This window comes from Carex rostrata, chromosome 29, assembly GCF_964058835.1.
Source record: "Carex rostrata chromosome 29, lpCarRost1.2, whole genome shotgun sequence".
Classification (NCBI taxonomy): Eukaryota; Viridiplantae; Streptophyta; class Magnoliopsida; order Poales; family Cyperaceae; genus Carex; species Carex rostrata.
In genome coordinates this window covers 4,084,200-4,152,435 of record NC_135946.1, presented here as the reverse complement: position 1 = coordinate 4,152,435, position 68,236 = coordinate 4,084,200, and the positions used below count along the sequence as shown (strand labels likewise).

General features: G+C 33.8%; 3 protein-coding genes and 1 long non-coding RNA gene across 4 annotated transcripts in view; 1 reads left to right on the top strand and 3 right to left on the bottom strand.

Annotated features, from left to right (window-relative positions):
- The window catches only part of LOC144546052 (wall-associated receptor kinase 2-like), a 7,000-nt gene extending 5,916 nt beyond the window's left edge, over window positions 1–1,084 (bottom strand). The window contains exon 1 of the mRNA XM_078294597.1: window positions 1–1,084. This exon is cut by the window's left edge and continues 240 nt beyond it. Within this exon, the coding sequence (XP_078150723.1) occupies window positions 1–673 (673 nt within the window). The 5' untranslated portion in view covers window positions 674–1,084.
- A 20,974-nt stretch (window positions 1,085–22,058) lies between these two features.
- LOC144546050 (wall-associated receptor kinase 2-like) lies at window positions 22,059–27,473 on the bottom strand. Its single transcript, XM_078294596.1, has 3 exons — window positions 26,450–27,473; window positions 26,114–26,269; window positions 22,059–23,381 (listed from the first exon to the last, which is right to left on the bottom strand). Exons 1-3 carry the CDS (start codon window positions 27,462–27,464, stop codon window positions 22,204–22,206), a joined length of 2,349 nt encoding a protein of 782 aa, XP_078150722.1. The 5' UTR covers window positions 27,465–27,473; the 3' UTR covers window positions 22,059–22,203.
- Window positions 27,474–44,457: 16,984 nt separating this feature from the next.
- LOC144546054 (wall-associated receptor kinase 3-like) lies at window positions 44,458–52,447 on the bottom strand. The gene is made up of 3 exons (XM_078294602.1): window positions 51,510–52,447; window positions 51,131–51,292; window positions 44,458–45,779 (listed from the first exon to the last, which is right to left on the bottom strand). Exons 1-3 carry the CDS (start codon window positions 52,411–52,413, stop codon window positions 44,602–44,604), a joined length of 2,244 nt encoding a protein of 747 aa, XP_078150728.1. The 5' UTR covers window positions 52,414–52,447; the 3' UTR covers window positions 44,458–44,601.
- A 4,017-nt stretch (window positions 52,448–56,464) lies between these two features.
- Window positions 56,465–59,089, top strand: LOC144546056 (uncharacterized). The gene is made up of 6 exons (XR_013508684.1): window positions 56,465–56,981; window positions 57,834–58,179; window positions 58,319–58,403; window positions 58,490–58,543; window positions 58,646–58,694; window positions 58,982–59,089. It is a non-coding gene; the product is annotated as an uncharacterized LOC144546056 (long non-coding RNA).
- Window positions 59,090–68,236: the final 9,147 nt, after the last annotated feature.

Genomic DNA, 68,236 nt, shown 5'->3' with positions numbered 1-68,236 from the left:
TGCGGAACTTGAACTCCGCCTCCTCCACCACCATAGCATAGCTGCAAGGATTGAAATCATACACATCCGCGTTGTTGTACCTATCATCAAATTCAATAAAAAAATAGTTTGTTTCTTTGGAGATAGCTGTCTGGCAACAACCAATTCCAGAGCAGGATCCATATTTATTCAGGGTATCTTGGCTATCACACGAAGAAAGGCACCCTACTGAGTAATTAGTACTATCGTCAAGACGGAGATAGGCAAGCGTATTACACCCAATGACTGTAAATTTGTTCTTCTCAGTGTTGATCCGGAATGATGAGTTACGATTGTCTATTGGGGGATACCAAGAGTATTCTTCCTTTGTCGTACTGTTATAGCACTGGCCAGCTGCGGGGAAGCTTACACGTGCCTGGCCCAAGGACATGTTTATATTCAGAATCTGGAAAGGTTGACTACCTATATCCTCAAGAACAGGAATTATAGTAGTGTTAGAATCATAAGATAGTCGGCAAGTGACATTGAATTCTTGAGACAAGGAGCAATTTAGGCCAATGCCGAATGGGTAAGGGATGGGAATTCCACCGCAGCTCTCTGGGCAACCGGGCAGAGCAATGGTGCTCTTCGCAGATTCAGCATTTTTGAAGTGGAGGAGGAGAAGAAATTGGGTTAGTATCATTGCCACCGCCATTATAAACGGGAAATCTACTAATATTTTTTCTAGTTTATATTAATGGATCGATGTCACATTACAGCATTTCGACGCTATTTATAAAGAATATATTTGCACGTGGATAATTGAATAAATTAATGAGTCAATTATTTAGTGGACCACAACTCTAAATCCCTATTGCTAGTCTTTACGAATTACGGCACCGGAAACTTTTTCCAATGAAATTTTTTTTTTTTTATTAATTTTTCCAACGTATTCTGACTTGGCATATTTTCATAATCTGATTATAATAATGTTAATAGGCTATGTGCTCCCAGCGAAGACAATGACTTGGAAATTTTGTGGTCAACCCCAGCCGTATTAGTTTCGTCGTGTTCTTACACATGATGTAGTACTGTATAAGATGCGTGCTACTTGCAAATGAGATTAATTTTGTTTCGTTCATCATATTCGCAGCAATTAATAATAAACAAGTAATCAACTAATTTATATATCTAGTTTCTCTCAATGCATCGATGTCCCATTACTACACTTCGACGCTCCTTATTAAACATATGCACGTTGATAATTGAACAAATATATGATCCAATTATTTAATGGACCACACTTTCAAAATATGTATTTGAAACTATGCATTTGCTCTCCTGTGCGATTGCTGCTCGAATTCTGGAGTTTATATAAAATATATTGTTCTTGGGTTCCTGGTTGATCTTCTCTTTTAATAGTTGTCTGTGCGGAACAGAATATATATGTATGATTCTGTTATAGTTTAAGTTAATATGAAGGGGTGTATTAATTCTTTTATATTTGTTTTGCACTATTTAATTCTTTTATAGATTGGTGGGCATGCACGTGACTTTGCTTAACATTATAACTATCTAATTGTCCCCATTCTCTCGACTTAAAATTCCTTTTAGTTTCAATATATGATTTAAGAACTTTAGTATGTAAGTTTAGTGATTTTTCTGCCATTTACAATTCATTTTTTTTTTAATTTATTAACAACATGTAGGCATAGTAAACGGATTCTTGTGTTGAATATCTTAACTATTTTTTTTCTAGTCTATTTTGTTGTGAGTCTTATAATAATACCAAGTCAATTATAGAATGGTGTCTCGAGTGTTTTAATTTGTCCTCAGAAATTTTACATACAAAATTTATACATAAATGAATCAAGTGTGCAAAACTCTCAGATCTGCTTATGAGAATTGATTTTGAATTTTTGGTAAAATATCACATGCCTCAAGAACCAGAGACCACAAAGAATCCGGAATCATAGGTTACATGGATCCTAAGCTAAGGTCTAAAAGATAGCGGTCCAAAATTGTACGAGAGCTGTGCAATTAGAAATTGATGTATTATTAACTGACCAATGGTACCATTCATTGACCATGGTTAATTTCATTCACCGGCCAGCTCATTTGCGAAGTTTGTTCACACTTCCCACGCGGCGCACCGACTTATTTTTATATTATATATTAGAGATGGGCTATGGTGCATTGCAATGCATAGGCCATGGTGTGCACTGGATCATAAATCACCGATTCAAAGTCCAAATGACCGATCCAAACCGTTCATCTTGTTCTCCATATTAATATGTGCTTGGAGACCAAATTTTATATTTTTTGAAATTTTTAACTATTTATTAAGCCACTTTGAAAATCGCTGATCCAACGGTGACTGTTTGGAACAGTAAAATCAGAAGCCACCGTTGGATCAGCGATTTTCAAAGTGGCTTAATAAATAGTAAAACAATTCCAAAAAATGTAAAATTTGGTCTCCAAGCACATATTAATATGGAGAACAAGATGAACGGTTTGGATCGGTCATTTGGACTTTGAATCGGTGATTTATGGTCCAATGCACACCATGACCTATGCATTGCAATGCACCATAGCCCATCTCTATATATTACGTATCCCTTTTTTGATATTATATATTTTACCCTTTGTGTCTACCTTTGGAAATTTTAAGTATTCGAATTAATTTAGTATACAATCAAGCGGTTAAAATTAAAAGGTTAATAAAATAATTTTAATACATTCATTTTTTGAACATTTTTTTACCACTTCACTCTATGCAAAATTAATTTCAAAATTAAAATTTTTCACACGTAGACGCATCACTCGTAAAGTAGGCGGGTTTCAACGGTTCGGATTTGTAATTTGAAGCCGATTTGACGGGTTTTAAACTTGAGTTCACCAAGAGGCTTGATTAACTTAAGAACACCCTAGTTCTACTCCACTTTTGAAATAGATTTACTCCAATAAAGTATTTACAATTGAAAATATATAAATTAAATAGTTACAATAATTTTCTTCTTAAATATTTTGTAATTAAGAAAGATCACAGGGGCTAGCAAAGAAAATTACAAATAAAACACTGCCTGCTGAGCTTCCTGATATCGCAGCTGTGCATATTTTCGTGAGGTGGTGATATGTAAGAAGATATTGTTAACTTCGATTCATAGGCCGCACGAAATAAATCACAACAAATCCCAGAACCCACTAACTCATATCTGCAATCAATCGTGGGTCCCACTTGTGAGCAGGAGGCCAAATGACTTTCGTTTTGTTGTCAAAGGATCTTCTATGGATTTCACCCATGTACATTTAGTTAGTAACTCGTTGTTGCCACGAAAGAAATCTATGGATAAGGTTTGAATTTATTCGGGATTTTGAATTTTTAATCAACAAATTATCTGCGTGCTTAGCATCAAACCATCGTCACAGAAAATCCACTAAATGCCCCAAAGCAGCTTGTACTCTGAAGGAATCTCTCGTTTATTTTTATTTTTTCTCATTCCATGTCTTTCAAGCATACATAAATAAAATCTATATACCATAAAAGTTGTTGAGCTTAAAACTCCTCAAATGACTTGTAGCTTTCAAATTTTGATGTGCGTAAAATACGTGCTTTATGGTCCGAAAATGAAGCTCCTATATTTATGGTCTGAGAAGATAATATTTATTGAACATGAAGTTATGTTAATTACAAGTTCTTACATCTATTTATATTAAAAGCTTCTCTACGTTACTGTTTGCACTATTTTACTATTTATGGCAATACTGTACATATTACTGTAAAAGTCTATTTTCTATTTTGTTTATTCTTGACCTCTTGATCTATAATGAGTGTCTAAGATCAATCTTATATATTTCTTCTTTATTTTCAACACTACTCCTCAAGCTAAGAATGTACATGTCATACAATCCTAGCTTGCTCGTGATAACCTCAAAATTTGTCGGATCCAAGCCTTTGATAAAAACATCTGCTAATTGATCTTTGCCTCTCACAAACGGTGTTTCTATTTCTTTGACTTGGACCTTCTCTATAATAAAGTGATAATCCACTTCTATGTGTTTTGTTCCTTTATGAAACAACGGATTTGATGCAATATGTCGAGTGCAATTGTTGTTGCAATACATCTTCATAGCTTGATAAAATTCGATGCTCATGTCTCTAAGTAGTGCTTAGTTCAACTGCAGTGGATGCCATGGCTCAATACTTTGCATCCGCGCTAGATTGAGCCATGACATTTTATTTTTTTTGCTTTTCCATGTGACTAGATTCTCGCCTACAAATGTGCAAAAACTGGTGGTGGATTTTCTATCAAAGCTAACAGCCTAATCTGCATTAGAATAACCACATATTTCATTATAATTATTGTTATTCATTTTTATTCCTTTTTCCAAGATTTCTTTTTAAATATCTCAATATTCTATTTACAGCCTCCAAATGGGGCGTTCTTGGTGAATGCATATATTTTCTAATTTCACTTACGGAAAATGAAATATCGAACGTGTTACCATGAGATAAATTATTTTTTCTACAAGCTTTTGAAATTGGTTTATGTCTTCTAAAAGTTTACCATCCTCTGTATTTAATTTATATTTGGTATCAATTAGAGTAGAGACTAGTTTACAACCTAGTTTACCGGTTTCTTTTAGCAAGTCTAAAGTATATTTTTGTTGTGAAATGAAGAGGCCCTTAATTGAAAAAGCTACTTCTATTACTAAAAAATATTTTAAGTATTCTAGATCTTTAATGTCAAATTTGTCTTTTAGTTGGGATTTGATTTTTCTAATTTCCTCTAAATTATTTTCGGCGATTATTAAGTCATTTACATAAAACAACAAAAAGGTTATATTTTTTCCTTCACTTTTGGTAAACAAGGAGTGGTTAGCACTACTAATCTTAAAATTACATGAATTTAAATACGAGGTAAGTTTGCCACACCATATCCGAAGAGATTGCTTCAATCCATATATGGATTTGTTTAACCTACAAACTATATTAGAATTGATTTTCATTTTATTGTCGGATGGTAGTGTCATGTACACCTCTTCATGTATTACTTAAAGAAAAACATTTTTTACATTCATTTGGTATAAGTTCCAACCATTGTTTACTGCAATAGAAAATAAAATTTAACAGTATTCATTTTTTGCACCAGTCACTAGTGGAGAACATGGAATTAGTGTCAGCTGTTTTTTGAGTATTAGTGTCGGATTACTGGCGACACTAATCGGGCTGATACTAATTCCTTAAACGACCGACACTAATTGTGGATTCTCCACTAGTGAGTGCAAAGGTTTTTGTGATAATCTACACCATAGGTTTGAGTATATCCTTTGACCACTAATCTCGCTTTATACTGTACGTTCTATGGAACCATCACTATTGAACATGGTTTTATATATCTATTTACATACAACTTGTTTTTTTTTTTTTTTTGGTGATGGAACAATTACCAAAGTTTTACTTTTCTCAAGGGCTTTTAATTCTTCTTACATGGCCTTGCACCATACCGGGTTTGTTATTGCCTCTTGGTAATTATTTGACTCAATTTCTTTTTCAAAATAAGTAAGAAATTCTTTGTATTTGGATGAAATATTTTTGTATGATACAAATTCTTTTATCGGATATTATACCATATAGGTGTAGGGCGCTGAGAGTTGCACTAAAGAAGGGGAAATCAGATTCAAACATGTGCTGATCCCTTAGTTCAATAGGGAACATTTCCTCTGGAACTTCTCTCGGCATTCCTTCCGGTTCACCCTTGTGACAGGCCTACCAATTCATAATCAGCCTATTGGGGTTTTATTGTTTGGTTGTGGGGACGTTTAACTCTCGACGGGTGCAAGCCTTCGCCGTTAATTATATCAGACGACCTTTCAGGTCAGTACTGAATTACTCGTTCATTCCATAATTTATGCCTATTTCGGTGTAAACTGAGTAATGGGGCTAAAGAAAGGCTCATGTAAGGTTTATTTGGTTGTTTGGTCGGTTCTCCTTTGATTTGGACATGATTTGGACATTTATTTTGGCATATGTGCATTTATATTTTTTAAAACATATGAGAATGCATGAAAACATGTCAATTATATGAATTTTATTTGAGAAAATATGTTTAAACATTATTTTTATATTTTCATTTATAAAAATATGTCAAGAGAGGGGTAATTTGGTCATTTCAAATTTTGGCTGAAACTTGGATATGTTCAATTACTACTTGAAATTGTAGAAAATTAAATTTGGGTACATTTGGAACTGGTTTGAATCGATTTGGACTTATAACGAAGAAGATATGACGAAAAAGGGTTGAAAATGGCTTGTTTGTGAAGTTTTTGTGTTCCCAGGGGCCTATTTGTAAAGTTTTAAGGGCTTCTCTGCAAATTTCTGATAAACAGAGAGGTTTATATGCAAAATTTCATCTTTTAATCATTTTTGGACTTTAAGATTGGTGCTGAGCCTCTGAGATTCGGATATTAGACTTTGAGATGTGCACTGGCCATTTGATTTGGTCACTCGGCCTTGAGATTTGGATATTGGGCTTTAAGATGTGTGTAGAGCTATGATATGGATAGCTGGGCTTTAAGATTTGGGTCTGATGCATTAAAATATGTACTGGGCCTTTAATTAGTGTGTAAAACTCTGGATTTCAATATATGGGCTTTGAGATTGGTGCAAGATATTATTTGATCAAACATGCTTTGAGATTGGGCTTTGATGAGTGCACTGTATCATTAAAATGTGTGTAGAGCATGGCTATCAAGCATTTGGGCTTGGAGATTAGCATTGAGTATTTTAATTAACTCAGCCGACTGACAAGCGGGTCCCTCATGTCAGGACCCGTTGGATTTGGGTTTTGAATATGGGTCCTTTGATCAAACGGGTTTATAAAAAATCATGCAATCCTGATATGATTAGGGTTGGCTCTGACAAGAATGGTTCCGGCCGACTCCGATCATGACTGTGCCGGCCAAGGACATGGTTGCGATTGTGGTGGCATCAGGAGTCCAACGGTGCTATTGTCGACAGTCGGCGGCCATCAAAGGCGGCGGCAGTGGCTTGAATTGTACCTGTCGATACCGTTTGAGCATTGAATCAATTTTGATCAATTTCCTTGCGATTTCTTTTCAGGATTTTGGTTATTTGAGCTCATATGCAGTCATGAAGAACATTGAGAGCATCAATTTGGGGTTTGAAGAAAGTTTCACCATGATTTGAAGGTTCCAAGTGCTGTCAGAGCATTGAGTTGGTATCGATGGCCGGTACAGGAGTCCTGAGGTTGATTCAAATGTTTCAAGGACTTGTTTTGATCATTTAAAGGGTTTCTGAACATTATAGAAACTAGGATTGTACTTGAATTGCTTTTGAGCAAAGGATTGCATATATTTCATATGATATGTTTCTGAATTCAATCATATTTCTTATGATTTTTATAAAGAATGATGCAATTTCTTTTCATGAAATCAAAGTTTGATATGTCAGGAACACACGTGTTAATATTTACTATTTTATGAAATTTATTTCCATTTTTAAGAATTTTTGAACTGACAGGTGCATATGAGGTCATTTCTGTCAGTTTATTTCATAATTCCATTTTTTTTAAAAGTCCGAACTTCAAAAATTCATAGAAAATAGTAGAAAAATCAGAAAAATGTGAAATTTGTGTCCATTTTACAATTTGGTCCGTCTACTGATCTGCATTGATTAATTTGTCAGGACAGTACATTTAGTGTATTTTCATGCATTTCCTTGCATCAACATCCATTATATTGTGCATAACTGATGAGTCCAGACTTGGTGTAATGCTAGAGGTCAATTCAAGGTACCATATACATAGGCAAGGGTCTGGTTAGGCTTAGAACAGGTTTCAAGGGCTAAAAGCCACTGTTTTGTGCCAGTATCAAAAGAATCAAAGATCAAAGAGTTCAAATTTCATCAAATCATCATTTTAATAAATTTAAAACATGTCAGAACATGAAAAGTTGCAGGGAGGTCCCTGATTTTCTAAAAATCATGTTTTTGAGTGTGTTTAGTTGATTCAAAGGACATTATCATCAAAACTTCATGGATCTAAAGGTAAATATGACATCTAGCAACTAATATTGCTGCCTTTTTGCAATTTAAACCTTAGTTTTTCATTATTTACAAATAACCCTTAAAAATAATGAAATTAACCATTTTGGCATCATAACTTCTTCATTTTCCTTGATTTTTATTTGTAAATAAGCCCTCTCAAGTGAACATTGTGTGTTTATCTTTTCATTTAAGTCACTTTATTCCCATTTTTAATGATTTTATAAAGAAATCAAAAGGTCAGATGAGCAAGGATACCAGCTGGCACTAACTACACTCATCTTTACCTCTAATCAATTTATAAAAATGATTAAGGGAGGCCAAAAGAAAAAATGCAGAAAAAGGATAAAACATGCATAAAACATGCATAAAAGTGATTTTTCATAAAAAAATTGCATTGAAACATAAAATTTTGTATTTTAAATGCTAATATACATGTTATTATGCATCTACATGATTTTTAAAGAAAAGGATCAAAACAGAACATAAAAGAAGGAAGAAAAGTGCAAAATAAACATCAAATTGCCAAGAAAGCTTTTATTCGTCCATGAAAGGCACATAGCTTGACCCCTAATGGTCTTGCATCGTATTTAAACTCAAATTACCTAATCTTTAGGTTTCCTACATAGGAAGAAAGGAAACAGATAGCTTCTAAGCTACTGGTATACTGATGCAACAATATCAGTTCATATATGTGTATATAGACATGTATAGGTTGCAAGGGGTTGTATATGTTGCATCCTGTATGTATAATGCTTCATTTGATCATGTATATATAGCCTTCAAGGCATAGGGCTTAGGGTTAGGGTTCAGCCTATATTGGCATGCATCAACACCCTTGGAATTCATCAATTTCATTTGAATGGTTTGGATTTGAGTTTCAGCCTTCAAGGCATCATTTGCAGAGGTATAAACCAATCAATTCAAGCCATGCTGGCAGTCCATGGGGTATATAATCACAGCCTTTGATTAATTCATTTAAAGGGCTGAGATGCTGGTATTTAGAGTCATGCTTCTCCTCATGCATGGGAGAAGAGATTCTTCTATTTTTTCATGTTATGCAGGAGTCAGAATAGGTGTGCAAGCGATTAATTGAGTGTCAGACTCCCTCTCAACAGCCAATTTCTATTTTCTAATTTTCTGCGCATTTCTTTCATATGAACACAGGTGCCAGTACCCAATTCGGGTATATTCGGTACATATTCATTTAATCAAAGCATTGAAAGGCCTTATTAGACCCCCAACGACTTGTCTTAAAGACTCAGAAAGCTTTGATTTCGTTTCATTACTTCCAATTCGTCATACCCTAACAACTCGGGTGTTTGAATTCAGGTTATTGAAACCCTTTCTTATCAAATTGACTGCCCAAAGAGCATCGCAGAGAGGTAAGAAACATTTCTATGCTCTCAATTTGTTCCGTTTAGCCTCAATTTCCCTTCAATTTGGTCCTTCTTAGCTGCCGGAGATGAGAAAGGGAGAAGAGAGGAGGAGGAGAGGGCTGTCAGTGGGGCCCGCCTGATAGTTCTCTGCACTGTTCCGTATTTCCTTCCTTTGACTTCTACTTGCACTCGGCACTTGGTGAGCCGTGTAAGGGCTTGTGCATGGTGCAGGTCACTTCGGGTTTAGCTAGGCCGAAGGGATCATTTGCGCTGGGGTTTTAAATGGGCTCAGGTTTGGTTGAGCTTAGAGCATGGTGAACCAATCAGGAACTGTCGTTCCATCAGAATTTTCAAAATTTTATAACACTTCAACTATTTTTAGTTAGGAAATGTGTAATATATCAAAATTCATGGTTTCAAATGTAAAATATTATCGTGAATTCTAATATGACATCATCAGTTCATCTTGGAGAGCCTTTATGCATCTTTGGCATTTTAAACATTGTCCATTTTTCATTTATTTAATTAACAACATTTTAGGGTATAACAATAGGTTACAAAATCTCTAAGTCTAGTAGATGGTTGAGTTACTTTTGAGGACCTTCTTGTCATTGTAGTTTATTCTTCCTCACTATTATTGTTATCAGTTTCTTCTTCCTCATTATTATTGTATCATCATTATTTATTTCTTCTTCATGGTTATTTGATTCGCTTTCATAATTCTCATTCGATATGAAATCAAAATCATCTAAGTATGATGTTATTGGCCTAGCTTGATTATTTTCTCGTGGTTTTTCGGTAATATCACCAATTTTAAAATATGGTTCATCTTCAAAGAATTACATTTCTAGAAATAATTATTTTTTTATTAATCGGGTCATAACATTGGTAGCCTTTTTTATATGGCGGATATCCTAAAAAGATAGGTTTTGTTGACATAAAATGAAATTTGTCTTTTCTTTTAATATGAACAAAACATACACAACCAAAAACTCATAAATGATCAAGATTCTTTTTTTGTTGGTAAAGAATTTTGATTGGACTTTTGTTTTTTAAAGTAACACTAGGTAGACTATTAATTAGATGTGTATCACAAATAAATGGCATCTGACCAATAAAAGTTTGGAACATTATTTTGAAATAATAATGCACGTGCCATTTCTAATGGATGTTTTTTTTTCCTTTCCGACACTCCATTTTGTTCAGGAGAGTTTATATAAGTTGTTTGGTGTATAAATCTTTTTTCTTTAAAAAGATTAGTAAAATTTTTATTTACAAATTCTGTTCTATTATAAGATCTAAATTTTTTAAGTTGAACATTGAATTGAGTTTCTACAAGACAGAAATTCATCAATATAGCTTTAGAAAAATCATCAATAAACAAAAAAAAATATTTAAATCAATTATAAGAATTAATTGGAGCCGGACCCCATACATTGGAGTGGACTAAATCAAACGAGGCTTTACTTCTACTATTAGAAAGTGAAAATGGAAGTATTGTTTGTTTGGTCAACTGACATATATCACAATTAATACAATTATGATAGGGGTCAAATTTGTCTCTATTTTTCCTATTACTTAACCTAAATTATTGTCATTTATTGTATTACAATTATCTATTTTCTTAATTAGAATCAGATTACTTTTGTCATTTTACCCTAATTCTGGAGAATTGCAGATTTCTACTACTTTTAGGTCTAAAACAGGGGAAAAACGAAGCATTATGGACAACAAGTATTTGCCACACGATTTGGACACAAACCACATGCAAGTGAAGCAAGGAACTGGAGCAAGAATTCAAAGATTCTCAGTAGCACATGGATGAGCCGAACCGCACGCCCAACCGCATGCTATTGAAGGAGCCATCTGCACAGAAATGCGACAGTTCACTGACATTGGATCGCTTCCCGAGACCTCTAAATTCTGAATCTGAACTCGAATCCTTCATGAAAGTTGTAGATATCTTTGTCTAGTTTCCAACCCAACTTGAATAAATTCAATCGGAGCTCAGATGACGATTCTGCAGCCAAAATACTAAAGGTCGATGAGTCTGCGCGGTTCAGCACATCCGTGTGCGTACTAGAAGGAATGATGGTTATAGAACAACTTGGACTCCAAGTTACTTGCTCGTATGGACTGCATTTTCCAGAAAGATTGACAGTTATAGAACAACTTGGAGTCCAAGTTACTTGCTCTCCAAGTACCAATAACTCAAGAACACTTCCCCCTTTGCCCTAATACGTCCAGGAAGCCTTTAAATACCAATCCCTTTGTATCAATCTCTCATCTTTCAATTTAGCAAGTTAGGGTTAATTATAAGGCATATTGGAGCGGCACAATTCTGCCTAAGGGCAGAATTGGCCAAGGACAGAGGCAAGACAACAGTAAAAAGGTAGAGGAGACTCTCAAGGTGTACTCCTTTCATCTCTCTTTCTTCTCTTTTGTTGTATCATGTCTCTTCTATCTCTTTTCATTGTGTATTTGTTCATGAGATGCTAGATAGAACCTTTCTAAGGTAAAGGCTTTTAATTTTGAATTCTTATGAGTTTAATCTAGTTGTTTATTTATATTATCTCTACACTATGATCTGAATTCTTATTGAGATTTTATGTTTTGTATTCTTGTTTATTGTGTGCTTAAAGTGACATCGTATGTGTGGAGTGCGCAATCAACTCATACCTAATTGGGGTTAACTAATATCCGAAGAACATAAGTTATCCTAGGTACAAGTAGAATAGACTGACTCGTTGACTGCTTGTATCCGAACCACAGTTAAGGGACCTATTGGGAAGTGGTTTAGCAGACGAATGTCGCATTCCATCATCGATAGTGGGATAACCTTGATTATTGCTATTACCAAAGATTAGAGGAAGAACCGACTAAGTGAACTTCACTCTTTTGTAATATTAGTAATTAGGACTTATCATTAATCTACATGCAATTATTGTAAGTATCCGATAGATACTTACTCAGTTAGGGTGTTGTGAGACTGACCGAAGATCAATACTAAGATAAGATTAGCAGCTCTCAGATCGCAGAGATACCTGTATCGGGCGTGTGCGGTTCTGATCAAACCGTGTGCGATTCCGATTGGAGATGAAATCAGACCTTGTATGGTTTACCCAAAACGTGTGAGGATGGTGACAGAGCTGCATGCTATTGAGTAACTCTACAAATGATAAGTATTAGCAGTAGCATGCGGTTGGTGACAGACTGTGCGCAATTGCTATGACAACCAGAACCTAGATTATATGAATAGGAATGACAGATAGCCTGATCCCTAAAATCCTTTATTACTTTTAATCCTTTACTTTACTACTTTGATTGATCACCTTAAACACAACATAACTCAACCAAACAACCCTAAAATTAGTGAATAACTTAACCTTAATACACTATCCCTGTGGATCGACACCCCAATCTATATTATACGATAGATTCATACGCTTGTGAATCGACAATAAGTAGAAATTAGGGTTATAAATAATATTAGCATTGATTTCCACCCTATCAAATTACATTTTGGAAAATTAATACACTATTTAAAATTTTGTTGGAGGGATGCCTAAGTATCCTGTGCCAAATGTCATAATTTATAGATTTTGTAATAGCACAAAAAAATGATTTTTGATTAATAAATAATGCCCATTTTCAAGGAATCCTTCAAAAATCTTCTTTTTGGTTTTCTGTTCTTGAAATATAACATTTTTTTAAGAAAACAATTGTGTTAAAATTAAAGTCTTGTGTTAATTGCCTTATTGATAGTAAATTTATAGGAAAAGTTTTTAAATATAATACATTATTAATTTTTTTGTTGCAAATATCAAATTAACCTACAAATTTATTTTTTCCTTCATACTATTTGCTACTGTCAAATATTGAGTATTTTCAGTCAACCTTAAATTGACAAGAAATTTTTTATTTTCAAACATGTGATTGGTAGCACCGCTATCTATAATTATTTGATCAAATAAATTAGAATTTTGAGAGTGAGATATATACCACATGAGAAAGGCCTTTGATTTTGATTAGCAAGCATCACAGTGAGTTGTAGGAGAAATTGTTGCATTAGATCTCCAGCTGACCCGCTTGACCCGCTTGCACCCTCACTGGACCTCTCTAGTCTACTCTTGAATGGAGAGGAACTCACAGCCAATCCTTCCCCTTATTTTTCTTTATCTGTTATTTTTTTTCCTCCTCCCTGATTGGTACTCAAACCACCCTCTTGGTTTTCTTCTTTGGTACAATCATTTGCTTTCTTCCCTCCTTTCTCCGCCACTTTCCACCCCTTTGGCCGAGATGAGGGTACAAAATACAACACCTATCTCGGGTGTGTCCCTCCTTTTTGTAATTTGTACACTCCATGGGAGGATTTCGGTGATTGAGAAAGCTAGAGTTTCTGTTGGAAGTTTCGGAAAATAGAAAAACAGAAAATACAGAATCTAGATTTTTCTAACTCAACTTCTTCAATAACTGATACAAGATACATAGTATTTAACACAGAACATAATCCTAATTTAGCACCCACTAACCAAAGCTGCCATATTTAGCCCATGACAGCTATAACCTACCCATTACATGACAGCTATAACTATCCCTGCACATGCCTAAAATACAGAGCACAGTTTACACCTAGTTCTTAACTAAAAATAGACCTATACCTAAAACCGTAACTTCTGGAAAAACTGCAGCACCTAGGCGCCTTGCTGACCTGGCTCATGATTTGGATTACATTCAACACTCCCCCTTAATCCAAAGTCATCTACGTCCATCATTCTTCGACACCAAATAAACTTCTCTCTTGCAAGAGCCTTGGTCATGATATTTGTATTAACATACTCCAATTCGATTTCCTTTTGTTCAGACTTGCCTAGTGATAATGCCTTGGTAAATATGCATGCGTTCTGCTCTTCAGAATTTTTCCTCTTGAGCTTCACTGTTTTTGCTGCGATCAATTCTTCTCTCTTTGCTTGATGCCATTCTTCATTTTCTGCTGCTTCTTCATTGGTTGCTGCGTCTACAACAAATAATGCTTGTGTTGTTTCGTACAATTCCTGCACAGATTTCATCTTTCTTACAGGTGTTTCTGGAACAATGTGATGCCTACTGTACACTCTTATTGTTGGTGTATTTGGGTCAGGGTTTCGGCTTCTATCAGGACTGTCTGGAGATAAATCAGCATCAGAACTGCTGCTGTTCTGATCTGAACTGATTGAGTTGCTTGGCTGTTGAAGTATTTCATCTTCCACATCATCTAAATCTGCAAATTCAACAATGTCCACTCCTTGCTTTTCTTCATTCCATTTCCAATTTGAATTTTCTTCAAACATTACATTTCTGCTCACCATGACTTTACCACTTTCTGGACTATACAGCCGATATCCCTTTGACTGTGTACAATACCCGATGAAAATACATTTTTCAGATTTTTCATCAAGTTTGGTTCTCTTTTGTGGATTGACAAATGCATAGGCTATACATCCAAATACTCTTAGATGACTTACCCCTGGTTTCCTCTCAAACCATGCCTCAAATGGAGTTTTATTCATCACGGCTTTTGTTGGTGAAATATTCAGCACATACACCGCAGTTGCAACTGCCTCAGCCCAGAATTTGTTTGGTAATCCTTTTGCTTTCAACATGCTTCTTGCTAATTCTACCACAGTTCTATTCTTTCTCTCAGCAACCCCATTTTGCTCAGGTGTATAGGGTGTGGTTAGCTCACGGTGTATCCCTTCATTTTCACAGAAATTAATGAATTCTTTTGAGAGGAACTCACCACCTCGGTCTGTTCTTAATGCCTTCAACTTCTTTTCAGATTGCTTCTCTACAAAAGCTTTAAACACCTTGAAACTTCTGAATGCCTCTCCTTTGCTTTGTAGGAAATACACCCAACTCATCCTACTATAATCATCTGTGAAAAGCAGAAAATATTTGCTGCCTCCAAGAGATTCGGTTTGCATTGGACCACACAAATCCGCATGAACCAACTCAAGCACTTGAGTTGCTCTCTTGGCTTGGCCTTTTGGGAATGGAAACTTGGCTTGTTTACCGAATATACACCCTTCACAAACACCTATTTGGTTCATTTCGGGTAGGCCATAAACCATTTGTTTTTGGTTCAACAATTTCAGACCATTGATATTCAAATGACCATATCTAAGATGCCATAACTCAGATTGGTTCAAATCTTTTGCAACCATTGCTTTTTCCTTTACATTTGAAACCTCCAAGGGAAACAATTTATTGGTTTCCATGTTCACTTCTACCAATACCTGGTTTTTGGATTTTATTACACAAGTTTTTCCTTCAAACACAATTGAATAACCACAATCCATCAACTGCCCAACACTTAGCAGATTTTGAGTCAAGTCCGGGATGTAATACACATTATGCAATAATTTCATACCGTTTTCTTTGGTGTGCACTGCAATTGTGCCCTTGCCTTCTACCTGAATATGCTTGTCATCGCCAAGTTTAACCTTCAACTTGTATGTTTCATCCAAATCTTCAAACAACTGCTTGAATCCGGACATGTGATTTGAACATCCGCTATCGAGAAACCAGATGCTGCTTGCCTCAATTTCGTCAATCGCGCTGCTGGCCATGAAGAGAGTTGGTTGAGCATCCTCCTCTTCTGTATAATTTGCTTGACTCCCTTCTCTTTGCTTCTTCTTGTAGCAATCAGCCTGCACATGGCCGATTCTGTGACAATAGTGGCATTCAACGCCTTGCTTACCTTGTCCGTCTTCCCTCTTCTTCTTGTAGCAATCTGCCTTGACATGACCAAACTTGTGGCAATAGTAGCACTCGATATCCTTCTTTGTTGTTTGTTGATGTTGACGGTTGTCTCCACTGCTCGTGCCTCTTCCACAACCTCTACTGCTGCGACCTCTTCCTCTACGTGAGTTGCCTCTGGTGAGGAAAGCCTTAGAATCGTCCTTCTCTTCAGATCTGAGAAGTCGTACTTCATGGACTTGCAGCGAACCCATCAACTCGTCGAAAGAGTATGTGGACAGGTCCTTGGACTCTTCGATTGCTGCCACGACATGGTCGAATTTTGAGGTAAGGCTGCGGAGCACCTTCATAACCACGATCTTTTCAGCAAGATCTTCGCCACAACTCTTGATTTGGTTGACGGTGGATGTGACTCTTGTGAGAAATGCTTGAACAGATTCGCCTTGATTCATGTTCAGCGTCTCAAACTCTCTTCTCAAGCCTTGTAGTTTTATCTCGCAGACTTTCGAACTTCCCTGGAATGCAGTTTTCAGGGTTGTCCAGGCCTCCTTTGCCGATGCCGCTGCTGCGATTTTTATGAACACTGTGTCAACAACGGCTTGTTGAATGAAGAACAACGCCTTCGCATCTCGCTTTGCTGTTTCTGCTGGTGTGGGATCTGCGGTAGGTGCTCCCGTCTCCACCAATTCCCATAGACCCTGCGACTTGAGCAAAGTTCGTATCTTGATGCTCCAGAACTCGTAGTTGTCTCCCTTGAACAGCGGAATCGATGGATTCAAAACGCTCATGTTCTCTGCCATGGTCGGATCTGCCCTGATCTCTGACCTTAGGCTCTGATACCAAAAATTGTTGGAAGTTTCGGAAAATAGAAAAACAGAAAATACAGAATCTAGATTTTTCTAACTCAACTTCTTCAATAACTGATACAAGATACATAGTATTTAACACAGAACATAATCCTAATTTAGCACCCACTAACCAAAGCTGCCATATTTAGCCCATGACAGCTATAACCTACCCATTACATGACAGCTATAACTATCCCTGCACATGCCTAAAATACAGAGCACAGTTTACACCTAGTTCTTAACTAAAAATAGACCTATACCTAAAACCGTAACTTCTGGAAAAACTGCAGCACCTAGGCGCCTTGCTGACCTGGCTCATGATTTGGATTACATTCAACAGTTTCGGTGGTTTAATAAGTTTGCGTGATCGGTTGCTCGTGATGGTTTCTACATTTGCTCCTCGATCGGATTTGAGGTTTGTTTCATGATTACTTGGTTGTTTTCAGTTGTATATGAATTTACTTTTGCGTTTTGTTTCACCTTGATTTGCTTGAAATTTTGTGGAACTGAGATTTTCTGTGCGTGGTATGCTGGTATTTAATAAATACCAATATTTTGCTGGTTTATGGTTTTATGTTGTTGGCTGATCAGATAGTTTTCTGATACGGTAGATTTTTTTTTTGTTGAAATCTATGATTACCAGGTTAGTTGATGGGAATTGAAAGCTGGAAGCTTTATCAGTTTTACTGGTAAATATTAGAGGTAAATATCGAAAGCTTGGAGTTTTATCTGGTAATTGGGTATTGTTATCAGTTTATCAGAATTGCTCCGATACCATGTTGATTTTATGAATTATGAGGAGATAATATTTATTGAACATGAAGTTATGTTTATACAAGTTCTTACATCTATTTCTAAAAGCTTCTCTAAGTTACCGTTTGTACAATTTTATTTTTTATTTTTTATTTTTTTTTAAAAAAGACAGAAGCCCATTTCATATTACTGAAATTGGATAATTACAAAATTAGTTTTAGTGTGCCCTCCAAACAGGGAACACCTCAACTGAGAGTAGAAAATATCAAGTCACAAAAACAGCAAATAGTTCATACAACAACCATAATAAAACTAGATCTAAAGTCCAAAAATATTTCAGATTAGCTAAAACTAAGCCACTCATAAGGGGGCTAAGGTAAACTAGATAAGTAGAGCAAAATGGTGAATCTGTCTTCATCTGCCATCAAGTGGCCTCGGAGCCCTCAGCAGGAGGTTGGAGCACTACCATGGAGAGAGGCATGAACTGACTAATTGGAATGACATCCTCAACGATGGGGAGCCACTCTTCAACCGATTCTTTGGTCTTCTTCTTCAGCATACCTATCCAATACAAGCATAAAGATTTTATCAGCAAAATCATTGTTCTAGCTGTTTTAGCTGGAGTATTATTAAAACACATTTCATTTCTATTTTTCCAAAGAGACCATGTAACAGCACTTAAAACAATTAGAAAACCTATTCGATTCACAAGAGTAAGGGAGTAAGCAAACTGGATCAAACTATCCCAGTTGTGCCAGAGGTGCATTACCTCTTGACTTTTTCCTAACCAAAACCAAACCTGTTGAGCTAAATCACATTGTAAGAATAAATGATCTACTGTTTCAAGCTGACCACATATATGGCACTGAGTGTTACCTGTCCAACCTTTTTTAGTAAGGTTATCTTTGGTCAAAATTAAATTGTGGGAAACTAACCACACGAAGATCCTTATTTTAGGGGGTATTGGTAATTGCCACCAGACCATAGCATTAGTTGGTTGATACCCTCCAAAGTTTAGAATAGTATAAATTGAGTGAGTTGAGAACTTCCCTGAATTGTCCCATCTCCAGTCTATCTTGTCGTAGGGCAAAGTGAAAGAAGTATCACTAACAATGGCAAGCAATTCTAACCATTCCCTATAATCTACACCTATCAATTCGGTTCTAAATTTCAAAATCTGCCCTTGAGTGTGTATGACACCGGCTAACAGAACTGTTTTATTAATACATTTAGAAAATAAAGAATAATATTTGATTGAGAGGGAGCAATTTTGGTACCACTGATCTAACCAAAACTTAAGTTGAGTTTGTAAGCCAGGGGTATACGAAGAGCTCATTTCGCCAATATGACTAATTTTATTTAGAGAAGACCAGAAAGGAGAAAGATAAACTGTGCGGTTTCGGATATATTTGTGTATGAGAAGGGTTTTCCAAAGGCCAACATAGTCATTATTCTTAAGTTTCCACCACCACTTAAGTAAGAGTGAAATATTCATTTGTCTAAGATCTAAAATTCCTAACCCTCCAAAGTGTTTAGCTAACCGAGAGGTATACCAATCTAAAAGGATGTATTTTTTTCTCTTGGAATTACCTTGCCACATAAATCTTCTCCTAATTTTATCTATCAACTTAATAACAGTAATAGAAACTTTGTAAACCGAAAGAGCATATAGTGGAATAGCAGAAATGATTGAATTCAACAATGTAAGTCTACCTCCTATTGACAACATAGAACTTTTCCACAGTTGTAATCTACTTTCTACTTTATCTATTAGGAAGGACCAATCAGAAATCTGTAGTTTTTTGTAATGTAATGGAAGCCCTAAGTACTTCATTGGGAATGCACCCCAGGAGCATCTAAACAATTGATTAAGATTTGATGTAGTATCTATATGTAAAGGAAACATCTCCGTTTTGTCATAATTAACTTTTATTCCAGAAATGGATTCAAAGGCTAACATAGCCCACCATGCAGCTTCCACATTGTCTTCTTGAGTTGCCAAGAAAAGAATCGTGTCATCGGCATAATGGCAGTTAGTAAGGGCCCTATTGTCTATACATTGAGGACCTAAACCTCGGATAACATTAGCAAGCCTACCCTTAGAGAATATTCTACTCAATGAATCTGCAGCTAGAATATATAAGAAAGGGGATAATGGATCCCCTTGCCTAACCCCCCGTAAAAATCTTTTATTTTGTTTATTCTTTTCAATGGCAATGCAGTACAATCTTTTATACAATTTTATTACAATTTCAGTACAATCTTTTATACAATCTTTTGTTTATTCGTTTTGTACAATTTTATTATTTATGGCAATGCAGTACAATCTTTTATCGCTTATTTTATTACCATAAAAATCTATTTTTTATTTTGTTTATTCTTGACCTCTTGATCAATGATGAGTGTCTGAGAACAATCTTCTATATTTCTTCTTTATTTTCAACATCCATATATGTAATTAATGTTTATTACCGACTAAGGTCTTCTTTAAATTATGCCCATACTGCACAAACAAACAAAAAAAAAAAGAAAAAAAAAAAGCCACTAGTGTAGTACCATGTGAGCTTGGTACGATACAGTTGCTCCTCATACTGTCTATGGGTTTGAAATTAGAAAAAAAAAAAATGTTGCTTCCGTAAGGAAATGTCAAGTCAACCATCATACTGCTTTCTTTTTTCATTCTTCATCCAAACTTGACACTCTCCCTCTCTCTCTATGTCACCATCTACATGACATTGTCCATATAGCATTCAAGAAGTTGAATGCAGAGGTGGCCCCTGCTTGTTTTGATATATAGATTTTAATTTGTCAGATTGTTATATATAGATTTTTATTTGTCCAAGTTTCTAGTTGACCCTCATTTTTTTTCTTCTCTATATTGTATCCTTTGAATTTTATTTGACAGTAAATGACATAGATTGGCTTTGAGGTTTATGGAAAACCAAAAGATAACACGTCTCATTTACAGTAAATGACATAGATTGGTTTTCGATTTGATTGTTTGTTGAGCACACAATATATGGTGGTAATTACTATCTGATAAAGGCTGTCAGTTCTGACAAGATACAATACGATTTATGGTGTTGCCATTTCTGGTCCAAGAAAGCAAACCCTTCTACTCTGTTTCCACCCCTTTCAATAATTCACTTAAAAAAATAACACTAGTTACTAGTCCACGCCAAAAGCTTGAAATCTAATAAACTCTTGCTCAAGGATAATTCTGTGCAAGGGTCACTAGCTAGCAAGTTAATTCTACGGATCATAATAAAAAACAACTTAGAATTAATCTATATTAGGTTAAATTTTATTTGCGACAATATATATTGGAATGCAACTTTGATTATACACGTAGAAGGAAGCAGACGGAACAATAAAAACTGAACCAAGAAGAAAATCATAAATTAACAGAACATAAGATGAATACCAAGAGAAAACATTTTGAACAACATAATAATATCTATAGTACTTAGAAATTATTGCCAAAATAAAATATACAACCAACAAAAATATGCTGTGCACACTGCACACAAGCGTATGCATAAATGTCACTGTGTATATGTCACAATTAGAGAAATGAACCATTTGTCCTTGAAAACTAACCAATTGAAGGAGTAAAATGTGAACTTCAAATTTAAATTAAGTTTTAATAAAAAGACAATAAATTGGATAAATTTGTGAGTTTTTAGAATTTAAAGCGGTAAATATAATATTATGAATTCTAGAAGGGGGAATATGTAATTTCGATTTTTTTAAGGGGCACACATGAAATCTCACCTTGAATTTAGTTGGCAGTCAATGACATAGATTGACTTAGAGGTTTATGGAAAACCAATAGAACACGTCTCATTTCCATTTAATGACCATAACACATAATGGACTTTGGTGGTTTGTTGAGCACACAAACATATGGTGGTAATTACCAGCTGATAAAGGTACAGTATAATTTGTGATATTGCCATTTCTGCTCCAAGAAAGCAAACCCTTCCACTCCCTTGTCTCGTTCCCTTTCAATAATTCACCCAAAAAAATAAAACTACTAGTCCACGCCAAGAGCTTGAAATTTGATATTCTCTTGTTCAAGGATAATTCTGTGAAGAGGTCACAAGCAAGCACATTAATTACATCACAATATCATATTAGCATAAAAAATAGTCTACATTTTAATTTATTTTATTTACAATAACATATCTTGGAACCAATTACGATTATACATTAGAAGGAATCTAACCAAATTGTACAAACTGAAGCAAGATGAAAATTATAAATTACGACAAAGAAGAATACCAAGGGAAAGTGTTTTGAAACAAAATACTACTATACAGGAAATCAAGATGACTACATAAATAGAAAGGTGATAGTAATGACAAATTTATTGAGGAAATAAAATATATAACCAACATAAGTAGGACAAGAGATATGTATGCGTCATTGTGAGGACAACACTTGAAAAAATAAATAGTAATTAACGACCAATGGAAATGCTCTCCTCCGCTTCCTTATCTATAATGAAATAATTGCTTGTATCCTCAATCTCGATTTCATGTTGGGATTGTTCACTGAGCAGAGTCTCCGTTTCTTCGGGATTGTAATCTTGTCTCCAAGGATGCTGCTTAAGCTTTCCTATTCGAAGAAGTTCTTCGGCTACTTCTTTCATCGTAGGTCGCTGTCCCCCCTTCATACTTAGACATTGCTTAGCTAGCTCAGCAACTGCCTTGATTAATTCCATATCATCTTCATGTTTAATTTCATCATCGAGAAGCTCTTGTATTTTGTTCTCTTCCATAGCAGAGAGGAAGTGAGACGAAAGACTCATCTCATCTTCTGGTGCATCAAAATCAACTACGGGCTTGCTGGTTAGAAGCTCCAGAAGAACTACACCGAAGCTGTACACATCACTCTTGTCTGTCAGTTTGCAAGATTGCACGTATTCTGGATCAAGGTACCCAAATGTTCCTTGCACAAGAGTGACACATTGTGCTTCATCTGTCGGAACAAGTATTGAGGCTCCAAAATCTGACACCTTTGCCATGTAATTTTGGTCCAAGAGAATATTTGCGGACTTCACATCTCCATGGAAAATTGGAGGAGATGCTGAAGTGTGCAAGTAGACAAGTGCTTCTGCTGATTCATGTGCAATCTGTAGACGGGTTGGGAGAGAAATGTGTGATCCTGGCTTTTTACCATGTATATAGTCAAACAGGGTACCATTTGGGATAAACTCGTATACTAGCATAGGAACCTCGACCTCTAGACAACAGCCTAGGATTTTAACAATGTTCTTGTGGTTAATTTGAGAGAGAATTAGCATCTCTTTACCGAATTCTTTCTTCTTGCTCTCATCGACTATCTTACACTTTTTAATGGCAACTATTTGATATCTTAGAGTTCCTTTGTAGACAGTGCCATGGCCTCCATAGCCAAGTATATTTGCACTGGCAAAATTGTTTGTTGCTTGTTCTACCTGTTGCTTCTTGAAGATAGTAAAACCAAACCCTTGGTTTAATTTAATCTTCTCCAACAGAATCCATCCTCCATGTTGTTGAAAGTATTTCTCTTTTACTTTTGAAAGGTTTCTTCTCTCCCGGAGCACATATATGGCAACCCCAAGAAATATTAAAGCAGCAATACCGGCAGCAGTTCCTACATTATTTAGTGCAAACTTGCTTTAATCTTCTGTAGGAATATTTATAATTATTGCTCCTAGTTAATACTTGTATATGTATATAACTTCATTTCTGGTCAATGTCATACCTAGTGGTATATATGTTTTATCTTTTAGCTTTCAATTAAAGGGGACATGTTATGGATTTTCTGTTTTTAAACATTTGGATATGCTCCTAGACCTTGATTAATCTCCCTCTCCCTCGCTCTTTTTATCTTTTTTGAATTTTTCCTTGGCCGTGGGTTGCAGGAGCATGTGCAGATGCGCACAGATCCAACATCAAACCACCTTGATGTACTTGCTAGTCAATCATTTTTTGAGAGAACAATTGAGTAACACTTAGTACTATGTGGTTTAGATTCAAATATTGCATTGTTTCTATTTTTTAACAAAAAGTTGTTGGTATGATCTCTGGTACTGTTGTCATTTTCTTACAAGTTTCTAAGGTACATTATTAGGTCTCTCAGATTTTTAATTTAAAACGAATTATGGAGTGGAATATCACATCGTGGTTGACTGGTTTCTCTCTCTCCTTCATTGTTGTAAAGGTCAATTGTGTTGCATTTATTCAATATATTTAAGTAGAAAATGTCGACTGTCAATCGAAAGAAGTTAAAGTTTCACCTACCTGGCCGATGTTAATTATAATATTAAATAGTGGAAGTTTAATGACTGCTGGTTTTTTCCTCGGCAGGGACTTGATCAAATGTTTTATTAACACGATGGAGAATCACTAGACTTTACTTCAAATATTTTTTTGTTGATATGCGGTATAATTTTGCATGCTTGTGATATAATTTTGTAAATAAAAAGTTATATTTTAGGATGTTGACAAATTTTCCTCACGTTTGAGATATAATTTTGTTTTGAAAATTAAAATCAACAAAATATGAAATCAGCGAAAATATGAAATCAACAAAATTTGTCCGATATAACATTAAAGAATTAACGGAAGTACGAAATCAACGAAAATATGAAATTTAACATAACTACTGCATGGAGCCTACAGAAGGCAGCCGAAGATAATTATTACCCTGAACACCCACACTGTTAAGTTATCATATCCACCTTAATAAAATATAAAATAGATTCTAGTAGTGTATAGTATTTTTACATCGACGGTGCTATAAATTAACTCGCTCATAACAATATACTCGTTATTATTACATAATAATATCAAAATTAATATTGTTGTTAATTAGATCTTTTTGTAATAATAGAAGTTTAAGTTTGGCAAGTAAATTTTCGCAATTATCATTGAAAATTACAACATTATGTAACAATAATTCTAACAGCTCACATATGTAACACCTAGGGTAGTTTTTTTTTTTTTTAAAAAAAAAGGCTAAAAAGCCCATTCCATTGAAGGAATAGAGAGCGGTAGTTATCAATCAAGTTGTATAATCAATCTAGTTATAATAGCCCGAATTACATAATTGAGAAAATGTTTTGTCCCTCAAGCTTTCAACGACTCCATTTTTTTCTTCCGATCATTAGCATCCATTATCCCGACAACCTGTGACAAATTTTACTAATCTAAAATTATGAACATCTTATACTTTGGAGTTATATTGGTGTCGCTATTTTTTTTTTCTGGAGATATATTATGCACAAAAACTTGATATGCTAGGTTTAAAGGCTTGCACACATAGGTTTAAAGGCTCATTATGCTATGTATAAATACTGCACTTTGATAAGTTACAAGCAAGGTTTAAAGGCTTGACACAAGTACTTTAAAGAGTTGTAGATAGATATTTAAAAACTTGACAAACAAAATTTAAAGCGCCTACAAAATTTTTATTGTAAACAAAATTGATAAGTAATAGACTTACATGTAAGGTTTAAATGTTTGACATGCATACTTTAAATGGTAGTAGAGAAAGGTTTAAAGGTTCGAGAAACCAAATTTAAAGTGCCTATGGGCTTGTACTATAAAAAGTAATTGATAAGTTACATGTAATGTTTAAAGGCTTGATACTAAAAAGAGTTGTAGGCAGAGATTTAACGGCTTGAGAAATAAATTTTAAAGTGCCTACGGACTTTTATTGTCAAAAAAATGTTGATAAGTTACATGTAAGGTTTCAAGGCTTGGCATGAGTCCTTATTTGTAGGTTTGTCCCTATAAGGATATAAAGTTTTTCTTATTTGTACCCTTATCCATACCCGTTTTATTGAATACGATAAATATATATGATAAATGGGTATAAGTATTTTATTGACAGTACTCCAGTAAAAAAATGCTTAAAATTAAATGGATGTACATTATGGATCGAGTTAACATGCCATAATTTGACCAGATCCGACAGGTTGTGGGTGAGAAGATGTAGTATTTATAACAGCAATTTGTGGTATCAACCATTGATTTCTGGAACTTCTAACATTTATTGTCGATAATATTTGGAACTGTGGGGGCTCGCTGGGGAATGAAAAAAATAAATCTACCTGTTTGAGTCCGTCGATTCTTAGCAAATTGTCCCATTTGCATTCAACAAAACAATTGAGGTAGGGGTTAATCGGATTTGGGTGAGCAAATTGTCCCATTTGCATTAAATTTTTGTGGCGTTGAGCTAAGTAGACGATATTTAGTTTGAGGGAGTAGTTGTATTTTGTATTTATCTTGAAAAGTCTTCTCTCTATTTCTATACTTGTAACAACATTCAAAAATTCATGGAAGTTACAAGTTATGTATTTTGAGAAGGTAATAACAAACCTGTAACTAGTGCCACGTTGAGATCACATTCTCCCGGACCAGGATTGTTATGAATACTACGCCAACCGAAAGGACAAGAGCAGCGATATCCTCCTTCATAATTGTGACACTTTCCTGGCTTGGAGCATGCATTTTGGTTGACACATTCGTTGGTGTCTGCAAGAATTAGTATATGCCATATTATCAGATATGCCTACCTAATACTGTACCATATTTATGAATACTCTCTGTTTTGTTAATATGATGGGCAGGAGAGAGTGAGAGAGCAAGAGATCAAAAGAAAAATAAATACAAATAAAAGAGAGCAAGAGCAGGAGAGAGTGAGAGAGAGAAGACCTTGGCAGCCTCCATCAAGGTAAGGATTGCCTTCATAACCATCGGAGCAGTTGCAGAGATAACCATGATCATTTTTCAAGCAAATACTATGATCGCTTCTGCATGCATAGGAGGATTTGTTAGTTTGTGCGATCTCGCATGTTGTGCCTTCTATGGCCCAGTTGACTAGCACCGGCAGTTTTCTAGACAAAAACAGAGGCAGTTGACCAACACCGGCAGTTTTGGTGAGCGCAAGAGCACTCAGCTCGTCATTGGTGACGTAAGTGGTTTGGAATCTGAATGCAGCCTCCTCGACAACCGTAGCATAGCTGCAACGACTAAAGTTATGCACCTCTGAGTTGTTGGTCCTGTCATCAAACCAGACCCCAATGTCGGATGTTTCTTTGGGGATTGCTGTCTGGCAACAACCAATTCCAGAGCAGGATCCATACTTTTTCAGGATTTCTAGGCTATCACACGAAGAAAGGCACCCTACTAAGGAATTACTACTCAAGTCAAGGCCAAGATAAGCAAGTGTATTACATCCAATGACTGTAAATTTGTTCTTCTCCGTGTTCAGCCAGAGTGACACACCAAAGTCCAATCCCACAGTATTGTAATAATCTTTCTTTGTCGTCGTGTTATAGCACCGGGACGCTACAAGACTGCCTACACGTGCCTGGCCCAAGGACAGGCTTATATTCAGAATGGGAAAAAAAACAGGGTAAGGTGTAGGTGTACCGTTATTGCTAATTTCTGGTCTGACAAGGTAAGGTGTAGGTGTACCTTTCTTGTAAGTTGTGTGGCAAGTGACATTGAATGCAAGATTCAGGGAACAATTTAGGCCAATGCCGAAAGGATAAGGGATGGAAATTCCACCGCAGCTATCCTGGCAACCAGGCAGAGCAATGATGCTTGCAGATTCAGTGCTTTTGATGTGGAGGAGAAGTTGGATTAGTATCAGTGTCACCACAGTACTGTATAAGGTTGGTACTACTTGCAATGAGTTTCTTTTTGTTTCCTTCATCATATTCATAAATAATCTACAAATAAAATATATGCACTGTTACTGCAGTTCGAGGCACTTTATAAATATCAGGATTTGGCAACCAGCAAACCATACATTCATATACATCACTATTTGGAAAGAGTCAATGTTTACTTGTAGTAATAATCGCAAATCAATCAGCCACACATTTATGACTATTTTGTTTCAGTCACACACGTATTGAGTAGAACTGTGGAGCCTTTGAAAGTTCTTATATTCTAGACAATAGGGTTGTTAAAATTCCTTTTCGAATTCAAAATGAAAGAAGAAAATATCTTACAAAGATTTTTCAAATTCAAAATCGAAAGAAAAATCATCAATTATCAATAATTTACTTTCATTCAAACATCCACATGCATCTGAGATTTTTTCTTCGTTGTCTTCATCATTAACCAAAAGTCAGATGGGCAACAATGACAGTAAGAAACATTCTTAAAATAAATTTAGTTCAATATAATTAATATTTACAATTGAATATGTATAAATTTAAACAATTAAAACAATTCTCTATTTGTAAGTACGTAATTCAGAAATATCACAGTGGCTAGAAACCAAAAATTGCTACATCAAGTTTTTAACCAGCCATTTTTATTACAACCCTAAAAAAAAGATTTTGATAGATCTGTCCCCAACATCAGTTTTTTTTTCAAAACTGCCCCAACCGCCCGGGGCACAGGCGGTCCACTATTCTACCTGAGCTGGGTAGTCCTCTATTTTTTTTTTCTAGAGAGATATAATATTTTCATTTAAATAATTTTAGTTTTTTTGTTTATGGTGTATACCAAAAAATAAGAAATTTGATATATTTATGAGTGATGTTGTAACTTTTTATAACTTTGATTTGATTTGTCAGTTAGATATCACAGGTTTAAAGATAACACTAATTAAGGACTTGACATTGATTCTAAATAATTTATTTTATTAAAAAATATACATAATTGATACAAATTTCAAATTATTTCGATTTTTCTACAATTAGTTATGAATTTTTCAAGTTCAGCTTTTGAAAAAATTTTAAACAGTCATAACTTTGGCTAAAAAAATCAAATCTGCGCGTATAACCACTTTTTGGAAAGGAAAAATGATACTTAACTATCGCCTAAAGGCCACATGACTTTTCTTTAGAATAATATTCCAAGGAACAATCTCAGCATCAGATTTTGAGCTAAGAATCTCATATTGTCATCACAGACCAAAATGCACACCACGTGGTATTAACCCTTGGCAGAGAATCTGGTTGTCACAAAGGTTGAAAGACTCGTCTAGTCTGCAGTTGAATCTATAAAATTCAAATTTAGTTCTACGGAAAAAAAAAACATATTTTTCTTCTTTTGAAATATAGATGGAACCGTACTGTTAGAGGTTATATCTAAGAATGCAGAATACTGGTACACCCAGTACCAACTATAAGAAACGCACAATAAGCCCAATATACCATATACCAAAGATAACTGAGAAATTAGAAACAAATGCAACATTGCATACCACTAAAAACACCAATAATAGAGGAAAGATATTACTGTAATATAGATTGGGTGCACAAAGTGTCCAAGAGAAAGCAAACACAAAAAAATTGGTTTGGTCGAGCCTACTCCACCGGGAGGCATAAGACCAATAAACTTCATTATTAAACAAGATATTACAAGGGATACAAAAATGTTCCAATTGTTAGTACAAACAATTATTCTATCTCACGATCTCTCTTCCTCTTCCTTTCTCTTATTTAATAATGCTACATCTACATCTACGCCTTGGGATTCTGAAATTTTCCAAGGTAAGGTGTAGATCTAGCATTATTAAATATTTGGCAAGTGACATTGAAATCTTTAGATAAGAAGCAATTTTGGCCAATGCCGAAAGGGTAAGGGATGGGAACTCCACCACAGCTCTCTTGGCACCCGGGAAGAGCTCTGGTGTTCACAGATTCAATGGTTTTGAAGTGGGGGAGGAGAAGAATTGGATTAGTATCGTTGGTGCGCACCATAGTAGAGTACAAGGTACCAACTACTAGCAACGAGTTTCTTTTATTTTCCTTCACCACATTCATTGTCTTAATTAATGAGTGGTTAATCTATCTGGTTTCTCTGTGGAACATTGCACCATTACTTCAGTTAGAGGCTCTTTATAAAACATATGAGCACTTGATACTGGATTAGTTAATGTAGCGTTTATTGTACATACTATTATATATATGTATATATAAATTGTTATCATCTCATTATAAAAATTGTTATTGTGTTTTTTTTTTTTATAAATTGAGTCAGAACCTGAATAGTAGCTGAGATGCAGTTGTAATCTTTGTGAAAATTTGATGTTGCCTGCGTGCTCTTCTAAACAAAAATAAATTAAATTAAATGCATAGTTTTTTTATGTGAACAAAGATGTCCGTTTCTCCATCATATGTGACAATTGTTGTGCTTCGATTCATGTTGAGTGTGCGCTTTGGTGTACAAGGCAGGATTTTATGCAAATTGTGAGAAGAGACTGATCTGATTTGGTGAGGTTCTAGGTGTAAAAGCAAAATATTTTCATGTAATCAGTCCCCTCTGATCAATGGTTTGTTGAAGGTTTATCGAAAAGCAAAATATGACTTGTCTAATTGCATGTAATAATCATAGCACCTAACGTAATTTGGTTGTTTGTTGAGCACACAACATATGGTGGTAATTAGAATCTGATAAAGGCTGTCCATTCTCACAACGTGCAGTACAATTTAGTGATTTACGGTGTTCCCATTTCTGCTCCTAGAATGCAAATCATTCTATTCTTTTGTATCCATCCCTTTCAATAATATACCTAAAATTAACACTACTGCTCCACTAAGACCTTGAAATTTGATATTTTCCTGTTCAAGAGTATTACACCCAATTACTGTAAATTTGTTCTTCTCGGTGTTCAGCCAGAATGACTCACCAAACTTTAATCCCAAAGTATTGTAATCCTCTTTCTTTGTCGTGGTGTTATTACACTGGGAAGCTACAAGGCTTCCGATTCTTGCCTGACCCAAGACAGGCTTATATTCAGAATTGGAAAAAAAAACATGGTAAGGCGTAGGTGCACCATTATTGTGTTTGTAAGTTGCTGAACTGATCATTTTGTTGTTTGCACCTTTAGGTGGTGTTTATACTTACTTCAGCCCAAATGTTAGTGGCTTTATCTTAGAAACTTCTATTTTTCTGTGTTGTGGTGGGTTCTTAAAAATGGAGAGCGTATATATTTTGTTTGGTTTTTGCTGAAAGATCAGTGAGGATTTACATGTTTGACTTGGCTGTAAAATAACCTTTTGATTTCATGAAAATGAAATGGGCTTTATTGCCTTTTTTCAAAAAAAAAAAAAAAAGTTGCTGAACTGGCAAGGTGAGGTGTAGGTGTACCATTATTGTAAGTTGTGTGGCAAGTGATATTGAATCCATCATTCAGGGAGCAATTTAGGCCAATTCCGAAATGATAAGGGATGGGAATTCCACCGCAGCTCTCTTGGCAACCAGGCAGAGCGATGATCATAATGACGAAATTAAGGAACATTCTTAAAATAAATTTAGTTCAATATAATTATTATTTACAAGTAGTGATGTATATATGTTTTTTAGAAATAGTTCACTATTTTCAATGATGAACTTTTAAATAGTTCACTATTTGGTGACACCGGATTACACCTAACATTTTCAAAATCCAAACAGTCGATCCAAACCGTTCATCATGATGGATATATTAAAATATGCATGCAGGTCAAATTTTATATTTATTTTTATTTTTTAATATTTATTAAAAGGGAAAATTGGTTATTTGTCACTTCAAAACCTTTAAATTATAAAAATATCATCCCGAAATTTGAAATTGTAAAAATGTCACTCCAAACTTCATTAATTTGTAATTTCGTATCTCCAAATAATTAATGACTAAAATGTCCTCCCTTCGTCTTCTCCTGCCTCCTCTTCATTAGGTTGAATACGTTGATTATATCTTGGAGGACGGATAAAGGAGAAAATTGTTAGATAGCAGGTGAACTATTGATAAGTGTCTCTCTAAACAACATCAAACTCTGAGATATATGAGAACTAAAACCATGAAATCCAGAAAAATAATTAATTAAATTTATTTAGCCACTCTGAATAGTGCTTCTCCAGTAACGCTCTCTGAATTTTTTTCTAGCTACTAGAGAAGCTCGAACTATAGGATAAATTTAAAAATGGTTATATTTAGCAGATTAACTATTCATAAGTCGTCCACTAGATCATCACTTTCCCGTAAAATTATAAGTCGGGTATTCACAATTTCAACAAATTACCTGAGTTCTCCAAACGTCTAATACCAATCCAGAAGCAACTGAAACATACCAAAAAAAAAATGCAATCAAAGAATGCAGGAGGTCATCACTAATCGAAGAATTTATATCTGATAAAATTCCAGATGAATTTACGTACGAAGAGAGTATAATTCATCCAAGTATTTAAGAGTAGAAAGAGAATCCTTTCAACGTGATTTACTATGTTGAATTTGAATCGCTGTCGAGAACAGAAGTGATTTTGGATCTATACTTATTCTTTTACTGCTCGAGCCTCCGAAGAATTAGAGACGACAGTCGACAGAGACGGGGAAGTTACTGAACCGAGATACTTCAATTCGTAGAATGAGATCAAAGACGGCTTAATGAAGAGGAGGCAAATAATCAGCATATTCAACTTAATGAAGAGGAGGCATGAGAAGAAGAAGAGGAGAAGAAGAAGGGAGAGCATTTTAGTCATTAATTATTTGAAATGATAAAATTACAAATTAATAAAGTTTGGAGTGACATTTTTATAGTTTCAAATTTCGGGATGACATTTTTACAATTTGAAGGTTTTGGAGTGGCAAAAAACCAATTTTCTCTAATTAAAATGGTTACAAAAATTCAATGGTCTAAAAACAATGATTTGTAAAATACTTAATGAATAGAAAAAAAATTAAAAAAAATTAAAATTTTGATCTGCAAGCAAATTTAAATATATCCATCATGTTCAACGGTTTGGATCGACTGTTTGAACTTTTAAATAGTTCACTATTTACAATTGAAAATATATGAATTTAAATAATTATTACAATTCTCTTTTTAAAAGTTAGTAATTAAAAAATATCACAGGGGCTAGCAACAAAAAATTACTACATAAAGTTTGTAAGAAGTTGTTTATACTACAATATAAAGTTCGTAATTAAATTTAATTACCACATGACTTTTCTTTAGAAAATATTCCAAGCAGGAACAATCTCACACATTTAAAATGCGTACTCTACTCTGCAGTTGAATCTATAGAATCAACTCTCTCTCGTGATTTTTTTTTTAAATTCAAATTTAATTCTACGGAAATAGAAAAAAAATCTTTCAAAAAAATAGATGGAACCGCACGAATGATACAATTACACCAGACGCATCTTTCTGGGACCATAGATTTATAGAAGCTGATAACAGTACGCATGCTACAATATCCGCATTATACCTGCAGGGGGACCACCGAAAATTAAATGTGAAAAACATAACTTTTATTCGAAAGAAAAATTATCAATTATCAATAATTTACTTTCATTAAAACATCCACATGCATCTGAGATTTTTTCTTGGTTGTCTTCATCAATAACCAAAAGTCTGATGGGCAACAATGACAGTAAGAAACATTCTTAAAATAAATTTAGTTCAATATAATTAATATTTACAATTGAATATGTATAAATTTAAACAATTATAACAATTCTCTATTTGTAAGTTCGTAATTCAGAAATATCACAGTGGCTAGCAACCAAAAATTACTACATAAAGTTCTTAATTACCGCCAGAAGGCCACATGACGTTTCTTTAGAATAATATTCCAAGGAACAATCTCATCAGCCTCAGGTTCTGAGCTGAGAATCTCATATTGTCATCACAGACCAAAATCCGCATCACGTGGTATTAACCCTTGGCTGAGAATCTGGTTGTCACAAAGGTTGAAAGACTCGTCTAATCTGCAGTTGAAGCTATAAAATTCAAATTTAATTCTACGGAAAAAAAATATTGTTTTCTTATTTTGAAATATAGACGGAACTGCACTGTTGGGGGTTATCTTCATTCTTATGTTAAGTACGTAGTTGTCCTGATCCGCTAACAGCTGAGAATGAAAGATAAATTTTCAAATTAAATATCAAACCTCCAATCAAATAATTTGTTTTCTTTTGATTAAATACATATATTTTATGTGTAGAAGTCTAAATTTAGTTAAAAACATACTCGCCTCACAGATTGCTACATGATTTATCACATTAAAATTAAATAAATCTCTAGCGATTTGTTTCCTTATTTCTTCTTACAGCTATCTTTGATTTTTACAATTAAATTATTTCCTTATTTTTCTATTTATAGTTTCGACAATGAAAATAGAAACAATCATATTTTTTTCAAATTTTACTTGTTTAAATCTACTATATCTTTGTGGAGAGAGTAATTGATCTGAAGCTATGTGGACCATATCTGTCCTAAAAAATTGTTAAACCGGGCGATTTAATTGTTTGAACGGACTAAACGTGCAAATGCCGATGAATACTAATTGACAAACTAACTTCAATAAATTTATTTATTGTTAAAATTCTATAGACACTTCCATATATATATGACTCTTTAAATCTAAATGACACATATCATTGTAAGTTAGAAATAAATACAAAAGTGTCAAAGGAGTCTTAATTTGTCATCCAAAAGAAACTTAACAAATTCGGATGAAAAGGAGATTAAAAAGCATGCTTTACAATTGTTCTATATAGTTTTATAGTTTTATAATTATAAATTACTATTATAAATTACTTAATGAACAGGTAAAGGAACTGGAAGGTTCCGGTTTTTGTTATTAAATTTAACTAATAAATATGATCAAAATATTTTCATTTTAATTAAAACGGAGATCCAAGCATCATCTTCGTTGATTAAAACAAAAGTTAAATTGGAAGGTTTAGTAACCTCTTTGGACAGAGATGGTCCAGAGAGGTTCAGGCCAATTCCTCTTTCATATTTGTGAATAGATGAATAGCATATTTTGTGCTGATGGAAACAATCATATATTCCTGATCTGGAGAGAAAATAAAGAATATCTAGAACTTTCGTGTAGAAAAATGATATGTATAATAAAAATTTCCATGAATAATATATATGTAGAGAATTCTTGTTTGAATCATTTAATCATATCTTTCTAATTTTGTTTCTTTATAGATTATTTTTTCTCTAAATCATTTAATGATGTATCTTGCTTGTGAAAAGAATTAGATATTAAATAGCAATGATACTTCAAAAATTGTTTTCATGTTATACTTGATCCTTTTTTTTTCATTTGTTGTTGTTTCTTTTATTGTTATTTATTATTTGAATTTTTGTTTTTTTTTTCAGTTGTCTATTATTTTTCTTTATATATATATATATATATATATATATATATATATTTTGTTGTGTAAATGTCAAACAAAAAAGTCTCTTCATATTCTATTCAATCTTATATATGTCTCCGTTGCAATGCACGGGCTCGATACTAGTATCTAATAATGCAGAATACTGGTAAACCCTATACCAACTATAAGAAACACGTAATAAGCTCAATATACCTTATACCAAAGATAACCGAAAAATTAGAGACAAATGCAACATTGCATACAACCCAAAACACCAACAATAGAGGAAATATATTACCGCAAGATAGAATTAGTCCACAAAGCATATGAGAGAAAGCAAATACAAAGATAAGGTGATTTGGTCGAGCCTACCCCACCGGGAGGCACACGACCAACAAACTTACTATTAAACAAGAGTTTATAAGGGATACAAAAATGTTCCAATTATTAGTACAAATAATCATTCTATCTCACTATCTTTCTTCCTCTCCCTTTCTCTTTCTCTCTCTTTATTTAGCAAACAAGAAGCAACCGCCAGCTTACTCTCTTGACTTGCGTAGGTCAAGAAGAAATAGATGAGCTAAAAGGGATTATTGGGCTCGGCTTATTTGGGCATAAATCCAACAATCTCTACTGTAGGCTCAAATCGGCAACTCACTCCATCGCCAACCGTCACAGTCCAATAGTTATATGTCGCTATCATGTCATCTCCCACTTGTCTCCATGTTCAAAGACTCACCGCATCAAACCTGACTCCACGGCACACGGCCGCCCAAGTCCAATGCTCCATGCAGTGTTAGCTACTGCATGTCCATGCCTGCGTCCATTGGCATCAAGGCGTCCGGGATTATCCCAGTAGCCAAACCTGCTACCTCTGGCTCGCCTCTGTCTAGGCCGTCCTCCAATGGCACAATCTGCCATACGACATGTTTCTACCATCGCGGCTTCCCCACAACGTGTCACGTCGTCACCTCCTACAACTCAGCTCTACGTGGCATGGCATATAGCCACGATACCACGATTCATATCAACAAGCACAGGCATGGTTCCGACAAAAACCATACCGCTCACCTCATCCAACCGTGCATCGCTCGTAGAAGACCGGATAGTACGACAGAGGACACGAACTCCATCAAACCAACCATCTCATAGAGACCACCGCGCCTCGTACCCCTAATGACAACCATGTCACCTCAAAGTACTTCCATGGACCCATCGCAAATTCGAAACTCATACCCGCATGAACCCAACTCACTGAGTGACATAAGACCCCGTCAAATATCGGATATGTACTGAACACCGGTAATCGTGTGAATCATACCATTCCACATTCAGAACCTAACCGCACCAACTCCGACAACCGATAAAGTCGATCCATAAGCCAAAGTCACAGAACCACCAGACACCTCACAAAAGGAATCAAAACAATCCCTTCGTGGACAAATATGGAATGCACATTCAAAATCTAACACCCAGCTACCATAGATGCCACTGTTACACACAACAGTCTCATACACATCCTCCTCACGTATACACACAATTACATCACCATCATGACCAACCGCAACAGCCGCGTGATCGATTCCAGGTGTCGGTGGACGATCCAGCTGTCTCTCAGGACAATCGCATCGAAAGTGTCCGGATTTTCCGTACTTGTGGCATGTACCGTGGTCCGATTTATTCTTTTAAATTTGAAAGACACATTAATTTATTCAATTTATTATCTTTTCTATTGAAATAATTTAAATTTACAAACTTCTTATTTTATCTTTATTAAAAAATAAAAAAATATAGCATGTATAAGAAAAACGTTCAGTTTTTTAATTGACTGACTAATGAGAATAAATGATTTATTTTTCAACTTGTAATGTGCATATAAACATATGCCTAAAAGTTTACAGCCAAGCACAAAAGCAAAACATGGAGAGAAATTTATTTAAATTGCTGCCAATATACTAGCATGAACAAAAATATTTCATTTTCGTTATTGAATTCCACATTTGAAGCAAATCGAGTCCTTTTGCATGGTTGTCATATTTCTCTACCATTTTGAGTTTGTTGCACTGGCATGGCGCATGACTCATATGAATAGCATTTTCCCAATCCCATTCAAGACTATTCAACATAGAAGGAAGAGAAAAAGAAAACGGAGAGATCAAATTAGAGCTGTACTAACGAAACAACAATTTCAAAGCTGGAGTATATAGTAAAATTGCAAAAATAGTGGTTAACATATTGATCCCATAGATAAGAATAAATTAAAATTTTGGACATATAGCATACTAAAATCAAAGTAAATAATATACTTTTATTAATAAGAACCGATATTTTTATTAATAAGAATCGAAACTCATCTAAGGAGTCTTTTATGGATATTAAATAGAAGTTGGAAAGCTATAACTCTATCTATCTAAAATCCAAATTATGATAGAAGAAATGTTTACAATATAGGACAATTTATTTCATTTATAAAATATATAACTTTTTCTCGTCCCGTTTGAAAAAAAAAAGAAAAATCATTCAATGCATTGATTATGCAGTCAATTACTCAGACAATTAATCGGAAAAACTTTCGTGATAATGTCAGAGAAAATGTTGGTAATTTAATATACTAGTCTCTTTTTGTATAGGTATATATGTGGACAATTTTATTATGCAGGCATACAGATCGCATTTATTTTGAGTGTTATGAAATTGTATCACCAAATTGTATAATAAACTATTGCAAACATAAACTAAATATCTTGTAAATGTAGCGGCCGTATTGATAACAAATTATGTTACCATAAAGAATAAAATTGATTACCGCCGCTCATGCCTCACTTGGTCCTCCAATCTTGAAAATTGATTCTCAACCTTTCTCATTTTCTTGCATTTATCAAGGGCCCAGTCATTAACAGTACCGAGCTCAAAGAATCCACAAACCCATTTCACCGAGATCCCCAGAAATATCTTGGGCCTTCTCTTGATAATATCCCGGTGATGGGCCTTTAAATATTCAGAATATAGAGCCATTAAATAGAGACTATTGTTGTCAAAGCAAAGATCATATTAACAAGAACGGCAGAGAGGATGCTTCTCCAAAATTTGGTAAATGCACCCATTTGTAAATACCAATTGTAAGGACTTACTCAAGATGAGTTTTATCTTTTTTTTGTTGAAATTTTTGTTTACTTTTTATGTTTTTCTTCTCTGCAAACTGTGGTTCAATATATATTGAACCTTCTTGTAACTTTTTCATATAGGTTTCTATTAGCTAGGAAGCCTACCAACTTTTTTGCTATGGAATCAATAAAATCAAATAAGAACTTTGATTCTTATTTTTACTAAAAAAAAAAACAATACTTACTCAACATGTTGCTCAATTGAAAGGGTCAAAAGCTATCTACTATTCGCAACGAGTTTCTTTTTCTTTTGTTCATCATAGTCATTGCCATAATAAACGAGTATTCCGCTAATTTATCAAGTTTCTATCAATTGATCGGTGCATACACCATTACTGCAGTTCGAGGCTCTTTGTAAAACATATGCACATTAATTCATATTCATCCAATAATATATTGTGTTTATATATTGTACATACTATATTATATTGGGTAACGTGTAGTGTAGCACCACTTCGAATATTAATTGAGTTGTTGACATCGAGCTCTATTATCAGATAATATTCGTGCAAAGATACATCGCATGTTGAAAAATTTCATTGAAAGTTAAGCATTTATTATGTTTTAAGATTTTACCTTTTATAAAAAATCATTTATTAAATTATTACGCGTAATGGACCACGTGTCATTGATCAAATATTAATTTGATCCTCATTATAGCATTTCTATCCTTTAAAAACAAACAAACAAACAAACGGTAATACTACTGTCGGTTTTAATTTACAACAAAAAAAAAATCTTGTTGAAAGGTGCGTTGACCTAATATATATATAATTTGTAAATTGATAAAAAATAAAACCCACAAGAAAAAAGTCCACTTTCTCAAAAATAATTTTCAAAATACTAAAAAAATTATCTTCAAAATTTTCAAGCCTGGTCTAGTTCTCGATATGAGTTATTTTCTCAAATCTTTGCCGTTAATCAGACCTGGACTAGTTCTCAATGTGAGCAATTTCAATTTTACTACTCAAACTATAGAGAAAATATAAATGCCTCAGATCCGAAACCTTTTACCATCAAAATTAATTAGTAAGCGTAATTAGAAGACAAACGAACTATATATCATTTTGTCCATTATCAAAAACTATATTTAATAAACTTGTTAGAGAACATGGTGCAGGTTAAGTAGATATAAAATTGATATGATAACCTCACATAATTGCCTCCACCAACCCACATGCATTCATAACCTCACATATTGACCGAGATATTATTATTCGAAAATTTAAAATTCCAAATATTAGAATACAGATAGAGATAATTAATGAATATGGATTCAAATAAGAATACGAAACAAATAATTAGCAGAATTCTAAATGGAAGTTTTTACTGTGATTTATGGTATCAACTTGGGTCTCTAAATCGAAAAATTTACTTTCATCTTAATATAATTTGTGAATGAAATAAATGTAAATACATGCATGTTGTCCGGATTTTCCTTAATTTTTATAAAATTGGAAATCATATATCTTCAAAATTTGTAAATAAAAAGGGAATATTTGTACATATTATATATAAAAGCAGCATGGAATTAAAGAAGTTTAATCTCATGAAAGAAATTGGTTTAGTTTATGAGTGTATCAGATCGCTCGTTTTGTCATCCTGTGATGCACATGCAATAGGCGATCCGAGATATCGTTCGGTGCATAGAACATGTTTATGCATAAATAACGGGCCCCAGGAAATACTTTTTATTTTTTATTATCGAAGCGCGTAGGCAATATTTGAATCCCCAGGGAAGAGCAAGACTTAGGGACTAGCGATCAACCGGTCAAGGTCACCTCCCGAGTTTAGTTATTAGCATCTTAAATGTATCTATTAATGATGTTTGGCGTATTCGTTGCTATTTTATTTGTTTTTCTTTGAGTAAAACATAGGTGCCCAAATTATTGATCGGCTTATTCGACTTCGGGTTGATTGAGTTTTGCCTGCGATTCCAATTCAATACTTAAAAATAATTAGTTATTGTTTTACAGAAATTGGCGTTTCATTAATAAAAAATATCACATGTATTAAACAACTTATTAGTTTTAATGATTAAAAAGGCACGAACAAAAATAATATAAATGAAGTCCTTAGTAAGTATCCAAAAGTCCGGAAAACATGTATGTATATGTTTTTTTTTTTTATTTGATAAAAAATAGAGATCTTGTCCCTATTTCTTTTATTGATTAAAGGTTTCAAGGAGAAATCTCTTGATGAGTTACAGAGAGATTCCACATAGTTGAATATGGTTCAATAAACATAAATCATAAAATAAATACAAAAATAATAAATTAGAAAAACATCATTCTTAAATGTAAATACTCTCATTGTTCCTGCACTTCTCTGAGTAAATTCTCTACTGTTTGAATTTTTTTTTTTTTCTGTTAATATCCATAAACATCTCTCTCGAACAAATTAACATGGTCAATAACAGAAGTTCTCTTGATTACACATCTATTATCAGAATGTAAATTCGCATTACAGTTGTATGAGAGGCTCAGTCTGACTTTTGTATTACTAGCATGGAATTGGAAAAACATGTGTGTGTATATATAAGCAAAACTAGGGTGTGATGTGGTTGGTGAGCACATCTCCAAAAGGCTATCGGATTGACTTTGAACTATGAATCCAAACCGTTGAAATCCAAGTACTTCGTGAGTGATGCATGTACATACAAAAATTTTAAAATTTTGAATTCATTTAGTACATGTTCAAGTGGTCAAAGCAATAATGAAAAAGCAATACATAAAACAATTAAAAAAATAACATATAAAATGTTCATTGTTTTGACCGCTTGATCATGTGCTAAATAAATTCAAAACTTACAAATTTTTGCATGTACATGCATTAATCAAGAAATATATGAATTTCAACGGTTTGGATTCATAGTTCGAAGTCAATCTTATAGCCTTTTGGAGGTGTGCTCACCAACCCCACTTGGTGAGCACATCACACCCTAGTTGTGCTCTCTCTCTCTCTCTATCTGTATATATATATATATATGAGGGATCCACTTATACTCTTTTGTTGGTGACACCAAATTACACCTTACAGTTTCAAAGTTTTCAAAGTCCAAACAATTGATTCAAACCGTTCAACATTATGGATATATTAAATTGTGTTTGCATCAAATTTTACAGTTTTTTGAATTATTTTACTATTTATCAAGATGGATAAAGATATTTAATGGTTTGAAAACAACAATTTGGTAAAATACATAGTAAACAGTAAACAAATTCAAAAAAATATATAATTTGATCTGCAAGCACATTTTAATATATTTATCATGTTGAACGGTTTGGATACACTGTTTGGACATTGAAAACTTTAAAAATATAGTGTCATTCAGTGTCACAAAAAAAAAGTGTATCTAGATCCCTCCTCAATTATATATCTTCAAAATTTCTAAATAAAAACGGAATATATGCACATTTAAATATATATAAAAGCAACATGTAATTAAGAAGTTTAACCTTATGAATGAAATTGGTTTAGTTTATGAGTATATCAGATCGCTCGTTTTGTCATTCTGTGGGAAACAGAGTAGGTCCGATGCCCATCGGACCTACTTTGGTTCAAACTCACCGTTGGATTGGCTTTAGGATTTGCGCCAAACTTTCGCGTTTGCTTTAATATTCGTGCGCACAAATCCTGAAGCAAATTAGACGGTAGATCTGTCCATCGGAACCAAACTAGGTCCGATGGGCATCGGACCTACACCTTTCCGCATTATGTGATGCACATGCAATAAGCGACCCGAGATATCATTCGGTGCATAGAACATGGTTATGCAGAAATAACGGGCAGTAAAGTGGGCCCCAGAAAATATACTTTTTTGTTTTTTTCTATTTTATTATCGAAGCCCTGTAGGCAATATTTGAATCCCCAGGGAAGACCAAGACTTAGGGACTTGCGATCAACCGGTCAAGGTCATTTCCCGAGTTTAGCTATTAGCATCTTAATTCTTAAATGTATCTTTTAATGATGTTTGGCGTATCGGTGCTATTTTATTTATTTTTCTTGGAGTAAAACATAGGTGCCCATTAATTGATTGGCATTCGACTTCGGTTGATTGAGTTTTGCCTACGGTTCCAATGTCCTATGGTTGATTGAGTAAAACATAAGTCCTTGCATACATAGATCTATTTACTACATGTGAATATCTTTCACATATCAATAGATGTTTAATCAGACATCCTTATGTGAAAATGATAATGTAAGTACTAATGCTCCAGTTAACGATGCTTGATAGCAGTTCAAAAATTATGGTTAAAATCTGGTGGGCTTCCTTTGCAGGATAGCATAAATTGTTGTTTATATTATATTATTATGAGATACTTAATTTAAGTTGAGTTTTTGAAATATTTTAACTACGTAGTAGTATAGGGAAAGCATTAAAAAAAAAAACTCATGATATATTTCATAATATATTTATGATACATACTTATACTTTTCTAAGAAAGACCCAATTTGTTGTAGTGCACATATTTTTAATTGTGAAAAATTCTAGTTATGACCCTCATTTTTCTTCTTCTAATGAATGGGCTGTATAGCCCAGTACTATATTAATACAAAAATGTCATTACAAACTACTTAAAAACTTCTCTATCGTTTTCCCACAAAAACCCTACTGGATTTATATTGCTTTTCATGGCTTGAGGTACTCACACCCCTGCTTCATTGTCTACCTACTGGATATGGACTAGTAGCTGTCAAAATATCTCCATTCTATTATTAAGCACGTTGAGTGTCCGATCCGCCAACGGCTACGATTGAGAGATGAAACTTCGGATTTGATCTCACCTCTCCGATTATATAATTTGTCTTCTTTTGATTAAATGCATCTCTTTTATGTATAGAAATCTAAATTTAGTTAAAAACATACCCACCACATATGCTGCCACACGATACGTTACAATTTAAAATGAACAAATTCTGAAATTTAGCGATATATTTATTTGTTTCCTTATTCCTTTATTTCCATATTTTTCCTCTTCAATTGAGAAGACTCAACCTTCCATTTTCTTATTTATTGTTTCCCTACTTCTTCGTTTTTATACGAATCACAATGAAAATCATATTTTTTTTAATTTCCTTATTTTTCTTTCTTTGTTTCTATACATATTGGTGTGGGCAATTTAGAATATATTTCCAATATATAATATATCAATGTGTGTATGTGTGTGTGCGTGTGTGTATTCTAAATTGGAAACAAAAAAGAATATAAATTGGAACGTGTGTGTGAATATATATTTTTCTTATAATATGTGTGTGTGTGTGTATATCCTATACATACAAACGATAACACTTTTTATTTATGTTTTTTTATATCATATTATATGTTGATATTGAATTGTTGTATGATATTTGATATTAGATTCAAATCGAGCTATTATTTGATATTATTGGTATTTAAAAATAAAGAATCATCACATCATCAAATTGTTATCAGAGATCACGATTAAAGTTAATTAAAAATACATAATCATATAAATTTTCTATTAACATGTGTTTTAATTTTTAGATAATTATTATTTTCATTTATATATTTGTTTCTTATAATATGTCCCCTTTGCAACGCACGGGTATGATACTAGTTAGAAAATATAAGCACAACACTCTCAACAAATTCCCTTTCCTCACATGTTTTATTTCATCCAAGAAGAAGATTACATAATTTTATTTTCAGATACATCATAGAGATGGGCAGCAGCCTCTCATATAGCCTTTCTAGTTTTTTCTTTCCTTAATCTAGGATTGTCTAAATATTACATTGATTATCAAGATATTATATTTATTGGAAACTAAATATTCTGCTGCCTTTTTCATTGATCCTCTTCTAGTCTTCTGTGATCTCCTTTGACTCATGCTAACCTTCATTTTTATTATTCTCAGGTGCCCAATACCTTCATTTTATTATTCTCTATATTGGAACTTATAAATATTATTTGAACGTAAATGAAATAGATTGGCTTATTGGTTTATTGAATGCCAAAAGATAACACGTCTCATTTACATCTAATAACCATTGCACATAACGGAATTTGGTTGTTTAAGCACACAACATATTTATCTGATAAAGGTTGCCAATTCTGACATGTGGCACAGTAATATGGTGTTCCCATTCCTGCTCCTAGAAAGCAAACCCTTCTACTCCTTTATATCCATCCCTTTCAATAATTTCCCTAAAAACTACCACTACTAGTCCACTCGAAGAGCTTGAAATTTGATATTTTCTTGTTCAAGGATAATTCTGTGCAAGGGTCACAAGCAAGAAAATTACAATAGCACAATATAATATTATCGTAGAATTAGTCTTTATTAGGACTAATTTTATGTCCAGTTAAATATCTTGGGACCCATTACTATTATACATTAGAAGAAAGCTGACGGAATTATACAAACAGAAGCACTAAGAAAATTGTAAATTACAACATAATACAATACAATACAATACAAGAGAAAGCTTTTCCAACAACCTAATACAATACAATACAATATAGGAAACCAAAATGGCTACATAATGAGAAAGGTGATAAGAATGAGAAAATAAAATATACAACCGACATAAATAGGACAAGAGATGATGGTAATTAACGACCGATGGCAATGCTCTCCTCCGCTTCATTATCTGTATTAAAATAATTGCTGGTAAGCTCAATCTCTATTGCATGTTGGGATCGTTCAGTGAGCAGGGTCTCTGTTTCTTCAGGATTGTACTCTTGTCTCCAAGGATGTTGCTTGAGCTTGCTTACTCGAAGAAGTTCTTCGGCTACATCTTTCATCATAGGTCGGTCTCCCCCCTTCATACTTAGACATTCCTTAGCCAGTTCAGTAACTGCCTTGATTAACTGCATATCATCTTCATGCTTAATTTCATCATCTAGAAGCTCTTGCATTTTGCTCTCTTTCATAGAAGAGAGGAAGCGAGACGAAAGGTTCCTTCTTTCTTCCGGTGCATCAAAATCAACTACAGGCTTGCTGGTTAGAATCTCCAGCAGAACTACACCAAAGCTGTACACATCACTCTTGTCTGTCAGTTGGCCAGATTGCATGTATTCTGGATCTAGGTACCCATACGTTCCTTGTACAAGTGTAACAAATTGTGCTTCATCTGTCGGAACGAGTATTGAGGATCCAAAATCTGACACCTTTGCCGTGTAATTTTGGTCCAAGAGAATATTTGCAGACTTCACATCTCCATGGATAATTGGAGGAGATGCAGAAGTATGCAAGTAAGCAAGTGCTTCTGCTGATTCATGCGCAATCCTTAGACGGGTTTTGAGAGAAATGTGTGATCCTTGTTTCTTATAATGGATATAATGGTATAGGGTACCATTTGGGATGAACTCGTATACAAGCATTGGAACCTCGACCTCTAGACAACAGCCTAAGATTTTTACAATGTTCTTGTGGTTAATTTGCGAGAGAATAAGCATCTCTTTTCCAAATTCTTTTATTTTTCTCTCATTGACTATCTTACACTTTTTAATGGCAACTGTTTGATCTCTTAGAGTTCCTTTGTAGACAGTGCCATGGCCTCCATAGCCAAGTATATTTGCACTGGCAAAATTGTTTGTTGCATGTTCTACATGTTGCTTCGTGAAGATAGTAAAACCAAACCCTTGGTTTAATTTAATCTTCTCCAGCAGAATCCATCCCCCATGTTGTTGAAAATATTTCTCTTTTACTTTTGAAAGGTTTCTTCTCTCCCGGAGCACATATATGGCAACCCCAAGAAAAAATAAAGCAGCAATACCGGCAGCAGTTCCTACATTATTTAGTGCAGACTTGCTTTAATCTTCTGTAGGAATATTTATAATTATTGCTCCTAGCTAGTTAATACTTGTATATGTATCTAACTTCATTTCTGGTCAATGTCATACCTTGTGGTATATATGTTTTATCTTTCAGCTTTCAATTAAAGGGGACATGTTATGGAACTTCTGTTTTTAAACATTTGGATATGCCTTGGCCGTGGGTTGCAGGAGCACGTGCAAATGCGCACAGATCCAACAACAAACCACCTTGATGTACTCGCTCATAACATTATACTCGTTATTATTGTTGAAAATTGATCCAAAAATAGGAGCACGTTTTTTAGAATAACTGTTAGTAGTGCTAAGTTATTTCGAGTATATGTTTATAATAGCAAGGACAGATTAGTGCATGCTAAATTTAGAGTAGGAATAGTGGTTAGTTATTTTCAGCATGTTGTGTAGTGGGTGCTTAATTTAGGGAGTTGTGGGTGTCTATTTTAGAAACATTGTAATGTTATAAATATCGTAGAACTCTATGTAATTGAGTAAGAGAGAAAGGAAATAAAGCGTTGTTTCTATTCAGAAAAATATTCTTCTCTCTTCAATCTTTGCATACTGGCACAAAGCAGTGCAGTATTGCTGAGTTTATCCCAACAAAATGGTATCAGAGCCGATGGTTCGGTGGGACAGCAATTGGCGGCAGAGTCAATTGGTGCGCAACCTTGAAGAATTGCAGCAGCAGCAATTACTAAAGAAGCATTGACAACCTTGAAGACGGCATTTCAGGGAAGTTCTCGAGTTGTGGCAATCAAACAGCAAATCCTACACGAAGATTTGTTGCATATGAAAATAGAAGAATCAATGCAGATTTTTCTAGTGAAGAGTCACATTCGTTGTCAACCAAATTCTAGCATATGGAGACAACACCTTAGAGCAAACTATGGTGGAAAAGGTGCTGAGAAGTGTAGCACAAAATTTGATCACATGGTGGCAGGAATTGAAGAATCAAACGATCTTTCAACATATTCCTTTGATGAACTGATGGGATCACTGCAGACCCATGAAGCAAAGTTCAGATCAAAGGAGAAAGACGATGAAAAGGCGTTCTACAGAAAGGGGGAGTCCTCTCAAGGCAGAGGTGGACGTGGCCATTGTAGATTTGGCGAGTTTGAGTTTCAGCACGACAAAAAGATGTCCAGTTCTTCTAGCAGAACAGATATGGCTGTGTGCAAGCCGATTGTTTCAGAAAACAAAGGGAAGAACAGCAAGCATGCTGTGAAGAAAAAAAGAAAGAGCAATTCATGCTTTTCATGGCGTGTACAGAAGGTGGAAGGCAAAGATCTACAATCTTTGAAGAAGCAAGAGTGAACCCAATTTGTATGTTAAGAAGAGTTGTTGATCGTGTGCTTGTATGTAGATGATATGATATATATGAGCACAAATGAGAAGTTGTTAACAGAATTTCGAGCAAGCATGAAAAAGGAGTTTGAGATGACAGATTTCGGATTGTTGCATTACTTTCTTGGTTTAGAAGTAGAGCAAGAGCATGGCAGCGTCTTTGTCTCTCAAAGAAAGTATGCAAATGATTTGCTAAAGAACGGTATGCATAGTTGCAAGGCAGCAACTACACCCATGAATAATAATGAGAAGTTAACAAGAGATGATGGTACTGGTTTCTGTGATGAAACAAAGTTTAGAAGCCTAGTTGGAGGTTTGATTTACTTAACCCATACAAGACCAGATATATCCTATGCAGCTGGAGTGATATCTAGGTACATGCACAATCCGACCAAGCATCACTTTGGAGCAGCAAAGAGAGTATTGAAATACATCTCGGGTAAAACAGATTGTCGAGCTGAAATTTGTCAATTCAGAAAATCAGAAAGCAGATGTTTTAACCAAGGCATTATCACTAGCAAGTTTGAGAACATGAGGAAGGAGATTGGAGTAACCAATTTTGGATCAAGGGGGAGTGTTGAAAATTGATCCAAAAATAGGAGCACGTTTTTTAGAATAACTGTTAGTAGTGCTAAGTTATTTCGAGTATATGTTTATAATAGCAAGGACAGATTAGTGCATGCTAAATTTAGAGTAGGAATAGTGGTTAGTTATTTTCAGCATGTTGTGTAGTGGGTGCTTAATTTAGGGAGTTGTGGGTGTCTATTTTAGAAACATTGTAATGTTATAAATATCGTAGAACTCTATGTAATTGAGTAAGAGAGAAAGGAAATAAAGCGTTGTTTCTATTCAGAAAAATATTCTTCTCTCTTCAATCTTTGCATACTGGCACAAAGCAGTGCAGTATTGCTGAGTTTATCCCAACAATTATTACATAATAATAAAAATATAATTTTTCAACAGTTTAAATTTTGATAATTAATGTTCTTTTATTATAAAACAGATATAAGCATTATATTTTTTTCGTATGAAATATTCATGAGAGCAGACAAGTCTAGTTATTTATACAAAAAAATTATTTACATCCGCAATATTTTTATAAATAACAAAACAGTAAATATCAAAGTAAATATTGCCGAATAATTGGTAATTATATCTTTTTGTAATAATAGAAGTTTAAGTTTGGCAAATAAATTTTCGCAATTATCATTGAAAATTACCATATTTTAATTATAACAATAATTCAAAAAAAATATAAAATACTATTACAGCGGCTCTTTAAAGGAGCTACAAATTGCAATACCAAGTTCTAACAGCGAGGGTAGAGGGCACAAATTAAATAATTGAGAAAATGTTTTGTCTCCAAGCATTCAACCCTGAGCGGTCCCCCAACTACTTTAACTTGTAACTATTTTGTTATACCAAAAAAAAAGATTTATTTTACCCTTTTTTTTCTTCTCCGATCATTCTCATTTATTTTCCTAATGATCTTTCATGAATTTTGCAAATCTAAAAGTATAACATCTTTTACTTAATTTTCTCTTCCAAATGAGATTTGTGACAAACTAAGTTTGAGTTGTATTAGTGTCACTGTTTTTTTCATGGACATACGCTACACATAAAAACTTGATATCGTAGGTTTAAAGGCTTGCATGCATAATTTTAAAGGCTTCATATTCTATGTATAAAGATTGCACTTTGATAAGTTACAAGTAAGATTTAAAGACTGGACACGAGTACTTTAGAAAGTTGTAGACAAATGTTTAAAGCCTTGAGAAATAAATTTTAAAGTGCCTACGGACTTTTATTATAAAAAAATTTGATCAGTTATATACTTACATGTATGGTTTAAAGTTTTGACAAGAATATTTTAAAGGGTAGTAGACATAGATTCAAAGACTTGACAAACAAAATAAAAAATGCCTACGAATTTTTACTGTAAAAAAAAGTTGATAACTTACATGTCAGTTATAAAAGTTTGACGAAAATATTTTAAAGAGTTCTAGACAGAGATATAAAGTCTTGAGATAAAAAAATTAAAGTGCCTATTGACTTTTATTGTCAAATTTTTTGATAAGTTACATGTAAGGTTTAAAGACTTGACATAAGTACTTTAAAAGGTTGTAGACAGACGTTTAAAGGCTTGAAAAACAAAATTTTAAGTGTCTACAGGATTTTACTGTCAAGAAATGAAACGACATGAATATAAATAAAAAATACGTCATCATTGATCTCATTTGGAAAAGAAAATAAAGTTAAAGATGTTTGTTGTTTTAGATTCACAAAATTTATCACTGTTCGTTGAGAAAATAGATGAAAATAATTGTAGGAAAAAAAAGGTGGGCGAAAGAAATTAATTATTATTTTTATTTAAGTTTGAAAGTTTCCTATTAGTACATTAAAATATTGTAGATGAGGCTTTAAAGGATTAGATAGAACGCTGAATAGAGAGTTCCAAGGTTTCGAGGATTTAGTTGGGGGGGGACAGTTAATTAGTTTGTCCCTATATAATTATACCTACTAAAAAAATTATCATGTAGAACATTATATTTATCCTACATTATATTACACATTATAAGGATACAAAATAGTACCCCCATAAATTTATCTTACTCAGTATTTTGTAGACAGTATCCCAATAAAAAAGTGCTTAAAATTAAATGGATGTACATTGTGGGTGAGAAGAGAGAGTATTTATAACAGCAATTTGTTGGGTCAACGGTTGACTTCTGGAACTTCTAACATTTATTTTTGACAGTCGATAATATTTGGAACTATGGGGGGATCGCTGGGAAATGAGAAAAAATGTACCAGTGGTGTTGGTTTGCGGTTGTTCCATTGGCTTTATATAAAATCTACGTGTTTGAGTGGAAATAAATCTGCTGTGATTCGGGAGAATCTATCACAGGGATTCTGCAATTCCCAATCCATCCATTCATCAATTTTTTCTAAATTATATGTTTGATCTATTTATATATATATATATAAATAGATCAAACATATAAATTATTTTTATTAATATGTACCTGGCCTGTATACTTTTATCACAAGTGCAAACCCTCCAAATTTTAAATTTACATGAAATATTATAGTTGCAAGAAAAAAAAAATATATGTTTCTAAAAAAAATAATGAGATGGAAATATATAAATGTGGAGAATACATAGATAAAAAGGGTTGGAATCACATCTAGCATAATTACCAAAAATATTGTGTTTTATTCAAAACTCAATATTTATTATGCAAAGTGATTTGAAAACTTCAGTATTCATCTTATGCTAAAAAAGAGATGAAAATGAGTTATTATGTTAAAAAAGAAACTAACTTTATCACAGATAAATTGGTTTCTTATCCAACTGTCTTTATTCATTATAATTTTGATAATTTTGTTAAAATTTCGGTCTGTCTCAAAAAAAAATTACTGAAGAAAAGATGAATTGTAAAATAAGAAAAATATTAGTTTCAAATCACTAAAATCTCAAATCATTTGTAATAGAGTGAGGCATATACAAAATCTCATTACTTCTTTTTTTATAGACATGATATATGGATAACTTAGGTCTTCTATAACATCGGATTTTAAATTAAAATTTTCTTTTTGAAGATTTTCAAAATTGTTAAGATTATAAATTAAAGAATTGTTCAAAATGAATGTTCGCTATCAAATTGAATATTTTTCATTTTTCATTTTTATTTATGGAAATTATTAAGGTCTCTAAAAAAAAAATATTGTAGCTGACTGCCCTGCCGCTGACCGGTTTCATAAAAAAGAGGAAGAAAGTGAATGCCCAAATACCGCGTTTGGGCAGTCGGGGCATTTTTAAAATTAATAAAAATGCGAGAGCAGATTTGATAATTTTTTTCATTTTTGAGGGTATTAATAAAAATCTCGGCTCTGTTTCTATACTTGTAAAAACATTCAAAAATTCATGGAAGTTATGTATCTTGAAAAGGTAATAACCAACCTGTAACTAGTGCCACGTTGAGATCACATTCTCCCGGACCAGATTTTTTTATAATCTGATTAGTACGCCAACCGAAAGGACAAGAGCAGCGATATCCTCCATGAAAATTGTGACATTTTGCTGGGTTGAAGCATGCATTTTGGTTGACACATTCGTTGATGTCTGCAAGAGATAATATATTATCTTAGATGTCTACATATTACTGTACCATATTTATGAATAATCTTTGTTTTTTTAATATGATAGGCAATCGTTGAGGGTGCCAACTCAGGGATTATAAAAAAGTAAAAATAAAAATAAAAATAAAAGATAAAGAAAGCACAAGCACGAGAGAGTGAGATTGTGCGTGCATCTGTATCAGAGAGAGAGAGTGTGTGACCTTGGCAGCCTCCATCAAGGTAAGGATTGCCTTCATAACCAACGGAGCAGTTGCAGAGATAGCCGCCACCACTGACTGTAAAGCAGCTACTGTGATCGCTTCTGCATGCATAGGTGGATTTGTTTTTCAGTGCTATGTCACATGTCGTGTTTCCTATTGCCCAGTCGAACACCATAGGCCATTGTTTATTATCGATATCATCCTCATTCAGCATAGTGGTGACGTAATTGGTTTGGAACTTGAACTCGGCCTCCTCCACCACCATAGCATAGCTGCAAGGATTAAAATCATACACATCCGAGTTGTTGTACCTATCATCAAAATCAATATGGAAAAAGTTTTTTTCTTTGGAGATATCGGTCTGGCAACAACCAATTCCAGAGCAGGATCCATATTTATTCAGGGTATCTAGGCTATCACACGAAGAAAAGCACCCTTCTAAGTAATTACTACTGTAGTCAAGGTTGAGATAGGCAAGTGTATTACACCCAATGACAGTAAATTTGTTCTTCTCAGTGTTGATCCGGAATGATGTGTCACGATAGTCTATTGGGGGAACCCAATATTCTTCTTTCTTTGCCGTTCTGTTATAGCACTGGCCAGCTGCGGGGAAGCTTACACGTGCCTGGCCCAAGGACATGTTTATATTCAGAATCTGGAAAGGTTGAATACCTATATCCCCAAGAACAGGAATTATAGTAGTGTTAGAATCATAAGATGGTTGGCAAGTGACATTGAATTCTTGAGACAGGGAGCAATTTCGGCCAATGCCGAATGGGTAAGGGATATGAATTCCACCGCAGCTCTCTGGGCAACCGGGCAGAGCAATGGTGGTCTTCGAAGATTCAGCAGTTTTGAAGTGTAGGAGGAGAAGAAATTGGGTTAGTATCATTGCCACCGCCATGATAAACAAGAAATCTACTAATATTTTTTCTAGTTTATATTAATGGATCGATGTCACATTACAGCATTTCGACGCTATTTATAAAGAATATATTTGCACGTTGATAATTGAATAAATTAATGAGTCAATTATTTAGTGGACCACAAGTCTAAATCCCTATTTGCTAGTCTTGGTCTTTGCCGTGAGAACTTATATGTCGTGTGTGGATACAACATCGGATAATGGGAGAAACATTTTCCCATGGATTCTGACTAGGCTAATCAATTTATTAAACGCTAAGTTCTCACGGTAAAGACCAAGACTTGGGGACTTAATTGGCCGGGGGTCAATACCCGAAAACATATTAAATTCACCGTGTTCATACAAATGCATGCATCAATCGATCCCAAGTTTAAAGAATATATTGAGAAATGTTGGCAAACAAGCATGCATTTAATTTGTTTTTTTTTCAATCACAAAAATTACAAAAAATTATAATAATCTCTTCTAAATTTCTAAAAAAAAAAATTTCTTCATCTCTTTTAATGAATCTAGAACTACCCGCTTCAATAATTTTAATGAATATATCTTTAATTAACAAGTGTGTTCTGAGAATTTTAAACTATGACATTGAGATTAAAGCATATACTCTTTGACAACATTTCAATCTCACTGTTCCGATGCTCCTTCAACCGATAAATTTTACGGTTCAAGTGACAGGCCATAGATTATGGCTCATAATACCAGCCGGGACGCTTCAACATGCCATGACAATGTCCGAGACACTTCAACGTAATAGAATTATACAGTCAACAACACGTCAAATTAATGTCCCAAAATCTTCATATGAACTCTAAGTAATGTGATTCAATCATAAGAATTTCTGTGCAATGTTTGCAAAATGTGTACTACCACTTTAATATTTTGAGTTTTTCCAAAAACATGTGGCATTATGATCAAACAGCTGATGTGTCAAGGAGAAACAATATGGTTAATATTGTGGTGTTTTGAAATGTCTTTTGTGTTTCTGAAGAAACTTATTTAGTGTGTTTTGTGAATAGAAAATGTAGTTGAGAATATTGAACGGCTCCACGGCTAAATGGAATCAAAAACTACATCTCGAATAAAGATGAACTCCATTAGTTTCACTTTATTAGTGGGAATCTTAAGGAAATTTTTTAGAAAGTAAAACATTGACTCATATAATTAGTTGTTGGGTCTAAAAAGTAATACTTCACTACTACGTACAGAAAAGGCGACTATACATAATTGGAAATGCTAATGACACACAGTTAAGCAAATGTGTCCATGAGCATCATTTATGAAAGTGTCGTTAAATTATACACGGTTTCAGAACCGTGTTTATATATAATTTACATATACAGTTCCTACAAGTTATCCGTGCTAGATCTTCACAAAAAAAATGCTAATTAAAATAGGAGATCTATATACAGTCTAGTTAACCGTGAAAGAGTCTATGTTTCTTAAGGATACGAATAAAAGTTTGGTCCCTAGCCGGCTATATATACAGTTATCAGTCTCCTAAATCAACTGCAAAAATTAGCTGATACTTGTCCATTAGATCAGAATCAACCGATCGGTCTGAATTGGTCGAATTAGATCAGAATCTTGTTTTGCACTATAAAAGTAGGAAAAAAATTGGCAAAATTTTATTTGTCAAGAAAAATTATGTTAAGACAAAATATTTGACTAATAATCTACTAAATTACAGTGTAATTACTGCAAGAACTACAATTATATAATTGATCTAAAAAATTGAACTGTGGTTACTTAAAAAATATATTTATCTAATTTGAAATTAAAATAGACTATTTCATAAAATAATTGAAAAACTCAATAGTATTCACAAAAGACAAATAATATGTTTAATTTCTACATTTATATTTACATATATTATTTTGTATGCGTTAATTTATTTTCATAGAAAATATTTTATTTCGTGAACAACAAAAAAGGTATTAATTTAGTCAAATAAGTAAAATAATACTATTAAACCATTCCAAAATGACCTCTTCAAAATGTCGCTCTTAATTATAGAGTGAAAAAGCATTATCAAAGCTAGCCAGCCATACATTCATATCACTATTTTTAATGTCTCTAGTTTGTAATAATCGCCAAAATAATCAGCCACATTTTTCATCAATGTTCACAAAAAAAAATTAATGTCATAATTTTGTTGGAGAATCATAAAGGCCAAACAATTACGTCTTATCTAGAGATCAAACATTTACATATCATTTAGGGGTCAAACACTTACACTCCGGAGAAGAAGAAACAATTCCCCACCTCTAAAGACCGTCATATACCAAAGAACCCCAAAACATAAATCAATAGTGCATAACATAATACCTGATTTCATGTCGTTTGTCATAGAATATCCAAAGTCTTTGTAAAGCAAATCGTCTCCGTAAGCACGAGACAAGTCTTTTGTCACCGAATTGAGTAATAAGTCTTCAAAGACAGCAATTAAACATGGGGCATTAGTGTTACTTTATTAAAGGGCATCTTCATCCAAATAAATTCTGGCCTTTTTAGAAAGTATAACTTTGACGCGCATTAATTAGTTGTTGTTGGTTCTAATTATTAAAGGAAAGTAATAATTTTTATGAAAAAAAGAGAAAAGTAATCACTACAGCAAAAAGGAGCATCAGCGACCGGCGTCAACATCTGTAACATCCCGAAAAATTGAATTTTTTTTTTTGTTTTGCTAAGAAGATTTTTTTTCTATAATATAATAAAGATATTATGGTGTCAATAAAAATTTAAAAATTTTAATATATATAATTTCATTTGACCATCTTAGTTATTTTTATTTATATCGAAAATATTTTAATTATTATAATATACTTACTGTTTAACAAAATGAAACATAAATTAAGTGAAGAAACACATATTAATATATTATATTTTGGTTATTCATTTTAAAGTGACAAAAAGGGGTAACCGCTGGGAATATATAATAATCGGTTTTATATTTTATTATTTATATCTATAATCATTTATAAAATAAATATTTAAAATAAAGGAAAAGACGTCTTTAGGTTATCCTTAAAATTGAAACCTCTGTAAATAAATCTGTGTGTGAACCGTTCTCCATATTAATTTATTACTGCCGCATCTCTTTGTCTTAACCGTACGTTCTCCATATTAATTTCTCTCTTATAAATTCCCATATCCAAATTCACTTATTTTTCTCCGCAGCCACAAAAAGAGAGATATTAAAATAAAAGAAGTGTTTTACAAATAAATTGGTGATATCAATGATTATTTGTTTGTATGTCTGATTGAATTTCGACTACGTCGCAGTGATTTTGAACTATCGTTGCAATCCGATTTGAAATTATGAACATCTCGATATCAGGTAACCGGACTTCTCTATAATATGTGTTTTCATTTTGTATGGTTGATTTGGGTATTGGTATTGCATATTGGATTATGATGGCATATTTAACGGGATAGCGGGTCTGAGGTTGGAATTTGATTTGTCCGATACACGGGGGCTGCTAGTCGTGGTCGGGACCGATGTGCGGGGATTGCTAGTCGCAGTCGGGTTCGATGGTTGAAAATGATGTGACTTGTTTTATGGATAACCTAGACCGACGTGCTATCGCTGATGAAATATGCGTGCATAATTTGATGTGAATTAATCCGGCCTATTTGGATAGTTGTTAAATTAAGCCAATTATATAGAAGCGCGTCGTTAAATAACCGGTTACTGAGCTTTGTAGCTGACTTCGTTTTGTTGTTTTCTTTTCATTTCTGTTGGCGACGTAGGTTGACGGGCCAAGGAAAGGTGTGAAGATGCTTATATAATCACGCTCCGGATGGTAAAAATCTGGGGTGTGACAACATCGGTCACTGATACTTAGTTTCTCCCAAGAAAAAATGAATTTTACCCAAAATTAGGCGATTAATTATTTCAGTCACCCGTATCAGCGACCGGCTCCAGAAGCTGAAACTTTTGGTAAAAAAAAAAAGCGCGAGCATTACACCGCCAAAATTTTCATTTCTCCCTTCTCTCTGCAAAAATTCGAGCACAACCCGTTCTCTCCGCCAAAATTCGAGCACAGCCCCTTCTCTCCGCGAAAATAGAAGCTGATCGCCGATCAGCCCCTTCTCTCCGCGAACTGCTGTCGATCAGCACCGAGCACACCTCTGTGAACTGCTCTCGGCGAACTATGAACCGAGCACACCTCCGCCTTCTCATCAGAGCACAGCTCCGCCGCCTTGCTCTCTCGGTGAACTGCGAACCGAGCACACCTCCGCCTAATCCTCTCCAGATAATACTCCCTTCAATTTCTTAGTTCCAATCTTTTAGGTTTCAATGAATGTTTACAAAGTCGTTCTCTCCCTCAATCTCCTCAATCCCGATGGTTAGACACAATTTTAGTAATAGTAATTTAAGTTCAGATGGTTAGGCACAATTTTTCTTATGCATTTTTTTTTCATTTTTTTAATTGTGGAAAAGCTGATGGCCGAGAAGACCGAGTTCCAGTTCCCTCATGTGTATCTCACCAAGAAGGTTGAGGAAGATTATGACGCTTGTGGCGGCAGCTATCAGAAGTGAGGTGAGGTTGTTGATTTAGTTTCATGCTTGATCTGGTTTTAGTAATAGAAAGTGTTCAGGTTTAGATGGTTTGATCTGATAGTTAGATCTTCATGGTTTCTTTGAATTATTATTGTAAGACACGCACTACTGATGGGTCAATTGTTGACAAATAAAGGAGCAAACTTTTGTCTGATTTAGTAGAGTTTTCAATCTTTGAGTGGCTGTTCTGTGGTTGTTTGGCTGGGTAAAAGAATATATATGATCTTGACTCTTGAGCATAATTTTCCAGCTGCCTCAGTCACTGGGTATTTAGTAAAAGCTATAAGCATGATTTATTGGGTAAAATTTTCCGAAAAGCCTCTCATCTTAGAAATCAAGAGTGACCAAGTTGTTTCCACATACAAATTTGAGATTGGTTTATGTTAGAGATATTTTTTGGAGTAGATAAATAACGATATATGTGTAGTGAATAGAAAGGTACTGCAATAATTATGGTCTTACTGGCTTGTTTGTTGCATTTTTCATAAACTCTATAATGGCTGAAATTTTGACTCGAAATGGGTGCCAGTATGTTAAAAAACCGCAATTGATGACAAAGGAGCTTCAGTTCTTTAAATTAATCTCTATTGAATCTAGTTTTGCATCAATGGACTTCAAGATGTTTGATTATTCTGATTATTCCTTAATTAAGCTGTAGCTTTGTCATTTCATCCTCAGTTTGCTCTTATTTTATTCATTGGACAAAATCAGAATGAACATGCCTATCTACTGGTGCACAATGGTAGCTATTAAAGTAGAATCTGTTCTTTCCTTCCATATAAGAAAGCCTTCTTCTTTTATTTAATTTATCTTTTTTTTTTTGCTATATCAGGTACTAGTTGGTTGCAATTTAAACTGACGTACCGGGTGCAGTTCTGCTTCTCTTGTAATCTTCGATTAAGGATTTTTTTTTCAAACAAACCTCTCTTCTTTATGTTTCAGTCTGATTCAATGAATGTTTACAAAATATGTTTCTTTTAGTTCTCTACTTGATTGTATCTAATTTTTTTTGTGTGTGTGTGTTTTGCTTCTAAGATTGCAAAGAAGCACAAGGAAGAGTACTGCCCTGGAAAAAGAAGAAGAGGAGCAGAAGAAAGTACTAAAGCAGGAACTACTGCCCTCCACCAGCCTTGGTTTCTGAGGTTGAATTTGCTAATGAAGCTGAGCGTTTTGAAGAGGTCCTTATCTTCATCTTCTTCTTTTTTCTTGCTTTTGTAATATAAAATTGTGCTAAAAGTCACCATATGGGATGCCAAAATTGCAGGAAAGCCCTTCTTGATTAAAAGTTTCAACTGATTTCTTATTATTTTAATTAAGGAAGTTGTGCCCTTGGATTCTTGATGCACAGCAAGCGTTTGTTTTATTAAACGAAGCTTTCAAAGACTTGCAAGATCCAAATAAGGTACAACTCTAGCGTATGTTGCACATTTTTTTTTTTCATTCATGGGAGGAGTAACATTTCTAATGCAAAGACCTGACGGGATGCAGAGAGGAGCAATAGATGATAAGCTGAAAGCTAAAGAGGAGCAAGAGAGATTTGAGGTATGTTTGATTTCCGTCTCCTAGACACAAATACAGGTGGCCGTTATCATTAATTTATAATTTATAATTTATGGTTTTTGTTGCCTATTTGTAATAATGTAGGTTGAGCTCAAAGCAATGCGAGAAGCAGCACAGTGGAGAAAGACACAAGGTATTATTTGTCTTCAAATCCATCAGACTAACATACGAAGGGGCAATTTAGGTCTCCCCAGACAAATTCAAATATCAATCATATCCTGGAAAACAAGAAGTATCACGCAAACCATTGGTTTAGAATTAATTGTAACTCTTAATTATTTCCTTTTGCAATATCATAATTTTGCCATATCATAATGTGTTCATTACCAGAATCATAAAACTGTTTATCTTTATCATTTAATCCTGTAATGCTATAGCTTCATTTTCTTTTATCATGCTCACTTCTCTTCTTAATTGCAGTGTGGAGCACTTAGAAAACATTGGAATTCATTACTTCCAGACTTTAATATATTGGAGCAGAAATTTTTGCCGCAAAGAAAGAGTAAGATATTTGACCATCAACTGTTAGTGGATGTAATTTGTGACCTTTATGATGTAATTCGGATGAGAAGTTTCTGTATGACCTTTATGATGTAATTTGTCAAATCAAGGATACTTTTCTCGACGATATGAAAAAATATTAGTTTCTCAACCTACTTGTACCTGCATTGGTTAGTGATATTTGGTATCTATTATGTTTGATATTTGTGAAATTGGTTGCTGTACTTGTATGTCTGATATTTGATGTAATGTTATATGTTTTCTACAAAATATGATGGAGAAATGTAAATAACAAAATAAACAAAAAAAAATGCTGAAAGAAGTATCAGCGACCGGTTTTTTTGGTATTAGCGACCAAAGAAAATTGGTCGCAGATAAATTATTAGCGACCGGATGATGTCATTCAGCGACCGGTGACATCATCGGTTGAGTATCTGCGACAATGCTTTCAGCGACCAGGGTATCAGCGACCGGCTCCGTGACTATCAGAGACCGGATTCACCGGTCGCAGATAATAGGATCTGCTGTTGTGAATACATGTTAAAACTTGCTAGCTAGATTTACTTGCACTTAAAATATTCTTCATTTGCTGACAACTAATAATGTTACTAGTTCGATCGTTTGATGAAATTTGTGTTTCATTGATTCTTGGACAGTGCTGAATAATAGCAAGCATTTCTTTATTTTCTTTTACACATGTGTCTTTCATTATATAGCAAGCTTCCTTAGAACATGAATTAAGGCTAGAAAAGATCTAATTAAGAACAAAGAATGAACTAAAAGCTAAAAAAAAATAATAATTAAGAACTAGCATTTGGTCTATTGGCAAAGACACATGGTCTCTATATGAGAGGTCACGAGTTCGAAATCTAGATGGGATAAATCCTTTGTTGTATTACAAGGTTATTAAATAGTTGTGTGGCTTGACTTCCAACCTTTACTCAAAAAAAAAAAAGCTAAAAAACTTTCTTCAAAACTCACTAAATCACAAATTGCATCTGATTTGGATCGTGTAGCTTTCAAATTGTAAAGTTGATAAGAAGGTTTATTAACATGTCCTCAAGGATTCTAAGAGCATCTCCGATGGTGATTGCTTATGGATTGCTTATGCTGATGTGTCAATTGTTTTTCTAATTGCTGGGTTGTATGGCTATTGCTTATTTAGCAATTATTGAAAAAAATTGTTTAATAAGAAATCTTTTTTCTAAAGATGAATTGGCCAAATGTTTAATTCAAGTACTTAATTCTCAATTGTTTGGTTGATTGTAGCAATGTAGGAGTTGATTGCTTAATTTCTAAAATTTCTATAATTGTTATTTAGCAATTAATTTCAATTGCTAGATTGGAGATGCTCGACCTGCTTGAATAAACTTTACATAATTAATATATTCCGGTGATGGCCTCAAAACTTTTCTAAATTATTGGTAAATTTAGAAGTTGATAAATGAATTGTTCACAAAACTTTTATATTTATCATTCTAAATTCCAACTTTTTAATACCTCAATTATAAAAAATTGCAAAAATGCCCTCAATTTTATTTTATTTTTAAACTTTCCAACTACCAGGTTACCTGACAGTTCACTTCCGAATAGAACCCGCCAGGTATCTTGGTGGTTTGCCAAAATGTTTTTTTTTTAGGAAAAATTGGTTATTTGCCACTTCAAAACCTTCAAATTGTAAAAATGTCATCTCGAAATTTGAAATTATAAAAATGCCACTCCAAACTTCATTAATTTGTAATTTTGCAACTTGAAATAATTAATGACTAAAATACCCTCCCTTCTTCTTCTGCCATGGCTGATTTTTTTTTTTTTCAGGATGCGAGTACCCTCCCTTCGGTCACCTCTAATGCATGAAGATATTATAGAACACCAAGTACGTGACTACATTTCTCTCCTTAGATTTTGAAAAACCTTTGCAGCCATTTCATGCTAGTTATTTCTCTAGTAAAAATCGATTAAGGCAGAACCACAGTAGACACTGTCACTAGTTCCAAATTTTATCATGAAACTATGTAGTTGTTTGCCTAGGTGGGACCCACATGCAGTATACACTAGTTAAAGTATGTTCATTTGGCTGTATTTCACTTTGCATCATTTGATGAAAAACTTGAATGGCTGATTGAAACAATCCATTGAAGCAATATCCCGAAATTAAAGAGGTGTAACTAACCAAATTCCGCTGAGGCATTTCGTCAAACACCAGCATTGCATTTCAAATTATATATACCATGTATATTCATTCAAATTACACTAGCCATGGCAGGAGAAGAAGGGAGGGCATTTTAGTCATTAAATATTTGGAGTGACATTTTTACAATTTCAAATTTCGGAATGACATATTTACAATTTGAAGGTTTTAGAGTGGCAAACAACCAATTTTCCCTTTTTTTTTTAATGTATCTATAGTTTAATCAAAACTGCCAGAAACAAATGTTGACATTGATGAAAGGTTCCAACTTGATGATCCATATGATATTTGATCCATTTGATCAGTTTCAAAGCACAAATAACATTGATAATTGATTAATTAAATGAGTCCATTATTTAGTGCCCCTCAACTTTTACTCCCTATTGCTAGTCTCTACACACAGGTCAGTCCGAACGGATATATATATAGTAAGTCGAATACCATGAAAATTTAAAATGTAATACTATTTTATTCTTATCTTATCTTCTTATCTTTTATTTTTTTACACTTGTGATGTCTTGATTAATGGATCATTTGAAAGCTTAATCTTCATCTTTCTTTTTAAAAAATGGGGAATATAACTTTTTCAATGGATTCTGACTAGGCAAATCTACATGATCCTATTTTTTATTTTTTTTAAGTTTAGTGGAAAAGATCCACTAAAAGACATATTTATAAAAAAGAGCATTTACATTGGGCCCAGCGCCAACAATGGTCGCATAACCTATGAAATGCTATTACATTTTAATTACTAAAGAGGCCCGCTTTCAAAATTAAAAACGCCAGAACCCTATCCTCCCAGCAAAGACAAATATTTGGAGACTTCTAAGTCACCATGTTTAATAAAAATAAAAATAAGCTTGTTTTCTAAATAATAGTTCAACTATAAATCTTATTTTGTACTTCTATTAATAGATTGAGAAATGTTGGCTTAGAAGCATTAATTCAGATTTATTTTTTCATTCACAATTATGACAAATATCCGAATATTCTCCTCTGCATTGCTAAATATATGTTCTTCTTCATCTCTCCAATATTCGCCTTGTGTTTTTCATTAGACTTACTATTTTTTAATTATTTTTAATGAATCTAGCACTGCAGGCGCTTTTATAATTTCCAAAATATGATGTTAAGATAGTAAAGCATAGTCTTTGACACCGTCTAAATAATAGTCATTGACACCTTATTGTATTTTGGCTATTACTTCTTTATAGGAACTCCAAGTAATATAATTCAAAGTTCTATGGAATCTTTACAAAATGTTATACAACATTCGTGTCTTGAAGAATCAATCTTTGATTTTTTTTTTTTTTTTAAAAAAAAAAAGGCTAAAAAGCCCGTTTCATTGCCATGAAACTTAACAGTCTTACAAAGAACCAATCTTTAATCTAGTGGCAATTAAAAAAGTTTCTTTGTATGAACATTAATAATGTATAACTTTTGAAAGGTTTCTTCTCTCCAGAAGCACATATATAACATGTACAATCCCAATAAATAATAGAGCAACAATACCAGCAGCAGTTCCTACAATATATATAGCACAAAATTGCTTTTTTTTCTTGTATAAATATTTTTAGATTTTGCTTCATATACATGTATATTTATATAACTTCAGTTCTGAGAAGACATACTATGGAACCAACATTTTTCATAATATTTGGACCTACTCGTAGACCCCCATCTCTCTCTCTCTCTCTTTGAGATCTGAGAAAAATAAACTTCACCCGTTACTTAATTCGAGAAAAAAGATAAATTGCACAAATAATAAATCCAATAATTCATATCAAAACACTATAAATAAATATATTAGGCACCTGTCACCATATATCTTAGACAATTATGAGCACATTCTATAGAAACAATATGAGTCAGATTTCTTATTTAGAAGTACAAGTTGCGCATCTTTTAGAAAATGTACCCAAGTTGCAACTTAAATAATCAAAAAGTACAATAATGGAGGGCAGTAGGTGAGAACATTCAATACTCAGAGAGAATATAATGACACAACTCGTTTCTAGATAAAATTTGATCTGACGATTATCTCCAGTTTGCATGATCACCTCATCCAGTGTTTGATGTTTTATTTTAGTTTGATATTATTAATATATTTGTATAGTTTATGGCGTTTGACGATTATTAATATGTTTGATGTTAATTTTTTTTATGCAAACATATTTTAGTTTGAAACCATGGTAAAATGAACGAATTTCAATTTTCAAAATTTATTAATATTGTTCATCGGTTTATATATAAAAAAAGATAGCGTCATAAAATTATATGCTCCGGTTTTAATTTAATAACCGGTGTTACTGGGTGTCACAACCTACATGTACGATGCATGAACATATCAATAAAACAATGGCAGCCTCTGTCATTCCTTTTTCAAAAAATAAAAAATAAATAACCGGTGTTACTTTGTTTGAAATGGGAAATATCCCAATTGCATCTCTCTCTCTCTCTTTTCTTTACTATTTTATAAATTGGAAAACAAAAGTTGCACAATTAGTGTAGAGTGATTTTGAGCTTTTGATATTTTTTTATTGAAGTGGAAAGAGGTTGCACAATTAGAATGGAATCTGCTTTTAGCTCATACCTAACTTGCACCAATTAATTAATGCGAAACAAATATTCTCTTTCCTGGTAAAAAAAAAAGCAATTGCAAACCACCTATCATCCATTATAATTGAAAATAAAGTTTATTTGTTTATGCAAATTTGGGGTCACTTTCCAGCCAAGAAGGTTCATACCGCATTTTGAATTGTGGAAACATATATTGTGGTTTTTTGAATTCATAGAACCGTGGAGGACAACTGGTTTGGGTCAAGTCCTCCCCTTTTAATTTTAATTTTCTATTTATTTGCAGTTGTTACAGTGGCAGAAGATATAATTATGTGATAAAATTTTCAATAGTCAATTAATAGTACGTGATGGCGTCGACATGTCCAACCTTCATGCCACCTTTATATATTTGCTAAATTAATAGTTTACCTTTATATATTTGCTAAATTAATAGTTTTTGTTAGAACAATTGAGCTGCACTTGGCACTATTCGATTAAGATTCTGATATTGCATAATTTTCTTTTAGGACCAAAAATATAATTTTGGCAAGATCTCTGGTACTATTCTGTATTTTCCTTGGAAGTGCTAATGTAATATTAGGTCTGTCTGATTTGTAATTATTTAGATTTGGATGTTGCTAACCAAATAGTAATTAATTATTCATAGTTATGGGACAAAAAAAAATTGATCGTGCAAGGTCACATCGTTGTTTCTGTCTTCTTTTATTGTTGTAAGAACAATTGACTTCTCAAGTATGAATTTTGTACTTATTTAAAAAAAGTTTTGTTTCCCAACTAGGGGTGAAAACGGAGCGGATAATGCTAATACCATATCTGCATCCGTCGGATAATGAGTAGATACGAATACGGATACGGATAGTAAACAGATGTCACAATTCAAAACAAAATCCGCCTTAAACGGATACGGATACGGTAACGGATAGTCCACGGATACGGATTCGAATACGGATATAAAACGAATAATGGTCGGATAATTAAGATATATTAACTTCTAAGATATAAATATTAATTAAAACAATAAATATAAATATTAATTATAATGTTGAAGAGATAAGAGATGATCTATTGATACATTATATATATAAAATAAAAGAATGGTAACAAAAGTTAAAGTGGTGTGGTGGTTTGATGTTAAGCCTTGATACTAGAGGACAAAGGTTTGAATCCCAGCTCAAGCAACTTATTTTAGCGCTGAAGGTCCTCCTAGCGGGTCCGCCTCAGCAAATGGGTTCGCCTAGAGGGTCCAGGTCTGCCTCATCAAATGGGGTTCTTAGCGGGTCCGATCATGTTCTGGATGATTCGGATATCCGCTCCGTTTTATACTTACTATCCGTATTCGTATCCGAATCCGGATATTCTGTGGATATTTGATAATTATTCGGATCCGTATCCAAAAGTATCCGGATCCGTTTAATTCGGATTCGGATTATAAGCGGATTCGGAGCGGATATCCGTCGGATAATCCGGCTCCATTTACACCCCTACTCCCAGCATATTTTAATATGAATATTATATTGAGTTGTTTAAATTGACTATTTGTATTATGAAAACGGAGATAAAGATGTTAGAAGCAATTGAGGCATGCAAGACATGAGGCATTTCAACCTTACTCGATCGTCAAATATATAAAAATAATAATCATCAGTCCTATTATTTAATAAAATATAGGCTAAGTCCTCCCAACGAAGACCAGGACTTGTTGATCAAACCATCCCCCATCCCCCCCCCCCCCCCCCCCCCACACACACCCCACCACCACCACCACCACCACCCACCCACCCCTCTCTCCGGCCGTATTTTGTTTGTGTTCATACACATGCATCCATCGTTCCCATGTTTAATAAGATAAAAAAATTCTAAATAATAGTCCCAATATAAATACTTAATATATACTTCAACTAATAGATTGCGAAATGTTGGTTTACAAGCATTCACAATTATGACAAATATCCGACCGAATATTCTCCTCTGCATTTCTATGAATATATTTTTCTTCATCTCAATATTATTCACCTCGTGTTTTCCATTTGACTCACTATTTTATATTTTTTAAGGAATCTAGTACTACCGGCTTTTATAATTTCCAAAATATGATATTAAGAGAGAGAGAGAGAGAGATCTAGAGAGGTAGAGAGATCGGGGACTTTGAACTTTCACGGAAGCAAGTCCAACACTAGAGACGAGAAGTGGAACCCTCCAGATATATACTATTAATTGACTATTGAAAATTTTATCACATAATTATATCTTCTGCCACTATAACAACCGCAAATAAATAGAAAATTAAAATTAAAAGGGGAGGACTTGACCCAAACCAGTTGTCCTGCACGGTTCTATGAATTCAAAAAGCCACAATATATGTTTCCACATTTCAAAATGCGGTATGAACCTTCTTGGCTGGAAAGTGACCCCATATTTGCATAAACAAATAAACTTTATTTTCAATTATAATAGATGATAGGTGGTTTGCAATTGCTTTTTTTTTTCTTTACCAGAAAAGAGAATATTTGTTTCGCATTAATTAATTGGTGCAAGTTAGGTATGAGCTAAAAGCAGGAGTAGAACTAGGGTGTTCTTAAGCTCACCAAAGTGTTTGGTGAGCTTACCTCCAAAATCCATCAAATCGGTTTCAAATAACGAATCCGAACCGTTGAAATCTACCTATCTTATGAGTGATGCGTCTACATGTGAAAATTTTAAACATTCGAATTAATTTAGTATAAAGTTAAGCGGTCAAAAAACATTCAAAAATTACCATAACACTGGCTATAACATCCATATGTGTGAATTAATTATATAAGCAATTAAGTTAATTTGTATGAATTTATTTGATTTGGTATGCATGAATTTATTCAGTGAATATGTTTGTATGAATTAAGAATTTTGATATATTTGTATGTATGAATTTAGCTATAAACTTAATTTATAGTAGTTGATTTGGTTAATTACAATTGAGTTAAGAGTATTCTTCAGTAATTAGTCATATAAATATTATTTTATTTTAGCCATAATTGATAAGATGTGTTATGAAAATTTAAGATATAGCAGGAAATCAAATATACAAATTTATAAATCTGTCAAGCTAGTAATGAGCTAGCTCGGCTCGCTCAGACAAGCTACGAGTCGGTCTTGAGCAATAGTTTTAGCTCGGGACCTAAAATCCAAACTCGCTCGCTCAGTTTGATACACCAACAAACCGAGTACGAGTGTGACCTAGCTCGCTCTTTAACAGCTCGTTGCCACCCCTAGATTCTGACTAGGCTAATTAATTTATTAAACGCTAAGTTCTCACGGTAAAGACCAAGACTTGGGGACTTGGCCGGGGGGTCAATACCTGAAAACATATTAAATTCACCGTGTTCATCCAAATTAATGCATGCATCGATAGATCCGATGGTGAATATAGCACATTCACCATTGGTTTTCAGTATATAACCAATGAAAAAATATAAGATTATTCTCCACCTGGTTTTTTTTAAAGAAAACCGGTACAAATTGTTAGACATTTAATTACCATTGATCCACGTAAAATATTGTTTTGTGTTTAGTACTTTAGTGTTGCACACTTTATTTTGCAATTTGTTAAATTAACACCATATTATTTACCATTTGTTAATTTTTTGTATGCAACCATATTTTATTTTGAAACCGTGGTATCATGAACGAATTTCAATTTAGTACAAAGTTGCACAATTAGTGTAGAGTGATTTTGAGCTTTTTGATATTATTTTATTGAAGTCGAAAGAGGTTGCACAATTAGTACGGAATCTGAGAGTAGAACTAGGGTGTTCTTAAGCTCACGAAAGTGTTTGGTGAGCTTAACTTCAAAACCCATTAAATCAGTTTCAAATGATGAATCCGAATCATTGAAACCCGCCTACCTTACGAGTGATGCGTCTACATGTGAAAATTATAAACATTCGAATTAATTTAGTATAAAGTCAATCGGTCAAAATTAGAAAGTTAATAAATTAATTTACCTTTGTTCATACAAATATATTAAATTCACCGTGTTCATACAAATTAATGCATACAAACATATTAAATTCACCGTGTTCATACAAACATATTAATTTAGTATACCGTTGGACTTGGCCGGGGGGTCAATACCTGAAAACATATTAAATTCACCGTGTTCATACAAATTAATGCATGCATCGATAGATCCCAAGTTAAAAGCATAGATTGAGAAATGTTGGCAAACAAGCATGCATTTAATTTTTTTTTTCAATCACAAAAATTACAAAAAATCCTAATAATCTCTTCTAAATTTCTAAATATATATTTTTCTTCATCTCTTTTAATGAATCTACAACTACCCGCTTCAATAATTTTAATGAATATATCTTTTTTTTTTAGACCTTCGCAGAGGCGCCTCTGCAAAGTCGTGAGGAGGAATCAAA

Coding starts and splice junctions, on each gene's coding strand:
- LOC144546050 (XM_078294596.1), bottom strand. CDS start 27,464: ATGAATATGATGAAGGAAACAAAAAGAAACTCATTGCAAGTAGTACCA. Junction 26,270..26,449: donor CCTTGATGGAGGCTGCCAAG/GTCTTCTCTCTC, acceptor TAATTCTTGCAG/ACACCAACGAATGTGTCAAC. Junction 23,382..26,113: donor CAACGTGGCACTAGTTACAG/GTTTGTTATTAC, acceptor TAAATAATGTAG/GAACTGCTGCCGGTATTGCT.
- LOC144546054 (XM_078294602.1), bottom strand. CDS start 52,413: ATGGCGGTGGCAATGATACTAACCCAATTTCTTCTCCTCCTACACTTC. Junction 51,293..51,509: donor CCTTGATGGAGGCTGCCAAG/GTCACACACTCT, acceptor TATCTCTTGCAG/ACATCAACGAATGTGTCAAC. Junction 45,780..51,130: donor CAACGTGGCACTAGTTACAG/GTTGGTTATTAC, acceptor TAAATAATGTAG/GAACTGCTGCCGGTATTGCT.